Here is a 54870-nt window from a genome sequence, read left to right on the forward strand (position 1 = left end):
GGGGGGGGGTTGGTAATGGCAGAAAAAAGGAGTCGACGGCAGAAAGGAGATGAGGGGCCAGGGATGATTGGAAGCTAAAGGAAGAAAAGAAATCAGGGCAGAGGTGAGGGGCAGGGAGAAAATGAAGGGGCAGGAAAGATACTTGAAATCCCACTTTTGCCACTTAATTACCCATATGATCTGACCTTGGGCAAGTTACTTAACTTTCTGGGTCTCAGATTTTTCATCTGAGGCAGTTAGACTAGATAACCTGAGAGGTCTTTTCAGTTCTAAATCGTAAGGTCCTAGAATCATGGAGATGAAGTGGATAGAAAGGTGAAGAGGGCCCAGAAGGAAGAGGAATCTGGGAGATGAAGAGGACAAAGGACAGAGCTTAGCATCAGAGTAGCCACAGAGTCTGGGTGGCAGGGATGGGAGAGGGGTGAGCTTAGGGGCAGAGACAAGATGTAAAATGTTCTAAGGAGATGCCCAACCCTTACACAGCATTGAATTCTTTTAAATGGCATCAGAGACCTGGCCTGGATACAAACCCCACTCTGTTCCCCCCTCCCCTTTTTCTCTGTCTTTCTCCTTCTCCTCTCTGTCTCTCTCTCTTCTTTCATCCTTTCTTTCACCTTGACTCTATCTATCTCTCTCAATTTCTCTGTCTCTGTTCCTTTTTTGTCTCTTCTGGTCATTCCCTTTTTCTTACACATATTCTTTTTCCTTCTCACCCTCACATCGACTCCTTCCCACATAAGCATGGGATGGGAGGCAGGCTGAGGGGACCATGAAGGGGAGACAGGAGAAACATGAACCATACTGCCAAGCAAGGGGGCCCTTGAGCTAGTGGGTAGGGCTTCCCTCTATAGCTCTCTGCTATAGAGGAGAGTGGGTGAGCAGAAGGAGTGGGAGAATCTAGGTCCTGAGTTGGTCAGCAGAGTTTGGAGTCCAAGATTTGGGGGAACAGGAGGGAGCTCCGTACATATGAGGACTGAGGGCCAGTGGTGAGAGAATTGAGAGAACTGAGGTTTCCCAGGTCTCTGCCCTGACAGGATTGGCTTGAGGGAGTCAAAGTATCCCAGATTTAGCAAATAGGAAGGTGTAAGGACAGAGGGCCCAAGGACACAGGGGCCTTAAATGCCATCCACAGCTCTGGCCATGACTTTCCTGCTGGGGGAATGGGAGTGGGAACTGAACCATCCTTCTGGCCCTCTCCTAGGTACTGCTGGAAGCAAAGCCCCTGGAAACCCCAAACTATGCCTCTCCCTAACCTTCTCCCTCCTTCTCCTTTTGGGGTACAAGAAAGGTCCCTCACAATTTTCCTGCCCCAGGATGGATGGCAGCTAAAGTCCCTTAGTACATCCCAGTTCCAGTCAGGAAAGAGGATACTCAGTAGGGGTGGACTGGGGAGGGGAGAGGAGTACAGAGTTTATTGCCTAGGCCCTATTAAAGGCCCTCCCCTCTGTCCACAGTGACTAACCCTGCTGAGACATAGTCCTCAAGCAAACCACTGGGGTCATGCCAGGCTGGAGAGAAGGGTCTTTAGGGTGTCCTAGAAAGGGGAGCCAGTCCCTTCCACCCCATGCCCATAAAAGGCTCCAGGGCCCTCTGAGCTAATTTTGGCTGTGTAGGCGCCACTCCGACAAGTGTGCAGATAACAGCCCTCCCTCACATGCCAGAGCCCCTAGCTTGAGGAAACAATCACCAGGTTTAGCTTTGTCCACTGTTAAAAATACTCTCCATCACTACCCCAGGGTTTGGTTTCAGGGCTGGGGGAAGGGTTGGCATGGGGGAGGGGGAGCCAGACTCAGTTACCTCCCCCTCCCTCCCGCCCCTGACCAGGCTGGCCTCTGCTGTCGGAGAGGATCTGGTTTTATTGTCCCCACGATAAGAGGTCGGGCAGCTGCCTGGCGGGTGGTAGGAGGCAGGTGGGGGTAAGGGTGGGGGTGGGGAGAGTGTAGCTTGGATTTCACCAGGACATGGCCTGGCTGGGAGGGCAGGGGGCCAGAGGACTATTGTTACTCATCCACTGTCTGGGCCAGGCCAGGAGGGGTGACCTTGGTTAGAGGACCTTCCCTGAGGCCCGACCAACCCATGGGTGGGGATGGTAAGAAGGTCCAGGTTCATTCCCAGCTCCCCCTTTTCCTCAGGTGGAACAACTGACGGAAGAACAGAAAAATGGTGAGTGGCCCCTTCCCTGCTCTCCTACCCCCTGAGAGAGTGGTTGGCCTTGCAGGTTCTGTGAAGTGAGAAAATCCGTGATGACAAAAACTCCTACAGGTTCCATAATGCTTTTAAACAAACTTGAATTTGATCAGTCCCAACAGCAACTAGAGACATTTGACAAATAATAGCAGAGACTTGGCATGAATTTGGACTTGGGGACCCTTTGCAATAACTCTGAGCTACCCCAATCAATCATTCAATCAACAAGCATTTACTAAGAACTATTCGCTAGATACCAAGTAGGCACTTGGTATCTCTGCCCGCAACAAGTTTAATATATTCTCTGGGGGGAGACAATGTGTATACATATATATATAAAGAGAGAGAGAGAGAGTTACAAAATGTATACACAGTTATTTTCGTTGTTGTTCAGTTGTGTCTGACTCTTCATGACTGTAGTTGGGGTTTTCTTGGTAAAGATACTGGAGTAGTTTGCCATCTCTTTCTCCAGTTCATTTTACAGATGAGGAAACTGAGGCAAACAGGGTTAAGTGACTTATCTAAGGTCACACAGCTAGAAAGTGTTTGGGGTTGGATTTGAACCCAGATCTTCCTTACTCCAGGCGGGGCTGCCCTATCCACAATAATTACAAAGTGACTGAGGCAGGAAGGCACTAGTAGCTGGGGGAGGAGGGAGCTGCTGCTAAGGAAAGACCTCAGGGTAGTATTTGAGCTGAGCTTTGAGGTGAGGAGGGAATACATTCCAGGCATGTAGGCACTGCCCATACAAAGGTGCGGAGATGAGAGAAGGAAGGCCACATGTGAGAAATAGCCAAAAGGTCAGTTTGACTGGACCACAGAGTGTATGAAGGGGATTAATATATAATAAGCCTGGAAAGATAGCTTGGGCCCATGGTCTGCCAGTTGGGGACCGATGAACTCTAAATGATCCTCTAAGGTCCCATCGAGCTCTAAATCTTATTATTCTAGGGGCAGCTAGGTGGTGCAGTGGATAGAGCACCAGCTCAGGAGTCAGGAGGACCTGAGTTCAAATGTGACCTCAGATACATAACACTTACTAGCTGTGTGACTCTGGGCAAGTCAATTAACCCCAATTGGTACCCTCCCCCCACCCCGAAAAAGTAAATAAATCTTATTATTCTGTCACTAGCTAGATGACCTTGGGGCTAGTCTTCTCTGGGCCTCAGTTTCCTCCTCTATATAATGTGGTTGGTGGACTCTGTCCCTGAGGTTGAATATATCCTGATTTTCTGAGATCATCCTTTGCTCCCCTGCCCCTCCCTTCTCCCCAATGTAGAGTTCAAGGCTGCCTTTGACATCTTCGTTTTGGGTGCTGAAGACGGCTGCATCAGCACCAAGGAGCTGGGCAAGGTGATGCGTATGTTAGGCCAGAACCCCACTCCAGAGGAGCTGCAGGAGATGATTGATGAGGTGGATGAGGATGGTAAGGCCCCCTCCCCATCCCCTGGGCCTCCACGTGAAGTGAGAAGGTTATATGAGGACAATGGGGGCTCCCTTTCCAGAGTACTCTGATGGGTGACAGGGGAGGTGGGATAGTTGGAAGTGCTGAGAATGCCTTCTGCCCTCATATTCTACCGTCCCCTGATGGTTACATAGCCCCTTATCCTCCCGTGTGGCCGTGACAGAAGGCTGTTAGAATTAGCGGCCCAGGAGTCAAGAAAGGCAAGGTGGTCTTGTCTCAAGAAGGCCAGTGATGTGAATGAAGCAGTCATCATGGAAAGAGGCCTTGATAGGGCCAGGTCCTGGTTCTGCCTGCCTCTGAGTAAAGATGAGCCAGTTCCTAATTCTTTTAGGGTTTCTCTATGTGTAAAAATGAAAGTTGTAGTCAGAGGACTTGAATTCAGATTATGACTTTCATTTATTAATGCGACCGTGAGCAATATAATTCTCTTCTTCAGGACTCAGTTTCTCCAACTGAAAATAGGGGCAGTAGACTAAATGATGTCTAAGTTCCCTGCCAGCCACTACATGATAGAACTGTAAGCTCTTGAGGTTGAATATTCAGGAATTCAGGCTTCTCTTAACCTCTTACCCACTAAAAGACATATTTTCCAGGGAGCCCCAACCCTGGTTCCCATGTGACCAGGGAAGGGGCTGTTGGGCAATCCTTCCAGAGTGACCACAGCTTCCCACTGACTTCCCATACCTTAGGCAGTGGCACGGTGGATTTTGATGAGTTCCTGGTCATGATGGTTCGATGTATGAAGGACGACAGCAAAGGCAAATCAGAGGAGGAGCTGTCTGACCTGTTCCGAATGTTTGACAAGTGAGTGTGCTTGCCCAGGTGGAAGGATGGCTGGTGCTGTCCAGGGCTTCCTGCCTTTATCTCTTTGGTTGAGGTGGGTGAGGTCCTCTGGTAAGGCAGTGGGGGGATGGGTGGACAGGAGGCCATCGTTGAGTGTTCTTCACTCTACCCTTTTGATACAGGAATGCAGATGGTTACATTGACTTGGAGGAGCTAAAGATCATGCTTCAGGCCACCGGGGAGACCATCACTGAGGATGACATCGAGGAGCTCATGAAGGATGGGGACAAGAACAATGACGGCAAGATTGACTATGATGGTGAGGAGCCGCAGCGCCCAGGCCTTCCCTCTCTCAGGGACTGCTATGCTCTGCCTCAAAGAGGGAACCATCCCGACAATGAGTCCCATGGGCCATTTCCAAACCAGGATTTCCTCCAACCCCAAATTGTCCCTGTTCCCTAACCTTTTTCCCTCCCCTCCCCCTCTCCATTTCCAATGTCCAGCCTCTCATTAACCCTGCCTTTTCCTCTGACTGGTCCTCTCTAACCCAATCTCCTTTTTCTTCTCTTTGGGCAGAGTTCCTGGAATTCATGAAGGGGGTGGAATAGACAAGACACCTATGGAGCCATATACATGCACCCTTCCCTTGCTTTTCTCCCCTCCCCCATCTGGCCTGGCACCTGGCACACCTGTGAGCACAAGGTCAGTGGCCAGGCCAGCCAGAGGAACTGTGGGAAAGTGGGCTCTCCATGGTGCTGCCCAGGAATGGAGAAACCAACAGGTAGTACCCGCCAGCCTCGGGCATCTCTTCCCCATACTTGTGCCCTTGGGGACCTGCTGCCTACCACTCTGAACTCTACAATGGCTGGAACCACTGAGCCACAGAGCCCAAAGCTAGCCCTTCAGCTATCGTTGCACTGAGATCCCTTCCTTCCCTTTCCCCATCCCTGCTGTCTCTCCTTTCCCAAGCTTGGAGAATGTCCCACCTTGGATGAGTGAGATTCCTGGAATAATGCAAATAAAGTGGTTTTCCAGGAGGCCTGGCATTCTCATCAGGGCCTTGGAGACTTCTTGAGGAAGCTTGGGGTGGAGATACTGCCTGTGAGCTTGAGGGGATGCCATTCCTAGTGTCCTGGAAAGCCCTGGATTTACAGCCTCTAAGCCACGTTCAGCCTCTGCCACTTCTTTCCTCTTTAACCTTGGGCAAATTCAACGCAACCTCTCCTGGCTTCTGATGAGGGGACTGAACTAAATGATAGTGAATCCCCTGATCCTGTGCTTCTCTGACCAAATGAGAAACCTTGCTCCCCTCCCTCCCCAGCCCTGTGTCTACCCTTGTCCACCTCAGTCCATCTCCAGCATCCGAGGGAGAAGGGGCATTTTTCCTCTTCGGATTTCAACAGTGGGATCCCAGCATAGCCCTGCCTGCCTGCCTGCCTGCCTGCCTGCTTACCAGCACTCTCGGGCCAGTCTCCTCTCCCCTTCTTGGCATTTGCACATAGGAGGCAGTGGGTTGGATTTGGTTAGCGTCCTGATTCTGTGACTTCCTACTGGTGTGACCTTAGGCAAGTCACTCAGATGAGCTTCATTCACCTCGTCCATAAAGTTGGGAATGGGGCTCAATGACCTCTAAAGATCCCTTCTGCCTCTGAAACTGTGATTACCTTGCATGTCCAGTAGCTGGTTCAAATGCAAAATTTTGTGGCATTTTGATGAACTTCAGAATGTAATTCTATTTTGTTGCTGTTCATTGTGTCCAACTCTTCGTGACCCCTTTTGGGGTTTTCTTGGCAAAGACACCGGAGTGTTTTGCCATTTCCTTGGTCAGCTCATTTTGCATATGAGGAAACTGAGGCAAACAAGGTTAAGTGACTTGCTCGGGGTCACACAGCTAGGAAATGTCTGAGGCTGGATTTGAATTCAAGTCTTCCTGACTCCAAGCCCCGTGCTCTATCCACTGAGCCACCTAATTTTATAGTGATTGATGAATAACACGCCCTTGAATAATCCAGCTTGGCATCAATTTAACACATTAATCTGGCTTTTGAAGTTTCAGCTGCTTAAGCTTCCATATCAGAAAGTGCCCTCTTAGCTTTGGATTAGGTCCAAGTGCTGTCCTGCACTTTCTGACCTGGTATTCACTCCTGTGAATCCCATCTTACCTGGAGGACATCTTAGAGTCACAGCAGAACACTGCATTTGGGGTCAGAGGACCTACATTCAAATCCTGACTCTGCTCCTTAACTAACCTCATGACCATGAACATTCACTAAGCCTTGGGTCTCATTTTGCACATCTGTAAGATAGATTGGGTTCCACAAACTCTAAGGCTATGATCCAGGAACAGTGCTGGAGGAACCTTAGAGTTCATTTATCCAACCCACTTTTTTGTACGGGGGGGAAACTGAGGCCCAGAGAAGAGAAAGATTTGCCAATGGTCTCATCTCAAGTTAGTAGCAGAGTCTGGACTAGAAAACATCTCTTGACTCCTAGCCCAAGGCCTTTTCCATTGGACCAGGTCCAAGTGTAAGTGGGGGAAAGAGCTAATTTCTCCCATCCTGGAGACTTTCCCTCAGCCCAGTATCCTACTTCTGATACACCCAGGAACCCAGGACAATGACTAGTGCATTGTAAGCATTTTGGAAACCTTGAAGCATCTAAAAAAAAAAAAGATGCAGTCATGGGTAGAAAGGGAGGTTCAGGAAGGGTTCCGAGTGACAAGAGGGCACTTTCAGAAGCAAGAGTCTGTTCTATTCAGAGGAAACAGCCTTGGGTTGGCAGTCAGGAGATCTGGGTTCAGTCGTAGCCCTGACTATGTCCTTGGCAAACCCTACTCTCCCCCTTTCCCACTCAGAACAATGGGGATGATGATGCCTACCCTGCCAGCCTCCTGGGTGGAGGTGGGGGCATTGAGGATGCACTGAAAGAATAGATAGGAAGGTGTATCCTAACTGGACACTAGTGAGGAGTGAGGGAAGAGGGAAGAATGTCTGAAGTTGTTTGAGACACCTGCCCCCCAGCTCTTCCTTAGACCCTCAGCCAGCTGCTTCCACCGCCATTATTTCCCAAGGCCCCAGGAATGCCAGCTGTCTCTGTCCCTCCCCTCCTTGCCCTGTCCTTTCAGTATTGACATTCTTGAACTGGAGCGGGGGTGAGCCTGAAGGAATTGGAAGACAGCTGGATCCAGTCAGGCATCTTGGGGCTGGGCAGAGAGGAATCGATGCCTAGACTTCCCACCCCCACCTTCCAGCTCTTCATTTCCAGGGTTCTCCCCTCTACCACCACTATTGGTTATGCTTCAGGGTTTATGTTAATTCACAGAAACATCAGATCTTAAAATCTCAGCACTGAAAATGTCAAAATATCCTTGGAGCATATCTTCTAGCCCAACTCCCTGTCCATCTGCTTGATATTTCCAGTGATTGAGAGTTCACTCTTTACCTGGGAAATCTATTCCATTATTACTGGACAACTGTGATTCTTAAGAAAGTCTTCCTTTCCTTATGAGCTATCATCTACCTCCCTGTAACTTCCAGCCATTGGTCCCAGTTTTGGACCCTGGGCCCAAATCAGCTTCCTCTAATTCAAGTCATGCAGTGTTTTCTGAGCTCCTTGTGGATCCCACTTGAGTCTGCTGACGTTATCGGAAGACACAAAGGAGACTGACTCAGAAAAACAGGCAGAGACCAAAGAAGGATAGCTTGTCCCCAAGCATTCAGGTGTGAATTTTTGATGTCCATCCTACAATTTGGGCTTCGAGAGGTCACTGTTCAGAGTATGCACACAGTAATAACCCTGTTACCTCATCGAACACACACACACACACACACACACACACACACACACACACACATGCTCATGAATGGACCACACTGATAGGAACGTGCGGATCCTGTTTGCAGGACACAATGCACACACAAGGGATCCATATATATATATATATATATATATTTATAGGCATCATATGCAAACACATGCACCTGTACACACATACCGCTGTGCCACACGTCTGTCCTCAGTGGCTCATAGTGAAAGCCAGGGCTAGAGGAAACTTGGGCCCCCTGCAGTCTTCACAATGACCACTTGGTGGAGCCAGAACCCCATTGTTTCGCTAAAGCCCACATCAAGCCTTTAATGAGTTCTGTGTGGTTTTTTTGTGGGGAGGCAGTGTGGGGGTGTGTATGGGTATTTTGGAGGTGGGTGGCGCTACTGAGATTATGAAACCTCAAGAGGGAGAGGGAAATTTTAATCTTCTCAGACTCAGAGAATTTTAGAACCAGAAGGGGCTTTAGAGACCTCTGAGCCTCTCATTTTACAGATAGGAAAACTGAGGCTCAGCAGATTCAGGATAAGAAATCCATTTTCTTGGCTCCCAGGTTTTCTTTCACACTCAGTTTGAACATGAACCAAACCTTTCACTGCCCAGAATCTCTCAACCCCCCATTACTGACTCAAATCCCTGGTCAGAAGGATAAGGGGAAGAGAAATTCTACCACGGGGGCCTTGAGTAGTAGAAGAGAAGGGAACTACCAGGCCAATGAGCCTTGGACACTGCCTTGAGCAATGAGAGCAGCAGATCTTTCAGGCATTGAACACCTCTTGTGGCTGATCAAGAATCTCCTTGGCAAGTGGTCCTAAGAGCCTCTCCATGAAGAACCTGAGTTATAAGGAACCCACACCCCTCAGAGGAGGGCCCCATTTCACTTTGGGATAGCACTAATGCTATGACGTTTAGAGTGGGGGAGACTGTGGGGTCTCTCTCCTAATGCTGGCAGCCACATGCTAGAGCTGACCCTACTAGCCAAGGGCTAAAGTCACCAAAAAGGAAAGACAAGAGTCAAAGACTCATCTCTTGGCTGCTTGTTCTTTCTGAACCCCACTAGCTCCAGAGAACTTTGAATGGAGGGGCTGCTGAGGACTGGAGCTGCCTACTTCCTGTAGAGATTGGGATGGGGGACATGGAAGGGAATGAAATCTCTGTTTATCAGGAGGTGGGGGAGTGGGGCATCAAGGGTGTAAGAGGAAGCACAGTGAAGAGATCTGGGACCTAGTCCTGCTCATAGGATGGCTTAGGATAAATCCCTTCCCCTTTCTAGGCCTCAGTTTCCCCATTTGTAAAATTACCTCTAAGATGTTTCTCCCTGGCCCTACCCACCCTCAGATAGTCTAAGATTTTGGGATTTGGACCTACTCTGTGTGTGGGAGTGGGTGGAGAAAAAGCTCAGCCAAACTGAGGGAACCCATTATTCCCCATCCCCTTGGGCAACTGAGTCACTTGAAATCCAGGACTGGGGTGGGGGTTGGGGTGGAGGGGTGGAAACCAAATGGAGTGGAAAGTGTTTGGAAAAGGGAGTGCCAGAGATGGTAAGGGGCCCCCTCCTTCTTTCCTGCCTCCGCAAGGCTCCAGCTTCCAATTCTTCAGAAGGATCCTGGGGAGGCTGAGAGTTGCTATTGTGGGAGGTTCAAGTTCTGGAACAGGCTGGAGGCTGGGCCTAGGGGTGGAGGAGAGTGGATTGCTCTTTAGGGGAATGGTGAGAGGTGGCTTGGGGGTGTTTCTTGGGAGCAGGGAGCTCTGGGATAGGTTGGGGGCCTTGGTGAATTGCTCTAGTGTGGAAGGTTCTGTGTAGGGGGTCTTTCGGGGTGGGCTGGTTTCTCGTGGATGAGCTCTGTGAGGGAGGTCTCTGTATGTGTGGGAAAGGGGTGTACGTGGGGTGGGTGGCTCTCCAGATTCTAGGGCTGTGTCTCTCTAGGGCCCAGGCTTGCAGTTCTGTGTTCTTTGACCGCAGTCAGGGAAGGCTTTTGTTGGGAACACAGAAAGGATTCTGCCCCACTCCTTACCCCAGACCTCAGCCTCTTCCTCAGTGAATATTCTCCCAGAACACTGAGTTTCAGAGTTCAAAGAAGTTTAGTGATTATCTAATTCCATCCCTTAGTTGTACAGATAGGGAAACTGAGGCCAAGAGGGAGAAAGGGGTTTATTTAAGATCACATTGCAATGACTTAGATGGAGCTAGATGAGGCGAGGCTACAGGTTCCCCACCCCTGGTCTAGATCAAGCCCAGGTGTCCTGACTCTCAACCTAGGACTCTGTGCCCCCAGACATGTCCTTGTTGTAGCCCCCACAGCCCCAGGAACCCTGACTTCAGGCCCTCTCTCATCTCTCACCAGAAAGTAAAGCTGGTGACTTTTCACAGCCCTTCCTCACTTAAATCCAATTCACTTGCATGTCATGCCATCACCTCCCTGATGTCATGGTCCTCTCTGAGAGCACAGGACAAATAACAAAAACACTACTACCTGCCTCCCAATCCTCCATCCCCCCTGGAGGAGTAAGACAGTGAGTTTTTTGGTTCACTGACTGGCTGAGTGCAGAACTGAGGCCCAGGGAGGGGAAGGGACTTGTTCAGGGTTGCACTACCCTTTCCTAATAGAGTTGGGACTGGAACTCAGGACTTCTGCCTCCCAGCCCAGGGTTTTTCCCGTTGTACCACACTGCTCCTGACCTAAGATGGCATAAAACAATAGTTACGATTGCTATCCCTTCCAAAGTGGTCAGGTTGGTGAGGCAGGAGACGGCAGGGCAAAGTCAATTTGTCTCCCCCATCCCCTACGGAGTCCTTCCTTCAGTCCCCTCCCCACAGGCTCCTCAGACAAGCTGGGTGGGGCCAAGGATCCTTTATAAAGGGACTGGTGTTGCTTGCCAACGCAGCTCCTCCCAAGCTGAAAGCAGAGAGACTCCGTGCCTGGGAGGAAGACTGCAGACTCAGACCTCCAAGCAAGCTCAGCTCAGTTCAGCTGCCAGGGCTCCCTGTGGTTGGGCCAGGACTAGAGGCAGGGAGCCCAGCAGCATCGGGACAGACAGCTCCTCAGGGCAGGATGGTCCTCCTAGGGCTGGCTGCCCACTGGCTGCTGGGGAGTCTGCTGGTCACCCTGGGAGCTGGCAAGAGCAGAATGCCCCGGTTACAACTTTCCTACAGAGGTAAGACTCTGGGTTCTGCTGACCCACATCCAGCCAGGCACACATTCCTGCCCACTTGAGCAGCCACATGTCCTGGACAGCCCCCTTCCTCTGAGTATCCATGGCCTCAGGGAGGCACTCTCATCTCCCAGATACCCACAGCCTCCTGAACTCACCCCTCAGGCACTCCAACTCCTTGTGGGCAACAGCACAGTGAAAAGAGCACTGGATTTGGACTCGAGGACCCCAGTTCAAATCTGGACTCTGCCACTTAATTTCTGTGTGACCTTGGTCCAGTCACTTCCCCTCTGGGCCACAGTTTCTCATCTGTAAAATGAAAGGGCTGAACTAGAAGCCTTCTAAGGTCCCTTCCTTAGCTCAAGCAAAATGATCCGATATCCAGACCCTCCATGGATACACACACTTGGGAAATCCAGCAAAATGCCATTTGGATCAAATTCATAACTTTTTACTCTGTGAGTTGTCAGCCACAAAGACTTTTATTTATGGACCGTTTCAAAAACTCTCCCACAAAATCATTTCGTTAATAAATTGAAACATGAACAACTTGAAAGTCCCTAAGACTAGTGACACCCCCTCCCCATTTTTCTAAACACTTGAAGGTTTACAAAATAATTTCCTTACAATAGGTGAGCAGGCTATTTAATTATCAGGATCCCCATTTTACAGATGAGGGAACTGAGGCGAAGGTGAAATGACTGTTCAAGGTCACACAGAAAGTAGAAGAGATGGGGTTTGAACCCAGATTCTTCGTTTGCCAAATGCAATGGGCTTTACCAGGCTGCCAACCAAGTGCTAAGGGAATGACATTGTCACCCAGAGCTGGAGGGCCCAGACGCTTATCAGTTTAGGCTATTCAGACACTCCTAGAGCTGGGAGTCTGTAGCAGAGTCTTTCGGACATATAGGGAGGGGCAGGAATCCAGCTGCCTGGAAACATGATACTGTGCCCTCAGATAGAATGGTGGGGAGGGGACATTTGTGCTTATGGATGAGGGCAGCCATCTGAATGGGGTTTTCAGAGGCCCCTCAGGGCTGAGGGAAATGGGGGAAAGGTGAGGATGGGAGCATATAGCCTTCAGTACTTCAGAAATGGATCCCAAATCCAGCTTGGGTGCTTCTTGGAGCCCAGACTCTCCCACAACCTAGGAGAGCCGACAGAAAGAAAATTGGTGATTCCTACTCCTCCATGCCTACCTGGAGAGACCCTTCCTGCTCCCACCTTGCCTCTGAGCATCCCCTTCCTTCTGCTCTCTTCTGGGCCAGGTTCTCTGGGGCCTCCTTCTGAGCCCTTAGTCCCAGCCTGCCCTGTAATCAGTGTAACCCCGAATCTCTCATGGAGCAGCCAAACAGGATTCTGGGCTCTCTGGATCTGTGAGGATAAGAAAATGGCTGATTCCCCACATAAAATTCCTGGAAAGTCTGGATGAAGTTGCTGTCTGTCTGCTTTCATAGACTTAGCATGTCAAAGAGAAAAGGGACCTCAATCACCATCTTAAGTTGAATTTCATTTTACAGGTGAAGAAAAAGGCCCAAAGACAGGAAGGGGCTTGCACACAGAAGCCCTGGCTCCTGTCCTGGCCACCAGGAGCCCAGAAGGGTTAAAATCTTGTGTCCAGAACAGCTAGACCTGAGGTCCCAGAACCAGAGGCGAGAGCCAAGAATAGTGCCAGTCTCTGGCCTCCTCAAGGGCACAAAGTCATTCTCCCCCATCCCCCAGAGCCTTATCTGGGGCCCAGGGCCCCTGGAGACTCTGAGATAAGCCCAGACCACATTCTCCTTTCTTCTGAGAGCAAACTGGCTGGCACAGGGCCCAGGCCCAGGCAGGGTCCCAGGATTTAGGTGTAGTTGACCTCGATAGAGCATTCTCTGTGTACCACTTTAGGAGCTATGGAAGAACAAGGAAAGAAGAGATAGGGCCTCCTTCACACTCTATACTGCCCTCAGTAGGGTGAAAGAGGCCTTGATTTGGAATTAGGTGCTGGGTTCAAATTCTGAATATGACACTCATTACCTATATGACTTTGAGAAAGTCATATAGTCTAAAAGCATTTATTAAGCACTTATTGTATGCCAGGTGTTACCCAGGAGTGGGGAACCTGCAGCCTCAAGGCCACATGTGGCCTCATAGGTCCTTGGGTGCAGCCTTTTGACTGAGTCCAAGTTTCACAAAACAAATCCTCTGAATAAAAGGATTTTTCTGTGAAACTTGGACTCAGTCAAAGGGCTGCACTTGAGGACCTAGAAGGCCACATGGGGCCTCGAGGCCACTACATCAAGCCCTGGAAGTACAAAGAAAGGCAAAAAACACAGAGCAACGTGAAAAGCACTGTGTTTTTCCAGAAGTTCAGAGGGACGAATTGCTAGATGGAAGGACAGGAGAAATAAAGAATGCAGAGCTAGGGGACTCTTGCCAAGAGGGCATATAAGATACCTATGGAAGGCAGTCTCAGATAGGTGCCAGCATTGGGAGCAATGGGAAAGGCCTCTTTGGGAAGGTGGAGTTGGAGCCGAGTTTTTTTGTTTTTGTTTTTGGCAATTGGGGTTAAGTGACTTGCCCAGGGTCACACAGCTAGCAAGTGTCAAGTGTTTGGTCTGAGGCCTGATTTGAACTCAGGTCCTCATGACTCCAGAGTTGGTGCTCTATCCACTGCGCCACCTCGCTGCCCCTGGAGCCGAGTTTTTAAGGAAGCCAGAGATGTCAATAGGTTTCAGAGGGGAAAGCCAGGGAACAGTCTCATGGATGGAGGACGAGCATGGGTGAGAAGGCCAATGTCCCTGACTGGGAGAATTCAAGGAGGGGAATAAAATTCAAGAAGACAAGAAAGATAAGAAGGGGGCAGATTGCCAAACAAAGGATATTCTATTTGATCCTGGAGGTAATAGGGAGCCACTGGAGTTTATTGGAGAGGGAGGAGACGGGGTCTGCTTTCTGATCTCTAAATGTCAGGGTGGGACTAGCTGGTCTAGGAGAGCCTTTCCAACTCCAGGTTCTATAAATCACTGAGTACTTCTTCTGAGGGGGGCCAATGGAGCTGCCCTCGGAGAGCCCCCCATGAGGGGAAAGTATGGTACCCGCTATCAATGAGAACTAAGACTGAGACAGAATGCTAAGAGCAGAAAGATAACCAAGACCATTTATAGCTTCTCTCCGAGTTGTAAGGAGTGTGGTTTATGTGAGTTTACTCAGGGCCTGCCAGGGTTTTTGAAGGATTCTGAACGGGGGACGGACTCTGGGTTGTATAAATGACCAGGTGCACTGGGGCCCGTCTGTGGCTGCAGCTGGCCAAGCCATCGTGGCTCCTGCTGTGACCGTGTGCCGTCCAGCTGCTCTCTCCCCTGCACCTTTCATCAGCTGCCAGACCTCATCCGGACTCCAGCCTTGGCTCAGTCATCCTGGCCTCCCCCAGGGCCCATATTATTGACTCTGATGTTTTCTGGAACTTGGTCCTGGCTGTCTATGATTCTTTTTTTCTTTTCTGATGAAACAAAATTTAGGGAAGTGATTCAGGGGAGAGGCCAGGAGTTGGGATGGTCTGCAGATTGGGGTGTGATACAGCAGAGCATACGTTGAAGAACAGGCTGGGATGTGACAGGAGATGAAGACTGGGCTATGATAGAGTGAAATATGGAGAAGAGGTTGGCCTATGACATGAAGGAGAGGCTGGTGACATGACGGGAGGGGTGACATTTGTGGGGAAGGGTTAAGGAAGGGGGATAATTGGAGGGTGGACAGGAAGGGCAAGGATAGCAGTGGGAATTTACTAGTCTCTGGAGCTGCAGATGACACGTGAAATTGCTGTTTCCAAGTGAGGCTGATACTGGCAAGCAGGGGAGTTTTTCCAGATGTTCAGTGGGACGAGCTGCTGGATGGAAGGGGTGGGGGAAGTAAGGGATGCAGAGGTAGGCTATTGCCAATGTCTCCCCCTGGTCTCTGGAGGGCGATGGGGCCAGAAACAGGAGGCAAGGAGGAGGGGGAGGGAGGTCAGGATGGAGACATTAAGCAACTGGGCAGGAAACACTCTCTGGAGCCTACTGATGTCTAGAACTCATAGCCTGCTCCTGCCTCTGTGTGTGTGTGAGAGAGAGACAGAGACAGACACAGAGACAGAAAGACAGAGAGAGACACAGACAGAGAGATCACTCAAGTGTGGTCGGGATAGATCCAGACTGCACTAGAGCTGGTATTGTTGGAGGACCAGTCCAGCCCAATCTTCCATCCAGGTCCCCTTGACCCATGTGGTACAGAGACTACGTCTAATTGAAACAGTCCTTAGCGTAGCATTCTTCATACAGTAGATAGTTAATCAGTGTTTATTGAATGAATGTGCCCTGAACTAGGGGTTAGGATATCTAGGGCTGAGTCCTGTGACCTTGGGCATGAGTGAAGAATGCAGCCCTGGGCTAGAAGGGTATGAGTTTCCTGGGTACTCCGGGCTAGGTGTTCTGCCTTGTCAAAGAAAAGCACATGCACCCACAGCCTTCAGTTGTAGATTGTTAACTTCCCTGACCTTATTAAATGTCCCTGCTCTTTGGACTCCAGCTCCTGGAGGCTCCAGGCTTGCTTGGCCCGCTGACATTACGGGCTGGCCACACTGGCCGCTCATGCTGTGGCCACCAGAACCAGGTACCTTGATCTGGTTCCTTTTGTCATCCTGTCCCTCTGTCCTTTCTGCCGCCTATCTCCACGGCCTCCAGACTTCACTAAAAAAAAAGTGCTTTTTTTCCCTGTGGTTTATTCAGAAGGCAAAAGAAATAAATGCAAAGATCATCCACCTTGGGAAGGAAATTAGACTTTTGGAAAAATAAAGCTACTTAGTACCAAGACAAGGGACAGGAAGGTGAGAAAGTGGAGGCTCAGAAAAGTGATTATGGCACATTGCCTCTCTTGGCTAACTATCTATCTTCCCTCTACTCAAAGGCAGAAGATGACAGATACCTAGTGCATACAATTAGTTTTCTCATCACCTTAAAAATTGAATAGAGAATGCCTCATCCCTCAGAAAATCACAGGCCCAGAGAAGCCGCGTTGTCCAGTGGGAATGGCACTGGCTTTGGGGTCAGAGGGCTTGGGTTCAAATTCTGCCTCTGCCATTACCTATATGGCCATGGGCAAATCATTGACCCTCTCTGACCCTCAGTTTCCTCATCTGCTAAATGGGGGGAAAGGTTTGGACCACATGGTCTCTGAGATCTCTTCTAGATCTCTGAGCCTCAGTCCTCTCCTCTGAACAACTGGACTTGAGGGTCTCTGAAGGGACTTATTTGCCTTGAAGTTTGTTGAAATGAGCTTGGGTTCTTGGGCTCCTTCTCTGTCCTCATCTTGGGTGTTAGGAGATTAGGAAGCCAACCTTGGAGCCAGAAGAGAATGAAAGAATGAAAAAGCTTTTTATTAAGCACTTACTGAATGTAAGGCACTGTACTAAGCACTGGGGATAAGCAAGATGGTGTCTACCCTCAAGGAACTGACTTTGTAACTGGGGAAGCAGTGGCCTGGTAGGGGTGTTTTGGACTAAAAAGTCCTTGGGATGATGGGTGGACCCATAGGACATTTCATTGAAAATTGGAGAGAGATGCAGCATATTTGTGTGTGTGTGTGTGTGCGTGTGTGTGTGTGTGTGTGTGTGTGTTTCACTCCCCAGCTCTCACTAACACTTGGACTGCTAGGAAGAAGGTGATTGATCACATTGCTGAGCAATGAATAGTGAATGCATCAAGGGGATAAATGGAGACCAGGCTGGGTGCTTCACACCCAGAGCCAGAGCCCGGGAGCAAAGGCAGGACTTGTGTATTTCTTTTTTTTAAATTTTGCCTGGAGATAAGTATGAAAGGAGCAGAACTGTGGTAATGGCAAGATCATGGTGCCCTGTTTGCCTTGGGTGGTCATGTGGGATGTGTACCTTAGGTGCTTGGCACCTTCAGCGTTGTGACTTCTTACCCACACTCCATTTAAGCAGATTCCAGTGTGGAATATGTGATTTTTGCTTGCCTAGCCTGACTCCCTAGCATAAATGAACTATCTTCCTTTCTCATTCCCAGAGAAGAGTGGGGACAGCGGGTGGACGGAAGAAGGATAAGGCCAAAATTAGGGTGGGACAGTTGGGACTTTTGCCCAGGATGCTGACATGGGAGGAACTCTGCTTTATTGAGGTAGTTTGGAGCTCACTACCTCAGAGTATCCATTGGGGTTGGGAATGAGGTGGGCCCTAGAGCAGAGCAAGGGATCGGGCTGTGACAGGCCAACAGATGAGATGAGGTAGGGCATGGTCTGGGCTGCCTTCATATGCAGTCTGACTGTCCTTTGTGCCCCCGGGTAAGAAGATGCCTAGTCACAGTTCTGCCTGGAGGATGAGGTGGGGGTCAAAGAGCCAGGAAATCTGATACCAAAAGGAAAGGCTAGGAAGAGGGTCTGTTCTGGGCATAATGTCCCCTTTCCCCATATCTGCTCTATAGATCTCCTGGCCACTAACCGCTCTACCCTCTTCCTGGGCCCTCGGGGTAAACTGGATCTAAGGGCTCTATACCTGGATGAGTACCGGGACCGGCTCTTTCTGGGTGGACGGGACACCCTCTACTCCCTGCGATTGGACCAGGCAGGGCCTGACCCCAAAGAGGTGAGTCAGGAGCCTGGGCTTTAGGGCTGGGTCAAAAGAGTCATCCTCTCCCCCGTGATTATCCACAGAATCTGACAATATTAGAGTGCCTGGCACATAGTAGGTACTTAATAAATGCTTGTTGATTTATTGGAAGGCACTTTACAGACCTTCTAGTGCCACACTCTCATTTTACAAATGGAGAAATTGAGGTCCAAAGAGGGGATGGAATGTTCTTGAATTCATACTGTAAGCTTTAGGATCAGATGGAGGGCTTCCCATCCGTTCTCTCCCTGCTATCTCACTCTCCCACTCCCACCCCAACTCCCGCCTCAAGCATGACGTGAGTTCCCATGTTCCTACTATTCCTTTCCCAAATGTTAGAAAGGGACTTTCCCCTGGTTCCTCCCTCCCTTCCCTCAGCCCATAGCCCAATACCGTATGTGTTCACAGATCTTGTGGCCTCCTCGACCTGGCCAGAAGGAGGAATGTATCCTGAAAGGCAGGGATCCCTTGGTAAGTGATGGTGAAGCACATTGTCAGGCCCTAGGTCTTGGTTCCCAGAGATGGTTCTCCAAGTTGGTACAGCCTGATTCTAAAGTCATTGAGGCACCAGTTAAAGGCCTGCCTTGGTTTCCCTTTCTGGAAAGGGATACAAGGGAGATTTACATGCTGCTTCGGCATCCCAAGGAGAACTTAGTGTCCCAAACTATGGGACAGTGGTGGAGGGAATGTAAATCCCAGCATGTATTTTTAAAAAATGTACCCAAATGAGATAGATTGGCTCTTGGCCAATCATAGCACAACAGGTGTGTGTGTTGGGGGCGGGGTGGGAGACAGTGTAGACTGAAGCCTGGCTTTCAAACAATTATAAAGGGGCTACTGCCTGACTCCTGGTCACACTGTCCCTCAGATAGGGGTGCTGGTGTTCTCTAGATTAGACCTCCATGAGGGGTGAGGAAGAATCCAGAGCCCCTGTTCCCTCTTTTCTTTGCCAATTTAGGAACCAGCAACTCAGAGCAATAGGAGACCTAACTTCCTTCCTGCCTGGGCAAGGAAGACAATGGGCCAGACTAGGTGGGGAGAGGGCAATGGAGGACAGAAGGGCAATCTGGAGGAATTTAGAGATTGTGAGAGACTGTGAACCAGCTTGCTCCCCAGCCTGTCTCAGGCCAGGCAGAGGCCAGTGAAATACAACCTTCTAGATATCTATCCTAGGACAATGGACAACAGAGAGGCTGTTTGGAGGGGGCACAATCCCAACCCCAGTCCACCACGCACAACCATACACCTGCCCCCCACAACATTCCTAAAGTCCATATAGCGAGTAGGAGCCCGTGCTAAGGGCTGGGCTTGAGACAAAAACAAATAAAACCTAATCTTTGTTCTCTTGGAGCTCCAAGTTTGGGGTGGGGTGGGGAACAAGGACATATAACTGACATAAGGCAGGGGATGATAAGGGCCATAATAGAGGTATGGACAAAGTATTGCAGAGTTTCAGAAAGAGAGAATTCAGAAGGGTCTGGGAGAATCAGAAAAGGCTTCATGGAGGAGGGGACAGCTGATCTGGGCCTTGAAGGAAGGGCAGGATTGGGCCAAAAATGGAAGGACAGAATTCCAGGCAAAAGGGAACAGTGTGAGCAAAGGTCACAAGGTCATAGCTCTAGAGCTGAAAGTACGCCAAGTCCAAACCACAAATTTTTACAGGTGAGGAAACTGAGGCACAGAGTGGTTAAGTGACTTGCTCAAGGTCATACTGCTAATAAGTGTCAGGGTGGGATCTGAACCTAAGTCTTTTTTTTTTTGAACCTAAGTCTTCCTGACTTCAAGCCCAGTGCCCTATCTACTATACCACACTAGTGTAGGATATATGCAGGGCATGGGGAATAATCCAGTTTATTGCATGGTAATTATGAAGGGGTGAGAAAGAGGGCTGGAAAGGTAGATTTGGAGGCCAAATTGTAGAATGCTTTGAGTGCCAGGCTGAGGAGCCAGTACTTTGACCTGTAGGAAATGGCCAACTGGGTCATTCCATACCAGCAACCAGTCAGCTAGTGACTGAGCTCCAGTGGATCTGAAGGAGCTAAGCCTCTGGACACTTGGCCCTCTTGCTATGCTGACTTGAGTTGAGGGGATGGACGATGGCTTCCTTGCCCCTCCCTGGGCCTCATCCTTCCGTTGGTTTCCCCTCCAGACTGAATGTGCCAACTATGTTCGAGTGCTACATCCCTACAACAGAACCCATCTGCTGGCCTGCGGTACCGGAGCATTCCAGCCCATGTGTGCCCTCATCACTGTGGGCCATCGGGGGGAGGTGAGCAGGGAGCACCTGGCTCCGGGCCCAGGGCAAGGGCACTGAGTGGCCTTATGCTGGGAACTCTGCTGGGCAGGGGCCTCAAAAGGGCAGGGGCCATAATGGAATGGCATTCCTCACTGCCTCCTTTGCCCTGGCTTCAGGGTTTGACCCTACTTGAAGGCTTCCCATTGAGTAGAAGATGAAGGGAAGCACTCAGCCCTGGGGCATGAGGGAGTGTAATGGTGGTGACCCAGAAGCAAAGGCTTTGTGCCTGGAGAGGGGGTGGTGGATGAGTAGGAAGAGATCTAAGACAACCCTCCCCCCAATTCCACTCCAAGCACTGCCTCTGATTCCACACAATCAGCCTGAACCCTGGTGACCTTCTGGATGGTTGTGACAGGGGACCAGGAGCTAGCCAGACTCCTCAAGGCCTCTAAGGATCTTGTCTCCCTGAGAGAAGAGGAGGAGGGAGGGAGAGAGGATGGGAGGGAAGATGGGGAGGGATGGGTAGGGTGTGGGAACCGGGCCGGGATTCTTCACCAAGCCATCCCATCCCATTGCTTTGCCACCCCTTAGCATGTGTTCAACCTGGACCAGGCCAGCGTGGAAGGTGGGCGGGGACGCTGCCCACACGAGCCTGACAGACCTTTCTCCAGCACCTTTGTTGGTGGGTGACTCTTGGTGGAATGGGGCAGAAGCAGGGGATGGACATTTGGGGGAAGAGGGAAGGAGTGCTGGGTAATGGGGACAAAGGGAAAAGTGTCCTGGCCTCAGGGTCATTCCGAGGACAGAAATAGTGCACTTAGGTGGGATCTCTTAACATGCTTCTACTGTTTGTTGCTTGAGTCGTGTATCTAACTATACTGTGAGCTCCCTGAGGACAGGGTCTGGTTCTACTTCTATCTCCTCCATTGTCCCTGAGCACAGAAATGAAGAGCTGGGGGAGGGGAAAGGACCAGGGGTGCAGTATGGGGGAGGGAAAGGTATTTAGCAGGCCCAGCCTGAGGAACATGACCTGAGCTACAGTCTAGAAGTGGACAATGGGAAGGTCATTGGTATGGATAGAGCTGATAGGTTGGGGACCTCTAAGAAGTAGCTATGGACAGTGCCTGGGTGTGAGGGGAGCAATGGGCCTGGTACAGATAGGGAGGGTGAGGTAGAGGAGCAGATTTGGAAGCCCCTCCCCTTATCACACCCAGTGCCCTCACTCCAGAATCCTCATCTTTCCCAGGTGGAGAGCTGTATACAGGCCTCACTGCTGACTTCCTGGGCCGAGAAGCTGTAATCTTCCGCAGCGGTGGTGCCCGGCCTGCCCTTCGCTCAGACACTGACCAGAGCCTCCTGCATGGTGAGGCCCTGTGTGGATAGCTCAACAATGGAGTTGGGGACTGGCCAGAGGAGGAAGGACTAGAATATCTGGGGAAAAGGGAGAAGCAGGAGTGGAAGAAGCCCGCCTCCCTTTGGTCCTCAGGATTGGGTGCCTTCAGTTCTGGGGGCAGGCCCAGCCATGGTTCCCCATGACTCACTGGCTGACACCTATCAGACTGAAGTACTGCTCCCTGCAAACTCTTCCCCCTCAAACTCTCTGCCCTCTCCCCCACAGACCCCAGGTTTGTGGGCGCCGCCCTTATCCCCGACAACGCTGACCGAGACAATGACAAGGTCTACTTTTTCTTCTCGGAGGCAGTTACCCTTCCCGATGGGGGCTCTGGTCAGGCTATTGTCAGCCGTGTGGGCCGCATCTGCGTGGTGAGAACCAGGCTGGGGGGTGTTTGGATGGGCAGGGACTAATGAGGTAAAACCCTAAGAAGCGATAGGCCCTAACTCCTACCCATGTTGGCTTCCTCTTCCCAGGAGTATGGGCAAGGCTTTTTCCCTCCCTCCAGTTTTTAAAAGGGGAAATGAAGATCCAGGCATCAAGGCTGGGGTCAGGGAGAGATCCTAGGTTTCTGAGCTAAGGGTATGGGGTAGGCTGGGCTTTGCCCCTCTGTCATACCAGCTTGTCTGAGAGGTCCATCCCTGGAATGACCCTCCCTACCCCATCTCAGATTCCCCAAGGGCTCTGGGCTCCCTGGCCTGGGTCCTACCTCTGGAGTAACTCTGCCTTCCCTTTCCTAGAATGATGCTGGGGGCCAGAGAGTACTGGTGAACAAATGGAGCACATTTCTGAAGGCCAGGCTCATCTGTTCTGTGCCTACCCCTGGCGGTGCTGACACCTACTTTGACCAACTGGGTAAGCTGGAGGGCAGGGGCAGAGCATCTGTGGGGGGCAGAGGCCTGGGGGAAATTGGCTCGGTCTGGGAGGGGGTCAGTGAGGATTGTGATCCAGCTGTGTTCACCTCCCAGAGGATGTGTTCCTGCTGTGGCCCAAGGATGGGAAGAGTCCAGAGGTCTATGCCCTATTCAGCACGCTTAGGTAAGATGCTGACCTTTCTCCACCCATCCTCTCATCTCTGTACCCTGACGTTTCTTTGTCTCTTGTCTTTGGGTTTGTCTCTGTCCCTTCATTCTTTCCTTTGTGTCCCTCTGAATCATAAGATTTAGACCTGGAAGGGACCTTGGAGTCCCTACTATTATCTAGTCCAGCCCTTTCATTTTAAAGATGAAGAAATGGAGGCTCAGAGAGGTAAGTGACGGCTCTCAGCTTCCTCCAGTATCCTGGGGTTGAAGCCCAAATCCGGCAGTCTTTCCCCTTTATAAGGCTTCTCTGTCTCTATCTCCCTTGCAAATAGTAAGCACTTAATAAATGCTTGTTGATTAGTTTATCATCTCTCTATGATCCTTCTTAGCTTCTCCTCTTCCATCTTGGGACCTCTCATCTTCCATTTCTTATGACCCTTCCACATCCTTAGTAAGGACCCTCTCTACTCAAGCTTCAAGAGTGACTGACTCATTGGTGTTATTTCTTTGGCAGTGCTGTATTCCAGGGCTTTGCTGTCTGTGTGTACCGCATGGTTGACATCTGGGAGGTTTTCAACGGACCCTTTGCCCACAGGGATGGTCCTCAGCACCAGTGGGGACCCTATGGGGGCAAGGTGCCCTTCCCTCGGCCAGGGGTGGTGAGTTGAGGTCTATGGGCAACGAGGGAGAGGGAGGATGAGAAGAAAGAGGGAAGTGGAAAGAAAGGAGGGCTGAGGGGGTGATGGCTTTCCCCATTCTAACAAAGCTTTCCCTGGGGGATGGCAAATTGCACCTGCACTCTTGGAGTTTGGTTCTGGGCCCCCAACAATCTTAGGTATAGTTCTAGGCTCCCTACTTTCTGGCACTTATGTTGGACCCTGTACCCTCCCAGTATGGCCCTGGGTCTTGAACTCCTTGGAGACCGTCCTAGGCTCCAAACCCTGCTCCACCCCAATCCTACTCCCTGAACAGAGCCTGGGCTCCATACTCACTAGAGACAGCCAGCCGGCTTTGAAGGAGAAGGCTATCTATTTGTCACGTTGCTTTCCCAATACCCACAACGAAGGGAGAGGGAAGGGGAGGAACCTCAGGGTTGAGGGGGAACTCCATGTCAGGGAGAGAGCTGGAGAGACAAGAAGTGTGGGACAGGGGCTTGGGACAGAAGTCATCGCGGTTTTTTTCCTCCTGTTCTCTCTGCCCTCCCCTTCCTCATCTCATGTTCATTTGCTTTCTGGTCCCACCACCCATTCTTCCGATCTCTGGCCCCATAGTGCCCCAGTAAGACCACAACCCAGCCTGGCCGGCCGTTCGGCAGTACCAAGGACTACCCAGATGAGGTGCTGCAGTTCACCCGGGCCCACCCACTCATGTTCCAATCTGTACTGCCCCGGCATGGGCGTCCCATCCTTCTCAAGACTCACCTGCCCTATCGACTTCTCCAGATTGTGGTAGACCGAGTAGAGGCTGAGGATGGGGCCTATGATGTCATCTTCCTGGGCACAGGTAAGTGGTCTGAGACCCCCCCACTCCCTTGCTACGTGGACTTTCCCTTTCCACCGGAGTTGGTATTGCTGATCCCCTCCCTGAACGTTTCTTCTATTGCCTAAAATCCCACCATCAACAAGTTATTCCTTTGGCCTACACATTGTCGTGAAAGCACATCAAATCTCCAGTGCCTCACTACAAACGAATATATCAGAAATGGTCAGACCTAAAGGGACCTCAGAGGGTGCTTTATCATCTAATGCTCAGAGAGGGAATGGGCCTCACAGAGCAAGTTGATGATTGAACTGGGACCCAAAATCCATGTTACCCGATGCCCGGCCCAGGATTCCTTCCCTTGCACTCTCAGATCTCCTCTCTTCCTCTGAGATGAGTATGAGAACATTAGCTTGTGATGGAGGGACAAATAAAAGGGGGAGGTATGTGAGGAGTAGCAAGACAGACTCTGAACCAGACTGAATCCACCAAATGGTCCAAAATGGATGGTTTAAGTGCCACGATGACCACACCCTCAGCATTGTCTGGTCCTCTATAGTTCTGGGTGCCGAAGCCTATGCTAGGGCTCTTGCAAGCTCTGAACCTTTTTCTATCCTGTTACTTCCTCATCCAGTTCCCTCCTCTTCCCCTCACTCTTCTCCTCTTGCTTCTCAGACGTGGGCTCTGTACTCAAGGTCATAGCTTTCCAGACGGGAAAATCCGTGGAGCCTGAGGAGGCAATCCTGGAAGAGCTGCAGGTGTTTAAGGTGAGCTGTGGATAGGGAAGGGTTAGCCTCAGAGGGGTGCTGGGGACACCATTCTCAGGATCATTGTGGGATGGAAGAGCTAGAAGATCCTGGCATCTAGGCTGCCTAGAGAAAGACAGATGTGCCATTTTTTTTAATGGGACTTAATTGTGGAATCTACAAACTAAAGGCTAGAGAGCTTGGCTTTGATTTCTGGTGAAATTCTAGAATATTTTTAAAAAATCTTATGTGTATCAATGGATTTTAGTTTTATGTCACCCATGAATGAATCCATTGAAAGGAAGGTGAAGAAAGAGGAGGGGAAAGTGGTCTAGAAACATTATTAAAGGGATGGTTAGTGAACTTTTAGAAATGCAAGTGGCTATCATAAAGAGCCACCAGGAGTTTATCAAGATCTGGTCATGCTAAATTAACGTCATTTCCTTTTTAAAACAGGGTGATAATAATAGCTAGCATTTACATAGTGCTTAGAGATTTGCAAAGAACTTTATAATCATTATCTCATTTTGTCCTCCCAATAACCCTGGGATTTATTATTATCTCTATCTTACAGATGAGGAAATAGAGGCAAATAGAGGTTAAGTGATTTGCCCATGGTCATAAAAAAAGTAAGATTTTGAAGCAGGATTTGAACTCAGGTCTTCCTAACTCCTGTTCTGATGTGTTCAGGGTATGTTGTTGATTCAGTTTATCTAAGCATTAGCAAAACATTTAATAAAGTCTCTCTTGTTATTCATGTGGTCACGAGAGAGAGATGAGGTTAAATGATAGCACCGGCTGGTTGAATGACTAGAACCAAGAAATAGTCATTAATGGTTTAATATCAACTTGGAAGGAGGTCTGTAGTGGAGTGCCCCAGGGATCTGTCCTTGGTCCTGTGCTATTTAACATTTTTATCAGTGACTTGAATAAAGGGCTGCTCATCAGATTTGAAAATGACACAAAGCTAGGAGACATACCTATCACATTGGATATCTGTAAGGCACCAAAAAGACCTTGACTGGCTAAAATGATGGCCCAAATATAGTAAGGTGAAATTTAATAGGGATAAATGTAAATTCACCATAGACTCTTAAATTTGGGGCTGGAAGGGACCTTGGAGGGCAGTCTTATTCCTTCATTTTACAGATCAGCAATTTGAGACCTAGAGAGCTTAAGTGACACTTCCAGTTCAAAAATATCAACTTGATTTCACATCAAATCAAATCACTATTAGCTTGTGGCTTTATTGTTGTTGTTCAGTTGTGTCTGACTCTCTGTGATTCCATTTGGGGTTTTCTCAGCAAAGATACTGGAGTGGTTTTTGCCATTTCCTTCTCCAGTTCATTTTATAGATAGAGAAATAGAGGCAAACAGGGTTAAATGACTTGTCTAGGGTCACATAGCTAGTAAGTGTCTGGGGTTGGACTTGAACTCAGGTCTTTACTCCAAGCTAGGCTTTCTATCCACTGTGCCACCTAGTGTATGGCTAGATAGGGGTTTATCTGGAAGAGTCACAAGGATTTTAGTGAACTGGGAGCTTAATATTAATCAACAGGATGTTATGGCAGCCAAAAGAGTGAATGTGTCCTTAGGCATGGTGCCCAGGGCTAGGCCCATTGTATCCTTCCTTGCTTAGGCCACATTTAGGATATTGTGTCTAGCTCTGAGTGGCATGGGAAAGACTATTTGCATTTAGGTGGCACAGTGGAGTCAGGAAGAACTGAGTTGAAATCTGGTCTCAGACACTTACTAGCTGCGTAACTGGGTAAATCATTTAACCCTGTTTGCCTCAGTTTCCTCATCTGTCAAATGAGCTGAAGAAAGAAATAGCAAATCACTCCAATAACTTTGTCAAGAAAACCCCAAATGGAGTCATGGAGAGTCGAACACAACTGAAAATGACTGAATAACACAATAAAGTGTAAGGCATTATGTTAGACCCTAGTGATAAAAAGATACAAAGTAGTTTCTGCTTTATTTGGGGATCCAACATATAAACTGATAAGTAAATAGAAGATAAGGTGGGTGAGAGCACTAAGGACTGAGGCAATTGGGCAAGGTGGGCAAGAGGTAGTATCTGGCTAAGAATTGTAACAGACAGAGATGGGAAAGGAGAGTATTCTAGAGCTGTCATGGGGGGCAGCCTAGAGAAAGGCATGGAGGGGGAGTATGGGATACCGAGCTCCAGGCATGTAAGTGAGGGATGTTGTGGAGGATTGGCAAGGCTTGGCAACTGACCTGTATTTGGCAAGTGAAGGAGAGGGAAGAGTTGACCATGTCTCTGTGCATGGGAACCTGGGTGATTCGAAGGAAGAGTGCTCAACAAGATCAGAGGAGTTTGTGAGAGGGACAAATTAGTGGGGGAAGATAATGAGCTCCATGTTGGATGTGCTGACTTTGATATACTCATGGGATATCCAGGTAGAGATGTCAAGAAAGTTTGGCTATGTATGTTTGGGAGGTGTCGCCATAGAGATGATGACTAAACTCATGGTTGCTGATAAGACCAGGAGAGTGTAGAAAGAGAAAAGAGCTCAGGACAGAACCTTGGGGAATAGCCACAGTTAGGGGCCAGACACAGATGATAATTCAGTGAAAGAGACTGAGGAGCAGTAAGGCATTATACTACTATGGTATCTTTGAGCAGTCTGTGTTGGGGAGGGGTTGGACACGTATTTAGAGGAAGATGGGGTATACAGTGGGGGCAGAGGGGTAGGTTAGAACAAGCTAATTAAGAATGGAGGAATTAGGGACCTGGGGAGATGACCAACCTCAATTTTTAGCTAAAGTACACTGCCCTTAGCCTAAGACTTAAACAAAGTTCAGCAAGGAGGAGGTTGGCTGGCAGCAGAGACTTTTCTCCTAAATACAACAGCTGGAGAAGGCTGCTTGGCCTTCACTTCAAGAGCTTGGCTCTTGGAGGAGGAAGGACCATTGTAAAAGCCAGAAGTGCTTATTTGAATCCAGGCTAGGAGCCAGCTTTTGAGGAAGAGCCCTCTGGGAGAGCTTTCATGGTTGGGTTAGGGGACTAAAGAAATGGAGTAAAGGGGAGGGTGGACACTCAGTCCCAATACTGAACTCCCACTCTGCCCCTAGGTGCCCACACCCATCATCGAAATGGAGATCTCTGTCAAACGGGTAAGAGGAACATTTTTCCTTCTCTGTCTCTTTTTACCTCACCCCTTCTTCTCCACCCTCCTCTTCTTCCTTCCTCCTTTGCCTTCTTTCTGGCTCCTTTCTCCTCTTCCTTGGCTTAGCCTTTCCCCCCTTCTCTTGAACTCTTCTATCTTTTCTTTCTTCCTTCCAAAATTCACATTGCGTTGAGCTTTTGATGTGCTATGTTGCGGCCTTGGAGTCCACAGTCTAGTTGGGAAGAAAAGACTTATAGACAGGAAGCCATTGAGGAACAAAAGTACAAGTTGGAGTTGGGGCAGGGAGGGCGGAGATCCTTCAGAGCTTTGAGAAGGTTTCAGAGAGGAAGGAGGTCCTTAAAATTCATGTCTATCAAACCATATTTTAAGGGCATTAGGGGACCTTACTTAAAGAGCCATACCACAAATCACACTCATGGGATATAGAATAAGAAGGAAGCCAAGAAATTTTATAGGCCAACTTACTTATTTTTATAGATGCGGAAATTGAGACCGAGATAAGGAAAGTGATGTGCCCAAGAATAGTCTCTGACTCCAAATCCGGTGCACTTTCCGTTCCATAGCACTATGTCTCACGCAAAGAATTCCCTTTCCTCTCTCCTTCAATTGATAATTTGTATAAATCTGGATTTTTCTACATCAGGTTTGTTCAAAGTAAGATCTGTCTATAAGGCAGCCCACAGGCTCGTTACCATTTTGAGGGAAGGACGAGGGTGCGTGTCTTGAGTGGGAAGTAGCAAAAGAAGTTAAAAGCCATGAGGATGGGATGAGAAAACCATTGGTTTCTATTTGTCAGTCTGGGAAGGCCTCCTTGAGGAGGATGGACTCTCAGGAGCCCCATAGCCTTTCCTGCCTCCCCAGCCCTCCACTGCCTTTTGAGGTCAGAGTGCTTTAAAGAGCCCTAACTCCTCTGCTCCCCAATCTGATCTCGATCTAGCAAACGCTGTACGTGGGCTCTCCGCTGGGTGTGGCCCAGCTTCGGCTGCATCGGTGTGAGACATACGGTGACGCCTGTGCAGAGTGCTGCCTGGCCCGGGATCCCTATTGTGCTTGGGATGGCAATACCTGCACTCGATACCAGCCCAGTTCTAATAAACGGCGATTCCGACGGCAAGACATCCGACATGGCAACCCAGCACTGCAGTGCCTGGGCCAGAGCCACAGTGGTGAGTGTGCACCTGTGTGTGGAGGCCTGGGGGTTGGGGGGCAGGGATCCACCGCTACTTCCTCTGGGAATCTCCTGGGGGTGGACATCCTGCCCTCTCTGCCCAAACCTAACAGAGATTGCTACTTAGAGATAAGAAAAGGGCCTGAGGTTACAGCTCTCCTCCCTCTTCAGCACTGTCAATTAATGCATTGAAAAAGCACGTATTATGTGCCAGGCATCGAGCTAAGCATTGATAATACGAAAACAAAACTGACACAGTCCCTAGTCTCAAGGAGCTTAGAGTCCTAGTAAATGGAGAGAGGCTTGGGTGTAGAGCCCCAGCTCAGCAATTAGGTGGCCCTCAGCAAGTTACTTTTGCTACGAGGGCCTCATTCTCCCCACTTCTACAATAGGAATAATACCAGCCAGCCACCTTGCCAAACTCACAGAAGGTATTATAAGGGTAAAATGAGAGAATGAGTGTGAAAGCGATTTGGAAAGTATAAAGAGCTCCATCAGTTCTAACTTCCAAGCCCATCTCCAGGGGGAGGGCAGGATGGGCGCTCTTGATTCATCTCACAGGCTGAAGGTCAAGGAGGAAGGGCATAGGTTGGGATCTTTAGGAGGTCAAGTTGAGTCTCCCAGTTGCCTCTTTCCAGGGGATGTCATGGGGAGTATGGAGGCCACTGTGGTGTATGGCACAGAACACAACAGCACCTTCTTGGAATGCCGGCCCAAGTCCCCCCAGGCCACTGTGCACTGGTTTGTGCAGAGACCCAAGGATGAACAGCCAGACCAGGTAAACATGGCTTCCACCCAACCACTCATCTCTCTGTCTCTCTCCTCCTCCCTCTCTCTCTCTTTCTCTATTTCCTCTCCTCCTCCTCTTCTTCTTCTTCTTCCTCTCTCTCTCTTTCTCTCTCTCTCTCTCTCTCTCTCCCCCCCCCACTTTCTTTCCTTCTCCAGGGCAGGGCAACCCTGTTCCATCAAAGAAATACATACTATTACTATTCTGACTCTGCCTACCATTCTAGGCTTGTTACACATCATACCCACTTACCACACTGTATATGCCAGCCAGTCAAAATAGCTTACTCGCTGTTCCTCAAGTGCTGAACATCCTATTTCCAAATCTTTGTGCAGGCTATGATCCATGCCTAAATATATGCCTTCCTTCATCCCTCAGAATCCCTCATTACCATTAAAACTCAGCTCAAGTACCATTTTCTACTAGAGGTATTTTCTGGAGCTCTTCCTTTTCCCTGGGTTGCTGGTTTTCACCCCTCAAAAATGCTTTTACTTTTTATCTATTTTGTATGTGCTTAAATGAATACATATTGTTTTCCCTCAATGGAACGTAAGCTTCCTGAGGGCAGAGGCTGGTTCTTGTCTTTGTATACCCTGTGCCCAGCATTGTGCTTGGCACACAGTAGATGCTTAATATGCCTGGATGGATGAATGAATGAATTACTGAGCTCCTTCTATGTGTTCAGCCCTATGTGGAAAAAATAAGAGAAGAAAATATGATACCTTCCCTCAAGGAAAACAAACTTGTTAGGAAAGGCAATATTTTAAAAACAATTATGAAATAGCAAAAGAATTAAGTATAGAAGTATGTGGGATAGGCTGGTAAGCACTGTAAAGTTAATTTTAAAAGGAGATTAGTGTAGACTGAAAAATAATCATCAGGGAAAGTTTCACTGAGGCATGACCTGAGTTGAGCCCTGAAAGATCTGAAAACGTAGAAAGGTAATGGCATCCCTGTGAGGAGCAAGCATTGAGTAAGGTGTGGAGGAATGATGGAACTTGAGGGTGTGTGTGTGTGTGTGAGTGCGTGTGTGTGTGTGTGTGTGTGTGTGTGTGTGTGTGTATCTGTTGGAGGGAGGAGTGGGCCAGGGAGGTCTTTCTCTTTTTTTTAATTCTGATATTTGTATTTTTTTGTTAATTTATTTTGATTTATCAACAATTACTTCCATAAGCTTTTGAGTTTTAGATTTTTCTCCCCCTCCCTCCCCGCCTCCCTCCTCAAGACGGCATGCAATCTGATATAGGCTATACATATACATTCCTATTAAACTTATTTTCACATTAGTGATGTTGTAAGGAAGAATTAGAACCAACAGGAGGGACCACCAGAAAGAGAAAACAAAACAAAAGAAAAAAAATAGCAAATAGTATGCTTTGATCTGCATTCAAACTCCATAGTTCTTTCTTTGGATGTGGAGAGCATTTTCCATCATGAAACCTATGGAGATGTCTTAGATCCTTGCATTACTGAGAAGGGCTAAGTCTATCAACGTTAGTCATCATACAACGTGGCTGTTACTGTGTACAATGTTCTCCTGGTTCTGCTCACTTTACTCAGCATCAGTCCATACAAGTCTTTGCAGGTTTTTCTGAAGTCTGCCTGCTCATCATTTCTTTTTTGTTTTTTTTTGGCTAGGCAATGGGTTAAGTGACTTGCCCAGGGTCACACAGTTAGTAAGTGTTATGTGTCTGAGGCCAGATTTGAACTCAGGTCCTCCTGATGCCAAGGCTGGAGTTCTATCCACTGCGCCACCTAGCTGCCCCTGCTCATCATTTCTTATAGCACAATAGTATTCCATTACACTCATATATCACAACTTGTTCATCCATTCCCCAATTGATGGGCATCCTCTCAATTTCCAATTCTTTGCCACCACAAAAAGAGCTACTATAAATATTTTTGTACATGTGGGTCTTTTTCCCATTTGTATGATCTCTTTGGGATATAGCCCTAGAAGTGCTATTGCTGGGTCAAAGGGTATGCCCATTTTTATAGTCCTTTGGGCACAGCTCCAGATTCCTCTCCACAATGGTTGGATCATTTCACAATTCTACCAACAATCCATTAGTGTTCCAATTTTCCCACATCTTCTCCAACATTTATCTTTTTCCTGTTTTGTCATGTTGGTCAATCTGGCAAGTGTGATGTGGTACCTCAGAGTTGTTTTGATTTGCATTTCCCTAATCAATAGTGATTTCTAGAGCATTTTTTCAAATGACTATAGATGGCTTTAATTTCTTCATCTGAGAACTGCCTGTTCATATCCTTTGACCATTTATCAACTGGGGAATGACTTGTATTCTTATAAATTTGACTTACTTCTCTATATATTTTAGAAATGAGGCCTTTATCAGAGATACTGGTTGTAAAAATTTTTTCCCAGTTTTCTACTTCCCTCCTAATCTTGATTGCATTGGCTTTGTTTGTACAATTTAATGTAATCAAAATTATCCATTTTGCATTTCGTAATGTTTTCTATCTCCTGTTTGGTCATGAATTCTTCTGTTCTCCATAAATCTTACAGGCAAACTATTCCTTGCTCTCCCAGTTTGCTTATAGTATCAGGGAGGCAAACAGCCCCTAGATAAGGGAGTTTTTAACTTTTTTTGAGCCATGACCTCCTTCGGCAGTCTGGTGAAGTCTATGAATGCCTTCTCAGAATAATGTTTTTAAATGTTTAAAGTAAAATACATAGGAGATAGACATAAACCAATCATGCCAAAATACAGTTATTAAATTAAAACACGTTCAGGACCCCCAGGTTAGGAACCCCCTTCTTAGATACTCAAACTTCATGGTCTGGCCTCCTGGGTACAAGTTCTTTATCCTTTACCACACCAGCAGGTTTTCCCTTCTCTCTGTCCCAGGCTTGGAGGACCTTTGAAAGAGTTCTCCTCACCCTTACCAGTCCCTCTACCTACCAGGTAGTCTGGTAGTCTTATCAGTCCCTCGACCCACCCACCCCCCTTCTGTACTAGGCCTGGGCCCCTGACTTCCAGGTCCTGGCCTTTTCCCATCGCCTGGTGCTGATATTTCCTGCCAGGAGCCCAGCTGTCTGCCCTGACCCCTTCTTCCCTCCCTGCAGATCCGGAAGAGCCTGCTGGCCCCTGAGTCGGCTTCAGTCTGGTGCTGAGAGGGGCAGGCGTGGGTGGGATGAAGGAGCAATTCCAGGACCAGCTGAGCCTGCTCTCACAGGATCTGGGGGAGGAGAGGGGAGGACGGGACAGATTGATTACAGAAAAAGGAACCTCTGGGCTTGGAAATTGGGGGAGGGCTAGTGATGAGCCAGCTGGCAAATTAGGGCACTGTGAGGAATCCGTAGGGAGTGGTGGCAGAGGGTGAGGAGTGGAACTTAGAAGGCTGAGCTTTGGGAAGAGGATTTGAGAGATGGAGCTAGATGAGGTCTTTATAAAGGCAGGACCTTCTTTTGCAGAAACGTGGTTCTTGAAAAGTCTGGGAAATACCACGGGTGATTACATATGGGTTCATCAGGAGCTGCCAGGTGACTGGGGCAAGAGTCTTATCCGTCTTGTGGGGAAGCTAAGAGTGTAAACACCTGCTGTGGATTAGCCCTATGCTAGGCTACGGATCTGGAGAAAGAAGCCTGAAATACCTGAAATGACTGGCAACTAAATATGAATTAACTAAATATTTAAATAATGAATAATTTTGAATAATTAATTAGCTAAATGTTAATCTTCGACTTAAAGTGCTGTGGGAATTGTGAGGAAGAGTAGTTGTAGATAAGTGTGGGCTTGGAGTAGTCGGGAAGGGTTTCATGGAGGCAGCAGGACTAGCGATGGATTTGGAAAGACATCTGCTATTTGTATAGACAAAAACAACGTTTTTCCGCCCTTCTCACCAATCCTGTTCCCAACAGGTGAAGACAGATGAACGAATCCTACAAACAGAGCACGGGCTGCTATTCCGGAGGCTCAATCGCCTTGATGTGGGCACTTACTCATGTAAGACCCTGGAACACGGGTTCGTCCAGACAGTGGCCAGGCTGGCACTGGAGGTGATAGCAGCTGAACAGCTGCAGGGCCTGTTCCCCCGGGAGCATGGAGAAGAGGAGTCTATTCCCAGGAATTTGGCTTCAGGGCCATCCCGCGCGTGGTACAAAGACATCCTCCAGCTCATCGGCTATGCCAATCTGCCCCGGGTAGAGGAGTACTGTGAGCGTGTATGGTGCAGTGACCGTTACCGACGCAAGGGGAAACACAGCAAAGGCAAGAGCTGGCTGGGGACCGAGCTGGGAAAGAAGGCAAAGAGCCGAGCCCAGGGGGAACGCAATCGGACCCCCCGGGAAGTGGAGGCTACATAGGAGAGGAGGAGGTAGCCGCGATGGGGAGCAGCATTGCCCAGCTCTCCCAGAGGGAAACCTCCCGGGCTGCCCTGCTTTCTGCTCCCCCGACGCATATAGCTGGGGCAGGGATGTCCAGAGCACAGACTGACCATCTTGTCTAGCATCCTATCTTTTGTAGGGAAATAAATCTCTGGCCTCCCAGTGCCTAGGAGGCGGGAATCCAGGGCTTGGGTTCTGGCCTGGAGATCCCCAGGCTTCTGATGAGGATGGGAGGCCCCTTTCCTTAACCCTCTGTGCCATAGCCCGCACCCCTTCCTGCCAGTTTCGCCAGGGACCGCCAAGCCCCAAGAGGCCTGCTCATATTCCACTGCCTTTGTTCTCCTTGGGAGGTGGGGTCTAGTTTTCCAAACACATTTCCAGCTGTGCCCAAAGATGAGGGCGGTTTTGTTTTTCTTTCTCAGCCCCTAAAACAATAGCCATTCTGAACAACTGTTAGGGTACCTGGGCCAGAGGAACAAGTCTCATGTTGAAGTGGTGGCAGGTGAGACAAGAGACACTGAGATTCTCTCAGGGTTCAAGGTCTGGGGGAAAAGGACAAGATCAAAGACAGCAAGGAGGCCCATGGACAAATGTTTCCATTCTTGTTTAATATAGGAAAACGCAGCAGAGTTCCCATTAATGGAATCAAATCTTCTTCAAGGTGGTGGGACAGTAGAGACTAGCCTGAAGATGGGGATGGGGGGAGGGGGAGTAGAGAAATTTGTTTTGACTCAATACCAGACATATCATAGATTTAGAGCTGAAAGGGACCTGTAAAGACCATCTAATCCAATCCCTCGTTCTATATGTGAGGGAAACTGAGGCCCAGAGAGATTAAGTGAATTACTCAAAATTACCAAGGTAGCAAGTGACAAAGTCAGGGTCTGAAGCAAGGTCCTTAGAAATCTAGAGCCAGCAACCTTTTCTACTGTACCACACTGTTATATACCTTTGCTTCTCCTATCATTGGCCTTTTTATCCACCTTCCCTCATAGCTGAGGCTTGTGGAAGAGATGGGACAATACCCTTCAGTCTGAGCAACCTAGGCTTCAAAGCTGAAAGTCCAGGGATCCGGCACTCCTCTCCATATCCCTGCCTCTTTGCGCCTTGAGGAGTCCCATTAGAATGAAGTAACTGGTTTATCTGAGGCACTTAGTCCTGATTTTCCCTCTGATAATTGGGGCACCATTTAGATGCTAGCAAGAGACAAGTTTCAGGCAGCAGAAGAAAGACCCAGTTCTATTCTCACAGCTCAATATGAGTCATCAATATTACAAACAAGAAAAAAAAAGCTAATGCAATATGGGGTTGCATTAATAGAATTCAAGTACCCAGAAGAAAGGAGATCAAGGAATATAATAGTTCTGCTGCCCTTTGCCCTGGTTAGTCAGCATCTGGAATACTGTTTTCTGCTCTGGGTGTTATATTTTAGAGAGCACATGGACAAAGTGGAGCATATGCAGGGGAAGAATCTTGTTGCATGAAGAATAGCCAAAGGAACTGGAGATGTTTAACCTGGAGGCTTGGGGGCAGGAACTGGGGACAAGAGAGAAAAGGACCATAGTCACTGTTTTTAAATATCTCAAGAACTGTCATGTGGAGAAAGGATTATACTTATTCTGTGCAGCTCCACAGGCTAGGACTAGGATCAGTGAGTGAAAGTGCCAGGGAGATGGAGTTCAGATTTTTAATTTGATAATAGACTGACCCAACAAGAAAGTGGGCTGCCTTGTGAAGTAGCTTTCTTGGGGATGTGTAAGCGGAGGATCATGTCAAAACTTGTCTGTAGGGTAAGGATGATGGACTGAAAAATCTCCAAGCTGTCCAGGGTGCACCCTCCTATTACTGGAATTTCCTGGTTTTCTGATGGCAAATTCCTGCTCCCTGCTTCAGTTCTCCCCCCTTCTCCCAACTAGGAGTCCTCTATGCTCTGGCATTGTTTTCTGTAGCAATGGCTAATGTGAACTAGAAAATTCAGGTTCTCCATTCCCCACCCCACATGGAGAGGATCAGAAATTCCTGGCAGAAAGATCCGGAAATGAGAGAAATGTCTTTAGGTGTAATAGACGAAGGGGTGGCTGAGAACAAGTGGGAGCCAATACTTCACCTGGCACCTGAGCATGTAATCTGGGGCTCTACTGTAAGCATATGCATGGAACTAGGGTGGATTAGAGAGAGGATCAGTCTCTGAGTTGCATATGACCTCTCTCCCAGAGCCTGGGGTCTGATCCCTCATGCTGGGTCTCCATCTGTCAAGGCAAAGATTCAAATTCAGTATCACAGATTTCACAGTCTGAACTGGTAGGCAGAGAGCCAGAGGAATATAGAGGACCTAGGATCTCAGAGGAAAACAGTGTGAGACCCATAGTGGGGTAATGACAGTGAAAGAAGCCCTCTCCAAGAGTGAGAATTGGCATCAATAACTAGTCCAAAGAGTCTTCTCAGGAGCTTTGGGAAAAGCTATTATCAGCTGTTATCCTGGGTCTCTCCTTTTCTGCTGGGCAGGGCTCCCAAGATGACATTGAGTGTGAGCCAGCTTAAATAGGTTTTTTTCTAAAAGATGCAAATTTAGAGGGAAAAGTTAGGAACTCTAAATCCTGGCACAAGATGTCTATGTCTGGGACAAATGCTACATAGAGCCATCGAAGGAGTAATTCAGCCCTAGGGCTGAGGAGTGGGGGAGGATTAAATTGAAAAGACTGTTCTTACTCTGAATTTGATGAACAAATTAGTCAGTGATGCAGAAAAAGGGCAAATGGAGGGGGGAAAAAAGAGCCATGGGTCTGACATTTCCTTCTCTTTGGAAGAAAAAAAAAGTAGTGGGGTTGGGGGGAGGTTTGCTCCTTTCCCTGAAACCCATATACCTTCTTTCTACCATTACATTTCAAAGTGAACCAACCTAAAGGGGATGAGACAAGGGCAGAGTCAATTAGACAATTCTCCCCTTCCTGCTGTGAGTGTGGGAGACAGAGAAGGAATGAAAAGTGGAAAAGAGAAAGTGTAAGGTAGAAAATGGTACTACCCCAAGGAGGGGCAAGAATGAGAGTGTGTGGCTATAGCTAAGGCCATTTCAACCACCAATGAACAATCCACTGTATGAGTAGGGCCCAGCCTTTGACAAACTCTATACTCATCTTATACTTTAGAGACATTAGTCAAGCCAAGAAGCATTTATTAAGTGTCTACTCTAGTCAGGCGGGACGATAGCATATGTAGCATAGGGGAGTTGTACTCTGAAAACTTAACACTTAAAAAGTGATAAAATGTCAGTATTTTCTGCCAAATCTTGGTTTGGAAGCCTGTTTCTTTAAATATACCATATTGTTTCACTTGTGAATAAGTCCTGTAAATATGCCATATATTTGAATTTTATTTTTCTATGTTGGGATGGACCTTGTATATAGAATATGCTCTTTGCCATTGGAGTATGTTTCCTATTTTTTTATGATATAACTGTTACATAATTCTCCAGAAAGATACCTATAGAAGACTGCCATGCTAAACCTCTGGGGTTGGGGAGGAGGTTAATAGTATTTGTAATTTTGTTTCTGTGCATATACTGTTCTACTAGGGCTGCTCTTCCCATTTCAGTGGCCTGTGGATGGACAGCTGTATGCTCCTGCCTAGGATGTGGGAGGCTTTGAAGAGTGGTTACAGGTTTGCAAGGAGAAGCAGAGTGTTTTGTTTGTGGGAAACAAAGATTGTTCATTAAACTGGGAAAACCTATCCTGTGTATCTGTGAGACTGATCTTGGAACCTTAGGATGGGCCAGAATTCAAAGAAATGTTGGTAGGGGCAGAGGAGCTAGGCTTTTTGATGCTGGGAGCTAAAATTCTTTCACTATAATCCCTGACATTTGCAATAGCACCACCTGGCCCAGCTACCTGCTTTTCATCTCAATCAACAAAGCAATGGAGTTCTTGTCAAGAGATCCCCCTCCTTGCCACGGGCACTGACTAGTACCACCCAGGACTGCACAGCAGGACCTGCTTTGCTCCTAGAACTTCCACATACCAATCAGGATTATACACATTTCCTACAAAAGTAGGTTAGCTGGTCTGGGGGCTGGACAGGAGATAATTTCCTAGGGATTGAGAGAAAAGAAACACTCCCACTAATATAGGTAGGCCTTGGCCTAGAACAGTTGTCTAAAGGCCTGGGGCTGGGCTCCATCACTTAAAGACAGTATCTTAAAGGAGGACTCAGGTCTCCTAGAGGGGCATTCCTGCAAATGTGACTTTAGGCAACTTTTCATTCTTTTTTTTTTTTTTTTTTTTTTGCTAGGCAATGGGATTAAGTGATTTGCCCAGGGTCACACAGCTAGTAAGTGTCAAATGTCTGAAGGCAGATTTGAACTCAGGTCCTCCTGACTCCAGGGTTGGTGCTCTATCCACTGTGCCACCTACCTGCCCTGACATCTCTTCATTCTACCAGTAAAATGAGTTGGCCACAGTACTTCCCAAGACAGTGATCTGACATGATGGGTCCTCAATAAATGTCTCTGATTAACTAAAATGATAGAGGGTAAATAAAACATGTTCCTAGGAATAGCCACTAGGTGGTGCAGTGGATAGAATGCAGGGCCTGGAGTTAGGAAGATCTAAGTTCAAATTCAGCCTTGGATACTTAGTAGCTATGTGATCCTGGGCAAGTCACTCACCCCATTTGCCTCAGTTTCTTCATCTGCAAAATATACCTACCTCGCAGGGTTGTTGTGAGGATCAAATGGGATAATTGTAAAGTGCTTAGCACAGTGCCTTGCACCTCGTAAGCGCTATAGAAAAGCCATTATTGATACCAGCAGAAGTTTCTCCATTTCCTTTCTCCTCTCCAAATAACCTATCCTTCAAGTCAACAGCTATGTTGTATTGTCATTCAGTATTTACTGAGCACCTTCTCTGTCCAAGGCCGGTGCCAGGTGGGCAGAAGCATGATGTGGAGCCCCTGCCCTCCTAGGGTTGGGTGACCCTCATAAGGAGGGAGACAGGAGAGCTAGACAATGTAACAAATATTAAGTGCTAAATGAGTGGCACAGTCAATAAGTTCAAGGTGAACTTGAGTTGGGCTTTGAAGGAAGGAAGGTGGAGAGGAAATTCTAGGCATAGGAAACAGCAGACCTGAGGCAGAATCTTGGATGCATGCTCAGGGAACAATATAAGCAGACCAGTCTAGTTGGAGAATTCCTTTAAGGGAGTAGACGAAGTTAAGGTGGAAGAGAGAGGTAAGTGCCATGTCATGGAGGGCCTTGAATGGCAGGCCAGTTATCACAGTGGGGCCTGGGGTCCTGGCTCCTCTGGAGCCTAGGTAGGATTTATTTCCAAATATATATGTCTGGCCCCACTGGCACTGCAGGAAGAAGCACTGTACATTCGATTTAGTGGGCAAGAAGGGTCAAACAGTGGCAAAAAGGCTAAATTGCTACCTTGCAGGTCATTCAAGACTTCTACTGGGAAACCTACCTTGCCATTCTTTGAGCAAGGCTTAATTTCTCACCTCTACTAGCTACTTATACAGTCAGCTGAGGCCTAGGATTACTGCTTTACTTTCTTCTCTATCCCTTTTCACCTTTTAATTTCAACTCAATGTTATTTTCCCACCTGGCTGCACTACTTTGGGACTTTTCCAACTTCTCCACCAATATGGTAGGCAGTTTAGCATTGTAGAAAGAATACTGGATCCAAGCCACCAATTCTGCCTATGGGGTATAGGGATAGTGAGCAAATTCTCTTTACCAGTGCAAGGGCAGCAGCTTCTCTGTGGCCTACAACAAAGGACTTGCCCAGGATCACACAGCCAGTGTGTGTCAGAGGTGAGACTTGAAGCCAGGCCTTCCACCTTGCTTGACATATTATGCTACACTGCCTCTTACCATATATATTCCTGCTGTGCTCCATTTCTGCCACATGACCGAGAACCATTTAACCTCAGTTTCTCCATTTGTGAAATAAAGGAGTCAGCTGGATGGTGTCTAAGGTCCCTTCCAGCTCTGACAGTTCTCTACACTATACTTTCTGTCTCTTGATTTTCCTTGTGAGCACACCCCCTCCTTTTACACCACATTAGGTTTAAACCTAAAGACAACTGTGTCAGTGACTTGTCTTTTACTCTCATCTTCTGTTTTCTGTCCCCTCCCCATATCCTTATCTAAAAACTGTCAGAGCTATATCTTTAATTTTGATTCTGGGAGAACTGAGTAATATAGTTACTGCCTTGCTCCTCATCTCTATCCTGTGTCCTCCAAAGAAGCCTCCTACCTCTGCCCCTAGCATGTAGTATTCAAGACATTTTCACATCATCCATCTGTTCCCTTTGGCACAGTCCCCTTTGTGGTGCTGGTACTCACCCCAAACCTACAGGGTTCTCTTCACTGATAAGTTTCTGGGATCAGGGAGTAGAATTTGAAGAGAAGGAATTCTTCAGCGTGTTTAATTTTCCCAAGATCCCTTTGTCCTCCCTTCTATACTTTTAAACCTGGGGCATATGAGGTACTGTTCACCCACCTCAGTCTGGGGTGAGAAGTCAGATTATAACAGACAGAAGCAGTAGGTGGGAGGGAGCATTCCAGCCGTTGGGAAGTTTTTTCTGTGGCATTCCTTCTTGGAAACAAAAGACAGCTGTTCAGAAATGGCCTGTACTAGTGAGGAAAGTGCCAAGACTCCCATCTGACTCAGGCATCCATTCTTCTCTTTCCTCCTTGGGCCTCTTTTCCTGACCCATTGCAATACCTACAGGCTACAGGTGCTCCTGTCCTATGGTAGGAAGCAGGTAAAATGCCAATCCATTGAGTCCTCAGTCTCCTCCTGGCTCCTATGGCCACAAATTTGGCTTTGCAGTTGCCTGGAGGGTGGGGCCAATGCTGGAAACAAGGGGTTCAGAACTGTTCTTGAATCTGGCCTAATGACTCCATCCATTTGCCCATTCCTGAGCCACATCCCCAACCAGGGCAGCGTAATTGATAAATGGCATCCTCTGCCTGTTGAGGTTTAGGGGTGCTGGGCCCCCGGAATAGCAACACCTTGGGTCCTGCCCAAATGAATTCAACCCAAGCCTTCTTTCAAGACAAAGACATGGTTTATTAAAGATTCAACGTATTGGCCAGGGTCTTAAGGAATCCGAACATTTGTGACATTATGGACAAGTTGGCTAAAGTAAACTTCAACCATTGGCTGGATTTTAAGAATCTGAACACCTTAAAGGAGACAAGAAGGATTTTATATACAGAAAGACTGTGGGAGGGAGCTAGGAGTGGCCAAGTAGTTTGGGGTGACTGGAGGAGGGGTCTGGGAGAAGTGGTCTAGGGAGGATTGTGATGGGAGTGACTGGGAGGTAGAATGGGTTCTAGACAGAATCAAAGGTTGGAAGTGGGGGGGGGGCGATGGGGAGGTAACTGGACAAAGAGAGCTGGGTAGGGTCAGAGGTAACCGAATTGGGAGATTGGGCATAGCCACAATTAAAATTGAGAGGATTACTGGAATGATGCCTCAGGCGAACACCAAAGAAGACCGTGTGGGAGAAAACTCAAGCAGAGCTGTGGGGGCAGGTTTCCCAGGGCCCCTACTGGTCATGCTGGTGTGGCCTGCTTCCCTCTGACCAAATTATACATCACTCTGCCTTCTCACTACCTTGAAAGACCCTTAAGGGTCTTCCAGTTGAAGTCATTCACTTTTCCTTTTGGACTTTGTTAATGAAAGAAAACCATTTGGTTCCTCTGCACAGTTTGTTTGGTTTTTTTTTAAATCACACTACTGAGAGATTAAAAAATCTCTACTGAGAATGGGAAATGTTGCTGTCTCCAGGGAGACATCATATTCGCACTGCACTTTTTGCCCTCACGCTGGGACCTGTGTTATTTTGCTGAAATCCTTCAACCCTATTATACTACCAACATTAGGGAACTCATCTAATCTTTCCTGCTTTGTTCACCTGGAGATAAATTTTGGAGTTTGACTCAATGTGCTCTAATTGTCCATATTTTGGGCTAGAAGGGATGGCTCTATTCTTTACACATTTAAGCAGTCCAGTGCTTACTAACATTAATATCCTCATTTTACAAGGGGATAAACAGAAGAAGGAGGAGAAGGAGTTGCGAAGGAGTTGCTAAGGAGTTGCTCTGGGAATCAGTGGAATGGAAGCCTCAAATCCAGATGTGCGACCACACAATTAGATTTAAATTTTCTTTTCTTTTTGGAGCACATCAGGTCTGAGGTACCTTTGCTAGGAGGTTTACTAGGGATACTCAAAGTTCATTCCTGTTGGGGCCAAGAGTCTTTGAGCTAAATGGTAGAGAAAAAACTGGAGAACGATGCAGAAGTAGTTGACATTATGGATGTGATCTCATTTGTTGACTCTAAACCTCCCACCCTGGCTGATAAGAATCTGGTTCTGCTTCCTGTAGCCTAAGGTTTGCAGACAATAGTGTGAACAGCAGGCTAGGCTGGGAAGGACATTGTTATGGAAAGAAAAAATAACATACAAACACAAAGCCCAGGCTGGACCAACAGAAGTTATTTACAAACCCTCTGGCTTTCCAGAGATCTCACTGCCATTGAGGCTAGGAAGAGCACAATGGGGAATTGTTTGACTGGGCCTGGTGTCTCCCCTGCTGCCTCCTCTAAGGACAGGAGATGGCTTTGATGGCAGAAGATGTCTCAGACACTGAGCTCAGAGGGATGTTCACTGTATATCATGGCTCCTTTCCTGTTTATCAGGGGTGCATTTGGGGTGGGGATCAATCAGAAGCCAGTCTTAGCCAGAGACAAGTTGGCAGAGAGTACTAAGTCTCATTTTTTCCACCCACGCCACACATTGTCATGCTGCTCTGGGACCCCTAGGCTGAAGGGGATGTCTGTTCTTTTTCTTTTTCCACTTTGAAAACCTTACATTCTGTAGCCTGTGTTTAGTAGGAAGAGAAAACCCTTCAACTAGAATGCTGCCCTCTGGGCAAAATGTACTCAACTCTGAGACTGTTAGTCACAATGAGACTCTTACCAAACATGGTTAAGGCTGCCAACATCCCAAGTTTGGACCTGAATATCCAAGGATTAATTTTCATTTCTCAGAAGCACAGTATCTTGCCCTAAATATGGTGGGACTTGTATGGGTGCTGTTCCCAGCTCCTAAATTCAACATGATAGGATGGGCATAACTGATAGAATGCTCCTTAAGATCAATGACAAGAAAGTTGTGTTTGTAACAGTAATGTTCCACCCCTCTTCATTATGCGACATGGAATTCCCTTGCACATAGTATGCATTTAATAAGTATCTCTTGATTGTAATGAATAGGACCTGAGGCAACAGGGCAATATGGCCAACCTAGACTAGGAGGTAGGGTCAGGACACAGCCAGTCCCCTTCCCAGATCTACCAATGACTGTGTGGGTGTAGGCCCTCTCAGGTAGGATTCTTAGCACTTTGCTAAGGTTCTGTTTCCTCTCCCATCAAGCAATGATAATAGCAGTTGTCCTGCCTACTTTGGGCTGTTGTAAGCATCCACTGAAATAATATAGGGCACAGGGCTTTGAAAGCTATCAACTGCTGTGTAAATATGAGATATGGAGGAGATATGATTATTACTTGTATTTCTGAATTGGTAGGATTCTATGGAACTGTTTCCTAACTGATGACACACATTTTGCAGGTGACTGCCTAGGGAAAAGGCTTGTCCATGGTCATGAAATGGATTTGCATTGTGTGGAGCCCCATTCTGCTCCCCATACTACCCTCTAACCTACTGCTTTTTAAGACAATAACAGACATGTAATTGCCTCTGACAAATCAAACAGAAGTGAAAACGTAACTGCCAAGTAAGGCATAAGCCTCTTCAAATGCAGATGAAATTTCAGGAATTATAGTCACATTCATCCATCCTATGGCATATACAATTTGTGACCCCTCTCCTTCCCCAGGATGATTCAAGGGACGACACGAACCAAAGGTGCACAAAATGAGAAGGGACCAAATTCAAGACAAAATATTTACATTGATGAGATCACAGATTCATTGAAGTTTGACTCATATGCTATGTGATAATAGTGCCCTCTAGTGTCTGGCATCAGAACAATGCTGCTGTGTATTAATACCCAGAGTTGGAAGGGACTTCAGAGCTTACTTACTTTAAACCTATGGAACAGCCCTAAGGATTACCCAATTACTGGAACATCTCAGTTAAATGGCAGCCCATCCCAGTGTCAGATAGTTCCAATTGTTAAGAAGTTCTTTTTGATATTAAATCAATTTATCCAATTCAACTGACTAGACGCGTATTCATAAGGAAGACTTCCCTAACAGACTGTATGATAATAAAAAATCGTACAATTGATAGAGTTATAAACGCTTTCTGAGGCCAATCTGGTTGGACCCATTTCCTGTATCGGTAGAGTATTACTGAATATCTAGGAATCCCTCTCAGTGTTTTATGCCTTGAGCTGTAAAACTGGGATCAGTGAAAAAACAAAGGGCAGAAAGTTTCCAAAACTCTCAACTCCTAACCCTTAAAGACCTCTATTCACCTTCTATTTGACCAAGGCTCACTCTCAACCTGAAAAATGATGAAAAGTTAACAGCTGGCAAGAACTCATGTCCTGGACTGGGTCAGCTGGGCTGCCTGATAGTAAATACTAGCCCTCATGGCAGATTTTCCATTGTCTCACACTCTTGCAATCGTTTAATTAGGGCAGATTGTTGAAACTCAATATGTATGTTAAAAATGAGGAATATGTGACTAATTGCCCTCATAGAGCTTGCCTACACAGGACAAATACAGATGCTTATTTTTCTTTTTCTTTTGGCTAGGCAATGGGGTTAAGTGACTTGCCCAAGGTCACACAGCTAGTAAGTGTTATGTGTCGGAGGCCAGATTTGAACTCAGCCACTGCTCTATCCACTGCATCACCTAGCTGCCCCCAGATGTTTATTTTTCTATAAATGAATTAACTCTGCTAATCAATCCACCAACCAATAGTTTAGTAAGTACCTATTATCTGCCAGGCACTGTGTTAGGTGATGGGAACAGAGGGATAAATGGATATTGATAGGGACTGGACCTGCAATTTTATTGGGAACCCCAAGGTAAGTAAACACCCTCTATCTAATATAGGTTGATACCTTTTCTACAATTTTTGGCAACAGAGAGTTGCCTAGAGCACTGAGAGGTTGAGGACATAAAGACAAAAAGCAAAACGGTTCCCATCCTGAAGGAGCTTACATTCTAATACGAGAAACATGTACATAGATAAGTACTAAGAAAATACAAAACAGATAAAAGATAACCTCTGGTGGAGGAGGGCATCAGCAGCCAGGGGGAACCAACAGAAGCTTCATGAAGATGCTGGTGCTTGAGCTGAGTCTTTAGGTAACCAGAGATTTCAAGAGGTGGAGGAGAGGAGGGAGTGCACTCCAGGCCCAGGAGACAACTTACAAAGGCACAGAAATGAGGTGGAGTGGTGTGTGCATGCTAACAACACAATCTGGAACTGTGAGCAGCCCAGAAGCTACTACCACTGAAGGAAAATGAGATATATGTAAACTGCTTCTAGGTCACCGAATGATACATAAATAGAATAGTTATTCTGGCAAATTACACCTCTCGCAACCACACAAAGGTTGACATCTGGCCCCACGAATAGGAGCTGTCAGTGTTTACCTGCCTTAGCATTTGTCCTTCCATTCTAGATCAAGGAAAGTGGAGACTACAACCCTTCTGACATTTAAAATGTCATGAGACTGAGCCATCCAGGAATGTGTGTTTATGAGCTTGGGGATTCAAAAGTTAAGTCCATGCTGGGTTTTAGCATCAATGTCATAAAGAATGGCCTTCAGGACCCAGCCTAGCAGTAGCTGAGGCAAGGACTCATCTGGCAGCAGTGCTAAATTTCTTTCTTTTATAGTTATGCTTTATTTTTAACATTTGTTTAAAATTTTTTTTGAGTTCCCAATTCTTTCCTTCCCTCCAGTTTCTCTCGCACCCATTTAGAAGGCAACCAATATGATATCAATTATACATATGAAGTCATGCAAAATATATTTCCATATTAGCCATGTTGCAAAAAAAAAAGCATGAAAATTTAAGTGAAAAAAAGCATGCTTCAATCTGAGTTCAGAGTTCATCAATTCTCTTTCTGGATATAGATAGACTTTTTCCATCATGGGTCCTTTGGAACTGTCTTGGATCATTGTATGGATTACAGTAGCTAAGTCTTTCACAGATGATCACTGTTACAATATGGCTGTTACTGTGTCCAATGTTCTCCTGGTTCTGATCACTTCACTTTGCATCAGTTCATACAGATCTTCCCACCTTTTCCTGAAACCAACCCCCTCATCATTTTTTTAAAAAATGTTTTTGTTTTTGCTTAGGCAATTGGGGTTAAGTGACTTGTTCAGGTCACACAGCTACTGTCAAGTGTCTAAGACCGGATTTGAACTCAGATCCTCCTGAGTCCAAAGCTGGAGCTCTATCCATTGTGCCGCCTAGCTGCCCCTGCCCCTCTTCATTTCTTATAGCACAATAGTATTCCATCACAACCACAGAACACAATTTGTCTAGTCATTCCCCAATGAAGAGGTATCTCCTCAATTTCCAATTCTTTGCCACCACACACACACAAAAAAAAGCTGCTGCAAATATCATTGCACATAGGTTCCTTATTCTTTGGTCTCTTTGTAATACAGACCTAGTAGTGGTATTGCTGGGTCAAAGAGTTTGGTAGACCTTTGGGCATAGTTTCAAATTGTTCTCCAGAATGGCTGGACCTGTTCACAACTCCATCAACAATGCATTAGTGTACCTATATTTCCACATCCCTCCAGCATTTGTCATTTTCCTCTTCTGCCATGTCTGATAGATATGAGGTGATACCTTATTTTAATTTTCATTTCTCTAATCAATATTGACTCAGAGCATTTTTCAGGTGGGTATTGGTAGTTTCGATTTCTTCTTTTGAAAACTACCTGTTCATATCCTTTAGCAATTTATCAACTCAGGAATGGCTATTTTTATAAATCTGGCTTAGTTCCCTATATATTTGAGAAATGGGGTCTTGATCAGAAAAATTTGGTATAAATCTCCCCCCCACTCCAGTTTCCTGTTTTCCTTCTAATATTGGCTGCATCGATTTTGTTTGTGAGAAGCCTTTTTAATTTAATGGAATCAAAATTTTCCATTTTATTTCTTGTGATCCTCTCTTTCTCTTCTTTGGTCATAAACTCTTCCCATATCTATAGATCTGACAGGTAAATCTTCCCATTTTTCTCTAATTTGCTTATAATATCACCTCTTAGATCTAAACTATGTACCCATTTTGGTATACTTTTATACATATTATATGTACATTTTCTAGTTCTACAAAATAATCCTTTGCCAGTTTAATTTGGTAGGCACTGCATAATTAAATTGGATCTTTTGGTTTATCAAATACTAGATTATTATTAATTTACCACTGTAAATATAATCAATCTATTCGACTATTCTATCTATTCCATTGATCTACCACTCTATTTCTTGACCAGTACCAGAATATGTTGATGATTATCACTTTGTAATACAGTTTGAAATCTGATACTACTAGGCCACCTTCCTTCACATTTTATTCATTGATTTCCTTGACATTGACCATTTATTCTTCCAGATGAATTTTATTTTTTCTAGCTTTATAAAATAATTCTTTGATAGTTTGATTGGTATGGTACTGAATCAGTAAATTAATTTAGGTAGAATTGTCATTTTTATTATATTGGCTCAGCCTACCCAAGAACAATGAATATTTCTCAGTTGTTAAGATCTGTCTTTATCTATGTCGAAAACGTTTTGTAATTGTGTTCATATAGACTCTGGGTTTGTCTTGACAGGTAGACTTGGAAGTATTTTATAGTATCTGCAGCAGTTATTTAAATGGAATTTCTCTATCTCTTCCTGCTGCGTTTTGTTGATAACATGTAGAAATGCTGATGATTTATGTTGGTTTATTTTATATCCTGTAACTTTGGTGAAGTTGTTAATTATTTCAACTAGTTTTTTGGTTTATTCTCTAGGGTTCTCTAAATATACCATCAAATTGTCTATAAAGGTAGTTTTGACTCTTCATTGCCTATTTTTATACCTTTAATTTCTTTTTCTTGTCTTATTGCTATAGCTAGCATTTCCAGTACAATACTGAATAATAGTGATGAAAATGGGCATCCTTACTTCACTTCTGACCTTACTTGAAAGGCTTCTCATTTATCCCCATTACAGATAATACTTGCTTACTTATTATTTTAATACTTATTATTTTAAGAAAAGTTTCATTTATTCCTATGATTTCTAGTGTTTTTCATAGGAATGGGTGTTGTATTTTGTCAAAAGCTTTTTCTGCATCAATTGATATTTTTTTTTGTTGTTTTTCTTATTGATATGGTCAATTATGCTAATAGTTTTACTAATCCTGAACCAGCCCTGCATTCTGGGTATAAATCCTACTGGATCATAGTGTATGATCTTTGTGACATATTGCTATAATCTTGCTAGTATTTTATTTAAAATTCTTGCATCAACATTCATTAACATTAGGGCATCAACATTAGGGAAATTGGTCTATGGCTTTTTTTCTCTGTTTTTGCTCTCCTTGGTTTAGGTATCAAAACCATGTGTGTCACAGAAGGAATTTTGTTGGACCCCTTTATTTTTCCAAATAGTTGATATAGTGTTAGAATTTTTGGTGGAATTCACTTATAAATCCATTTGGCCCTGGGGATTTTTCCTTAGGGAGATCATTGATGGCTTGTTCAATTTCTTTTTCTAAGATGGGGTTATTTAAGTATTCTATTTCCTCTTCTGTTAATCAGAGCAATTTGTATTTTTTAATATTCACTCATTTCACTTAAGACTGTCAGTTTTATTGGCATATAATTGGGCAAAATAGCTCATAACAATTGCTTTGATTTCATCTTCATTGGTGGTGCATTCACCATTTTCATTTTTCATAAGGGTAATTTGGTTTTCTTTTCAAAAATCAATCAATGGTTTATCTATTATATTAAAAAAATAAAATCAACTCATTTTATTAGTTCAATGATTTTTTTAGCTTTCAATTTTACTAATTTCTCCTTTGATTTTCAGGATTTCTATTTTGGTATTTAATTGGTGATTCTGAATTTGTTCTTTTTTTAGTTTTTTTTTTTAGTTGCATGTGCAATTAATCCATTTTTTTTAATGGATGTAAACATTTAGATATATACATTTCCCCCCCCAAGTACTGCTTGGGCTGAATCCCACAAATTTTGGTTATGTTGTCTCATTGTTGTTATTATCTTTAAATTGTTTATGATTTGCTCTTTGACCTACTCATTCTTATTTAGTTCCCAATTACTTTTTTTGCTTGTTTTTGTTTTTGCTAGGCAATGGGGTTAAGTGACTTGCCCAGGATCACTCAGCTAGTGTCAAGTGTTTGGTCTGAGACTGAATTTGAACTCAGGTCCTCCTGACTCCAGGGCTGGTGCTCTATCCACTGCGCCACCTAGCTGCCCCAATCAGTCAATTACTTTTTAATCTATGCTTCCAAGGCATTTTGATTTTTTATTGAATGTAATTTTTATCACCTTATGGTCTGAAAAGGATGTATAGTATTTCTGCTTTTCTGTATTTGATTGTGAGGTTTTTAACAAACACTCAATTTCTGAGAAGATGCCATGTATAGCTGAGAAAAAGGGTCAGGAAGTCAGGAAGACCTGAGTTCAAATCTGGCCTCAGACACTTGCTAGGTATGTGCCCCGGGCTTTGGTTTCCTCAACTACAAAAGAGGGAAAATAATAACATCTATCTCCCAGCGTTGTTGTAAGGATCAATAGTATGTGCTTAATAAACGCTTGTTTCCTTCCTTCCTATTCAGCCGGCAACTAAGCTTTACTTCGAATGCTTCAGGAAACATGGAAGAAACATAGAATCTAGCTATTTATGTAGCTAGAAGAAGCCCACGGATGAAATATATCTAATGTATGCTTTGTATTTAACAACAATATAGTCAATGTGTTGTAGAGAATATGACTTGCTATGTGATATGTTGTTTTTGTTCTATGTTTCACTGATATAAATGTGGTGTTGATATGAATACTGGAATTTAGGAGCAATAATTCATAAGGCCTTGCCATATAGGCTGAGCTGGCTTTTCCTAGGGTTGGGCCCATGCAGGGTAGGCTACTTTTTCCTTAAAAGGTATTGAAACTTACAGTTTAGACTTGATACAGGGAATTAAGGCTTGAACCATTAATGTAGATTTCTGGCTACCTAAGTACAAAAGTCAGGATTTGAGGAGTCAGGAGCCTTTCCCTCAGGCTTCTGATCAGTGGACCAATATAGCCAATGCAGAGGAAAGGATCTATGCCCAAATGAATGAATACTATATTTTTACTTGATTTCCTTTCCATGTTTTGGCTAAGTAAATTTTGTTGTGTTATTAACTCTTAGGTGGTCTATAAGTGCCTTATTTTGTTCCAATACCAAACTTGAACCATCTGATATGCAATGTTTCGCATGTATTACTGACATGATTTTTGATATGTATTTTGGTATGCAATGATAGGCAGCTAGGCAGCATGGTGGATAGAGCACTGAGCAGGAAGACCTGAGTTCAAATCTAATCTCAGAAACTTATTAGCTGTGTGCATCCTTAGTTTCCTCATTTGTAAAACTGGGACAATAATAGTACCTACCTCTCAGGGCTATTATGAGGATCAAAGGGATATCTGTAAAGAATTTTGCAAACCTTAAATGCTAACTATTTGTACTTTTTTATTGGTATGTAGGTATTTGCATGTTATCTCCCCCATTAGATTGTGAGCTCCTCAAGGGCACGAACTCTCTTTTGCCTTTCTTTATATCCCTAAAGCTTAGTATGGTGCCTGAAACATAATAAGCTCTTAATAAATGTTAACTGATTCACTGACACATATGTACTATTGCTAGACATCCATTTGCCAAATTTCTGCATGTATCCTGGATATTAATGTATTCAATTCTGTTACACCTTCTGCGTCATGTAATTGCATGACATTGGTATTTTGGTTTTATAAACATACAAGGTCAACAAGCATCTATTTTTTTCAGTAAGCATCTATTAAGTCCTGGCTGTGTGCCAGGAACTGCAAACAACTATGCACCAACAATATAATAGTGAGAGGACAGACAAAGCTATAATGTCCTGTGTGTGCTCTGGGGCCAAAAGCCACTCAAGGGAATGAGATCTCTGTGCTGGTGGCACCTGCTATCTGCTTCCTAATTTCTTTCTAAAAACCTTGTTATCTGTCTCTGGAGGGGGAGAAAAGTGAGTAGGGAGTGCCCAGAGCACACAAAGAGGTACATACCATGAATGGCTCTGGCCAGAAGTCATGGCACCATCAAAGTGAGATGACTAGAGGCTGGTACAATCCTGGAGCACAGAAGCAGGCACCCAGGACCCTAAAAGAGAAAAGACCCAGTGATGCTGAGACACAGACTAACATGAATTCTGTGGGTTGCTGAGCAGCAGACCTGATTTCACAGTTACTGTCTTCACTATTTTTTTTTCTTATTTCTAATCCATGGTTCTGAGACAAGGGTAGGTTTATCCTCTCCTATTCCATTCTCACAGGTGAATATGGCCTGGCTGTCTCCAAACATCTTGAAGGGCAACCAGAAGGATGTCTAGGAGATGCCTGGAAGTAGATACTTTTATACAGTAGCATTAGTTCTATTTTCCTTTTCCCTTCATTTTATGTACATAAACCACATAATGATCACAGCATGCTAAGTTTTTGAATCTTTGAATGAAATGCATGGTGAACTGAGAGAGGAGAACCTAGATGGTAGGGGGTGCTCATAAGCTAGGTAAGATCACATCAATTAGTCAATAAGGATTTCTTAAGCACTTGCTCTGTGCCAGGCACTGTGAACTAAAACAATGGGGATAGGAAGAAAGGCAAAAGTATGTCCAGCTCTCAAGGAGCTCCCATTCTAATGGAGAGACAATATTCAAATAACCGCATCCAGAGAAATGTTTATACAGTGTAAATGGAGGGTAGTAATCTCAGAGGAAGAGAACTAGCATGGAGGGATCTGGGACAGCAACAGACTGGTGAAAGGTTCTTTCAGAAGAAGGGATTTGAACTGAGTCCTTAAAGAAGTCAGGGAAGCCAGGAGGTAGAGGAGAAGAGGGAGAGAATTCCAGACATGGGAGATGGTGCAAATGCACAGATCCAGGAAATGGTAATGTTTTGTGTGTAATAGCAAGTAGGCCAATGTAGCTAGATCACAGGGTGCATGGAATGGAGTAAAGTATAAGAGGAATAGAGATAGGAAGGGGTGAGGCTGTAGAGGGCTTAATATGCCAAGTGGAGCATTTTCTATCTGATCCTGGAGGTAGGTACTAAGGAGCCACTAGGAGCAGTGGCTCTCAAACTTTTTGATTTCAGGACCCCTTTATACTCTTAAAAATATTGAGGATACCCCAAAGAGCTTTTGATTATATAAGTGTGCTAAAGTCAGCTCAAACTGACTTATGAGATCTGACTGTTAAATTTCCAATGTGAGCTTTCATACTTTGGAAATTGGCAAATTCTACAAATCAGGATTCACTTTGTTTCGTTGATTGTGTAGACTTGAGAATCTGATGGAGAAAATGTTGATAATGCAGATTAAACTTAAAAGCATGTCCTAGATTTGAAGAGTTGGTTGTTAAACAAGTATCAGCACACCTTTGGTTATATTTATCAATACTTAACATATTAGAAATTAAAACATCTCAGTATTATTATGAAAATAGTTTTGACTTTGAGGACTTCCTGAAAGGATGCTGGGGACCCTCAGGGATCCCTGGATCACACTTTGAGAGCTGCTGTACTAGAGTATATTGAGTTGAGGGGGAGCTGACATGGTCAGTCTTGTTATGCTTTAGGAAGATCACTCTGGAAGCTTAAGTGAGGTGGAGAAGAGAGACGTGGGGCAGGGAGACCAATTAGGCTATTGAAATAGTCCAGGAGAGGGATGCTGAAGGCCTGTATAAGAGTGGTAGCTCTGTGAGTGGAGAGAAGTGTACGTACATAAGAGATGTTGTGAAGATAAAAAAATAAGATTTAACAACAGTTTGGATATGGTTGACGACAAGTGAAAAGTTGAGGACGACACCAAGATTCCTCATTGGGAAGAGGGGAAAGTTTGAGGGGAAAGATAAGAAGCTCTGTTTCAGACATAACAAATTTCAGATGTCTATGGGACATCCAATTTGAGATGTTCAAGATACAGCTGGTGATATATTGGAGCTCAAGAATAAGACCATGGCTGGATATGGAGGTCTGGGAATCATGTGCACAGAAATGACAGATGAATCCCTGGAAGTTGATGAGACCATCAAATGAAATGGTTTAGAAAGAAGAGAGAAGGTCTAGGACCAAGCTCTGAGTAACACTCACAGTTAATGGGCATAACTGGATAAAGATCCAGCAAAAGAGACTGAGGAATAGTCAGTCAGGAAGTAGACCAGAAGAGAGCAAGGTCACAAAAAAACATACAGAGGAGAGTATCCAGGAGAAGAAAGTGAGAGTCAAGAAGGATGAGGATTGACAAAAGGCCATTGGATTTAGCAATTAAGAGATCACTGACTTTGATGAGAGCAGTTTCAGTTGAATAAGGTTGGATGCCAGAATGAAGGAGAGGAAGTAGAGGCATTGTAAGCATAGATGACTTTCTCAAGGAGTTTAGTCCAGAACTTGACAGGGAGGGTAGGATCACGTGAGAGTTTTTTAAGGATGGGTGAAACATAAATGTGCAGGTAGGTAGTAGGTAAAGAGTCAGTAGATATAGGTAGATCAAAGAGTAGAGGGGGAATGGGGACAATCTGTTGGAGAATACAGAAGGGGACAGGATCATGGATGTATGGCGGGAGGTTTACTTTGGTAAGAAGGAGGATAATGTGACACAAGGCTGAACAAAGAGATAGTAGGGGGAAGATGTCTGAGTGATATGACAAGAGGAGGAGATAAGAGGAAACTCTCAATGGCCTCAATTTTGTGAAGTATGAAGATTCTCAGCTAAGAGGGTATGAGGAAGGGCTGCTGTACCAGATTTGAGGAGGGAGGAAAAAGTTTGGAATAGCTTCTGTGTTGAATGGGAAGGCATAAAAGGATTGTCTTGCTACATGAGGGCCTAGCTGAGATTATGTAGCATAAATTTGTAGTGCACCTCATCAATACAGTTCTATGATATTCTCTAGCTCCTTTCAGCAGCACATTAATAGTAATGAAGGAGATAAATGATGGCAGCAATCCAAAGTTAGGATTTAGCAACACATGGATCTGCAATAGGACAAAGGGGCAAGGGATTCAAATGCAGAGGGCAGTGTAGAGTTGAATTGCTTTATCATGAGGTGTAGATGGAGAAGGGAAGAGAGTATAGTCAGTGTAGGGTGGGTGGCTTGGGAAAGAAATGACAGGTGAAGGGAGTAGAGGTCACAATGAGGATGAAAAATACAGTTAAGGAATTTC

At 46.1% G+C, this 54870-nt stretch overlaps 2 protein-coding genes across 2 annotated transcripts; both read left to right on the forward strand.

Moving 5' to 3' along the window:
• Window positions 1-1824: 1824 nt before the first annotated feature.
• Window positions 1825-5456, forward strand: TNNC1 (troponin C1, slow skeletal and cardiac type; the record flags this gene model as incomplete). The annotated part of the gene is made up of 6 exons (XM_027870690.1): window positions 1825-1916; window positions 2133-2163; window positions 3467-3613; window positions 4342-4456; window positions 4618-4754; window positions 5012-5456. Coding segments are annotated over 6 exons (554 nt in total), but the record flags the coding sequence as incomplete, so codon positions are not given.
• A 5702-nt stretch (window positions 5457-11158) lies between these two features.
• On the forward strand, window positions 11159-38108 carry SEMA3G (semaphorin 3G). Its single transcript, XM_027870684.1, has 16 exons — window positions 11159-11414; window positions 17867-18027; window positions 18460-18522; window positions 20201-20320; window positions 20879-20969; window positions 21534-21650; window positions 21906-22051; window positions 22421-22535; window positions 22649-22718; window positions 23217-23361; window positions 23974-24205; window positions 24857-24948; window positions 28027-28068; window positions 29020-29248; window positions 29889-30028; window positions 33918-38108. The coding sequence occupies exons 1-16, from the start codon at window positions 11312-11314 to the stop codon at window positions 34359-34361; spliced, it is 2310 nt and encodes a 769-aa protein (XP_027726485.1). The 5' UTR covers window positions 11159-11311; the 3' UTR covers window positions 34362-38108.
• Window positions 38109-54870: the final 16762 nt, after the last annotated feature.

Source organism: Vombatus ursinus, unplaced genomic scaffold (assembly GCF_900497805.2).
Source record: "Vombatus ursinus unplaced genomic scaffold, bare-nosed wombat genome assembly UNPS02003209.1, whole genome shotgun sequence".
Classification (NCBI taxonomy): domain Eukaryota; kingdom Metazoa; phylum Chordata; class Mammalia; order Diprotodontia; family Vombatidae; genus Vombatus; species Vombatus ursinus.

Coding starts and splice junctions, on each gene's coding strand:
- SEMA3G (XM_027870684.1), top strand. CDS start 11,312: ATGGTCCTCCTAGGGCTGGCTGCCCACTGGCTGCTGGGGAGTCTGCTG. Junction 18,523..20,200: donor TGAAAGGCAGGGATCCCTTG/GTAAGTGATGGT, acceptor TTTCCCCTCCAG/ACTGAATGTGCCAACTATGT. Junction 24,949..28,026: donor AAGAGCTGCAGGTGTTTAAG/GTGAGCTGTGGA, acceptor CTCTGCCCCTAG/GTGCCCACACCCATCATCGA.